Source organism: Phoxinus phoxinus (genome assembly GCF_949152265.1).
Source record: "Phoxinus phoxinus genome assembly, chromosome: 10".
Classification (NCBI taxonomy): Eukaryota; Metazoa; Chordata; class Actinopteri; order Cypriniformes; family Leuciscidae; genus Phoxinus; species Phoxinus phoxinus.
The window spans coordinates 13901166-13962113 of NC_136885.1; the positions used below are offsets into that span (position 1 = coordinate 13901166).

Sequence of the window (60948 nt, forward strand, 5' to 3'; positions counted from 1 at the left end):
TTTCATTTTTTAACAGCATTGTTTTTAGGTCCCACTTTATAAGTGACTTTAATTACTACACTTGTTTGGGGCAAATATGGACAAACCCAACTGTTGGTTTAAATTTTTACATTACGGTAAGTTTTTTAATTGGGTTTGTCCATATTTTACCCAAACATGGGTTGAAAAAATGTTGTAGGCTATGTAACATTTAAATTAATAATTTGATACAATGCAATTATTATGTACATACATGTTTTTACATTTTACTTATATTTAAAAAAAATACTTATAGCTGGAATTTATTTCTGTAATTACATATAATCACACTGTTGACCCTTTCCTTACACTAAAAAATGCTGGGTTGTTTCAACACATGTTTGGGTCAAATATTTTTTTTTTAAACCAAATGGTTGGGTTTTTCCATATTTGACACAAACAGTCAACATTTGAAGTGGATCAAAAAAGTTCACCAAAGCGCTCCTTAGACAAGACCGGGTGGTTCAAAATTCATATAACTTTGATGAAAGGTTTTGATCTGCTTCAAATGTTGACTACCAAACCTGTCCCTAACCTTACCCACATCCCCACTCAAAAGTTTGATACAACATGAAAACAATATTGTACCTAAAAAATGTTTTAGTAATAAATGTCATATAAAGTGTGACCACTTTGTAAAACCTTATTCTTAATATCTTGACATCCATAGATTTGGCTTTTTTGGGGCTGCTGTACACATATCAGTGAAGAGCTTTTAACCAGGTGGAAATAGTAAGCTGGCTGTTGAATAGTAAATATGTAAATCCATGGAAAAAGCAGTGTGTAGGTATGCTTTCATGAGGTAAAGTATGGGAGGATACCCACAGATCTTCAGACGCTTTCAAGCTGAGATTCTCATCATTTCCTTCCCTTCGTGCATCTCGAGAGTTCTCACGCCGTTGTGAGTCCATATCACCAGAAAACATCCAAATATCACGCGGGGTCCAGGCGAACCGCTGCTGTGGTTCTGGAGATATCAGCGTTCACTGTCTTCAGATCAGAGGGGTCGACATGAGAGTGTGATGGGGTCTTTCCTACAGACTGTACGTGGCTGACACAGCTGATTTGAATAACAGGAGAGCTGGGGAAGACCTGTGAGCCCCTGATGTGGAAAAAAGACACTGTCACGAGTGGGAATATTATATGCATGCAGATAGCGGCGAGGATGGAACATATTAACACTGATTATGGCAGGATTGTGACAGATATTATTCCTTCCCCACTGACCCCCTCAGGCAATACTTTCTCACAAGCACAGACACCCCCGTTCTCCACGTTCATCTGTCTAAATCCTTTACTCTCTTGAAAATGAATGTCCGGAGTCATTTTTTTTATTCATTTTTCGGTAGCACTTTAGTTTACACTCCTGTTCTCCATGTACATAATATGTACTTATTATAGTAATTGCAATAACTGGATAACTAAACCTCAACCATGTAGTTACCTTATATTCACCATTACTTTCTATACACTGTAAGTACCATAGACTGTAAAAAAAATAGGTAAGTACACATATTTTAAAATAAAGTGCAACCCATTTTTTCTATCTTAATTTAATTTGGGTAAATTAAATTATTTTTTTAACCCAATAATGCCCATATTTAAACATCTATATATTTAATTTGAACATACTTCAGGAATTGTTAAAAATCTTTACGTGAAGCTTTTAAATATACCAACTTGAGTTCCTGTAAGAGGCAGGTTGCCATTATTATTAAGTTGTGTACTTGTTTTTAATAGCTTTTAAAAAACATAAAATAAATACTTTAAACTTTCTTTTTTCTAAAGATGGAAAAAAAGAAATGTTTGGGATGCTTACATGTTTTCTAAATGTTTGTGAATATATATTATGTTCATTTCGATTAAACCGTTGTTATGTGATTGTTTATGATAAACAAAAATAGTGCTTTGATCATTTGCAGTTATGCTGTATGTTAAAAATGTTTCAGATATTATATTGAGTTGGATAGTTATTAATTTTGTCCTTAAAATGAGAAAAACAGTTTAACAAATGTATTGGTAGTACTAGGTAAAAATGTGCCTTCAAAACATTACATTGTCATTAAATTGATTTGTGTTGCTTCTACATTAATTCGGGAATTCAATGTGTAAATATGATTACAAAAATGTTTTGTATTTGAAGTATAATAAAGATGTAAAAAGACGAACACGATTTATTCAGAATGATATGTAAATATGATTAGTAAGAAATTAAGTTGTTCAGTTTCATGCATTACAATGGTCAATGTTCCCTGAGAGCTCAGTTTCAGTCAAAGCTTTTAATTCCACAGATGATTTCTCTATAGAAATTAGTCAAAACAGGGTTTTATAGAAAGATATGCATCACATAAAACATATTTGTGTCTCTGAGCAGATGCAGTCAGCAGATTTGTCAGACAATTACCGTTTCTTACATCATGGCACAATCGGTTTCATCTAGAAAGTTTTGTCCTTTTATAGAAAAACCCAAGATGTGTGTTAAATTCAATAGACTTAAATGTGATTTATTGGCGGGCTTTAGAGTGCGTGAGAACCTGCTATTCATAAAGACTTCAGATTTTATCATCAAAAACCTTAATTTCGAGATGAAGTTTAAAATGATCAGGGTGGAAATTTAGAAATTAATATTCATGATTTGCTATCATAACACCATCACATGCGGCTGAAACTGCTCCCAATAGTCTGTTGAACGGTTTCATTTGCCCTGTGTACTGGAAATTACAACCACAGATTTACAGATCAAAGAGTCAGCTTCTGAAAAGTGTTTACTCGCCAATAGCAAAGCTTCTTTGAATAGCGTCCAAACACTACATGAATTTTGTTTCCACACACTTCTGCTGCCACATTACTAGAAGTTGTGCCATTTTACTTCTACATTTGCATGGTCATCCAAAATAATGTAGATATTTTTGCATTTTAAATGAGGGCATTACACTCAAAAGGTGTACACCCTGCCTACATTGCATTTGTTCTCTACTCAAAATTAATTTAAACTACAGACACATAAAATTGCCATTGCTGCATTTATTCATTTTCAACAGTAGTGCCATATAATACTACTGTCAAATGAATATTTCTATTATTGGGCAAGTTTATTGCATGACAGGCTGAAAAAAATTAAGCAATTAAACTGGTGCAAAATGTGACTAAGACTTATGAATTTATAAACTTCAAGCACACAAAAAAAAATAGATTTGAACAAATTTATATCAAAGCCTCAAAATCAAAAACATTCCATTAAACTATTTTAACACAAACAGCTCAGAGCTGGTTTGTTTTGTGCAAATTAAAATGGAAAATTCAAAGTTCAATCAAGGTCTGTGTGCCTTTCCTCTGACGTTAACTTCTTTCAACTCGACAATTTTATTCTTCGCAATCTTTGAGTTAGATTAATACTGAAACTATTGGCAGCATGTGTATACGCACATATACCTGCAGTTGTAAACACAGCATTTCATCATTAGGTTTGCTTTTCCACTTGATGTGGTGAAGTCACAGTCATTTCAGTGCTTCAGGTGCGATTTCACACACACACTTTTTTTTTTTTTAGCATTTTTGGAGCATAACATGAGATCAAGAAAAGCAACTCCAAAAGATTGTATTTGGAATAATTCCCAATCTTTATTTGCATTACCATACAGAATACAAAAAGACAGATGTTTAGTTCTTGTAGCCTCGGCTGGCTCTGCGACCACGGGCACGCTCGAACTTCCTGCCTTTGGAGCGCACATAGGGCCTAGAGGAGAGACAAACATGCTCAGTTAAACGGTTCATCACAACGATCAACATTTATCAGACCGCCTCAAGCTCAGGAAGGCTTGAAAAGAAAGTTCACATTGATCCCTTACTTGGTGTGGCTGTGGGGGGTTCCAGGAGCTTTTCCAAAATGCCTGTACACCTCTCTGCCCTTACGGGGTCCTGTTTGCAAAAAAGACAGATGCTTTAACAATCTGGAGCTGAAACCCTCAAAATACAAACAATTAACCAACTCGTTCAGGAAAATGAGAAAGTTATTATAAACAAGAATTAGATTTATAATGAATTTGTTTTCTACACCAAGTATTCTTGGTTGGCACACACGTACCGGACAACAGAACGGTGCCCTGTCCTCTAGGTGCTGTGAGGGCCAGCTGGTCAAAGGTCATGATCTGTCCACCAGCCTTCAAGATCCTGTGGCGAGCACCGTCGGTCACTTTTAGGGCACACACCTGTGAGGCACAGGAAAGAGAAATAATGTTCATTTATATATCCAGACAACTTCACTGCATGTACTCACTGCTGGGTGAAAAACACCCTAAGTATTAAACATCATTTAAACATCCAAGTCATCTCTCCAAAACATACAATGGCGTAAAAATCGTGATGTTCCTGAAATTACTTTAAATAAATTTTAGGGATGCACAGATACTGGGCTTGCGTACTCGTACTAAGAAAAAAGAAATGCTCCCAATCCCATACCAACAACTGATACCAGGCAGATTGTGTACAGTGTTTGTGTCCAGAAACATCAACAACAGAGTATGATGTGGATAAAAGACAAGGCTGTCTATGAATGAAGTGAATGGATCTACTTAGTATTAAACAATATAGTAACGCCTACATAGCTGTGGTGCATGAGCTGATAAGAGAAATACACGCAGTGGATTGAGCGCACAGAGGCGTGAGCTTGTCGAGCACATCTCCAAACATCAGTGGAAAGTTTGTAGTACAGTTGGATGTCAAATGAAAGTAAAGTAACAAAGAATGTATTAACTTTCTGACGGTAAAGAGAGCGCACTTTTGTTGAATGCTCGATTGCTGACCATTCACTCAGCACACCTCATTTGAATTAAAACTAAATCGTATAAGCAAGTAAAACATGAATGGTTACCTGATTTTTTGTATAGGGAGTGGTTCCCTACATTATTACAGGACGTTTGAAAATAAAGAAGTTTCTTTATATGAAAATATTGGCATTGGACTCGTTCTGGAAAAAGTGGTATAGGTGCAACCCTAATGAATTGTATTACAACAACATAAGTACAATAGTACTATAGAGGGCAAAAGCCCAGTTCAGGAAGTAAAAACTCATTTTCTCCACTGGGAAAGCTACAAGGTTGTTAAATAATAGTATCTGCTACTGTTAAAGCTGTTAGCCTTATTTTTAACTTGATCCCTATTCTGACAGTAACTTTGCCATGTGGATGTTTCACATTTAATTCAATAATAGGAAAATAACATCTTATTTATCATTTAAATGTACATCTTCAAAATGCATGCAAATTACAATAAAGCACAACAGTTATCTCAGGGCTCTGCGGTGGTCAAAAGGGATTTAAACCGTGAATTCTGACACAATCTCTTTTTGTAAACTCAGATGTGGAGTCAGAAGGCAATTCAATTACCACACAAGATTGGTGTTTCTCAAAAAACAGTAGGTAATTCGGGCAGGAATTTTTACATAGATGGTGGGAGAAAAACAATGACATTCTGGATTAGGACGGCAATAAAATCAGACTAGCCGCAGTAAAAATGTAAAATGACACCATGAGAAACAATTACAGTGTAAATAAGGCTTTAGTTTTAAAAGTGTTTTGCAAGCAAAACAAGCAACTTCACAGTTACACCGCAGTCTTTTTTAGCTTCAGTATTCACAGGCCAAAGTCCATTTTGCGATTTCAATGTACATCTCTAATTCTCATTTATTGCTTTAAATGTTGCCAAATCCTGTGACATTCCATGTTATACAGTAAATTGCATTTTTCTGACTGGATTCTGCAATTCTTTGAATGCATGTGGGCTTTAACACAAAGCTTATAAGACATTAACCACACTTTCAATGTCGGTCTTACCTTCAGTTTAGGGATTTTGTGAATCCTGACATCATCTGTAATCGTTCCCACAACAACAGCAGTCAGGTTTTCACGGCCTGGAAGCTTCATCTTACGAATCTAAAGGCAAAGAAGAAACCTTTGCATGAGACAAATATACCAAGGTTTAAGTAGGGCTGTGTTCAAAATATTAATTTCCAACCAATTCTCATTTTGATGAACCAATATCAATTCTTAAAGGGATATTTCACCCAAAACTAAACATTCTGATCACCCTCAAGTTATTCTAAACATGTATGAGCTTTTGTTCTACGGAACTTAGATGATATTTAAAAGAATGTGGGTAACCAAACAGTTTCTGGTCCCCATTGACTACCATAGTATTTGTTTCATACTATAGAAGTCTATGGGGACCAGCAATTGTTTGGAACCCGATTTTTCAGTCTATACTGTTTCAAGGTGATGAACAAAACATTGTAGCACCTCCCATCCATTAAATCGCACTTTGTTACGTTTGATATGAAATAAAGCCTCAGCTTTCAAATTCTGCCAATTTGAAAACTAAATTAAACAAATGAATACCACTTTCAAGCCATATTGTCTCATGTAATTGCTCAGTCTTTCAACTGTTGAAATGCGTCAATAAAACAGCTAGAATTTTTTTTCCAGAGGAGCATTATGCTAAATGTATACAAATATATTCTATTTGTACTTAACCTGTTATTCACTATTTTAGGTATTTTTAATAAATTGACAACTACAGTTTAAAAGTCAAAATATTTTTTAAATTATTGTGATTAAAAAGTTATTGTAACAACTTCCATATGTAATGTAATTGTGTGCATATACATCAGTTAATTTTAACCTTTAATATTATAGTAATGGTTCCCTAAACAGTTTACAGCATTAGTTGAGATTTATTTTCCTTGAGAAAATTTGCCATGTACTGTACCTGATATATATATATATATAAATTAATCAATATCGAATCAAAGGCGCAAGCTTGTGAGTAGAAATCAAATTGTAAAATCTGTGTTAATACCCAGCCCAATTAATAACACGCAAAAGGTCATGTGTAAACGAGATCTACAAGAGTATTGCCTGCTACAGATTGTGATTTCAACACTGTATGACATAAATCTAATAAACTTGGGTATGACATGCATGTAGACAGTACAATGACACCTATTGAATAGTAGGCTACAACGCAAGTTAGTATAGAAGAATAACACATCATCAGCATGCACTATTGGTAAACAAATAGAGTAAGATGAATCAAACTTTGGCATTTGTGGTTTTTATGTGCACTGAAAAGAAGAAGAAAAAACCCAGAAGAGTAAACGAAAGAATATGGATGAGCTCATGGCTAGGGAAAGAGAGGCCAAATTGGCATAACAATTTTGTAAATGGAGCTTGAGGCAAGTAGTTATTAGTTTTAGCACCAAGTCGCATTGATTAACTTCAAGCACAGCATTTCAAGTTGCATTTGTATTGGCTAGTCAGTAGATGTAGGTCGTAGCAGCAAACACACTGTGAAATGATCAAGCAAAACTTCTGACACTGTCAGAAAATTATTGCAGGCAATCTTTGGTCGCAAGACCGTGACAAGACAACGGCCGTCTTTGAACCTCTAACTGTACGACGTAGGACCACCGCTTAGGAGCCATGACCACAGAAACTGCCACAATTGGTCATCTTTCGTCTGTGACAGGCCACAATCGTACAATGTGTACCGGGCCGACATAACCCTGGGGTTCAAACTCACCAGTCGGGAAATGGACAGAGGTGGGCGGTTGGTCTTGCTCATGAAGAGTCTCCTCAGAATGACCTTGTTGAAGGGAGCATCAGAACGACGAGACAGAAATCTGTACAACTACAACACACAACAAAAAGCAAACTGATCAAATGAAAAGGGAAAATTGACAACTGATCTAACTAGCCAGAGAAATGTAGAAATACGTTTTAAAACAGGAGTTTCTTGTTTGCTTATACGTGTTGAGTATCATGTTGTTTCTTACCTTGACCAAGAGCCTCAGGTAAATATCCTGACTTTTGGGCTCCTTCCTGTGAACCTTACGGTCCTTGTTGTGTCTGATGTCAACTCCCTGTGAGATTCCACAAAATACGTCAATTACACAACAATAAAAGCATCGTTTCACAGAACTGGAGAATTAGCACTTTCTCAATAAATTACACTAGCTTAAGAATTTACAAATATTTGAGCAAGAATGGTTAGCACAACGAAAAAAATAACTTGAAGTGAAAAACATCTTTACCATAATTCATATTAGTCTAAGATGAGCTGTAAGTTAACTCATGTGGCTGTGAGAGCCGAATACTGCTAGCACTAGTAAAGCTAGCTTAGCCAACACGAGTTTACTGTAGTGTTTTTCTTTCTGCCCAGTCAACTAAATTAAACATTAAACACCAGTATGTATTTGATCTATACATTTATAAACAGAAGATTAATGAGACAGTAACACGCTGTCGTCAGAGTATGCACGGCAAGTATTTTAAAACACGACAAATGAACGGGAGTCTCAGCTCTGCGGCCCGATGTGCGTTTGCCGGCATTTACTTATTAATTTCACACACTATCCACAATAATACCTATATCTATTCATTTATAGCGCTATGAAATGCTTCTAAACATCATCTGCGGCAGAATTAGAACAGATATCGCTGAGGATGGAGCAAGATTTTGGATACTGGTAAAATCCATAAGATATCAAGCTACCTACCATCTTGGACTCAGAGTGAAAAGGGAAAAAAGAAAGCTCGCGAGAGTACGTATAGCGAGATTACGGAACGCTATGAGTCATGTGACTGAAAAAGGCACGTCCGGATAGGCTCACGCTTTGTGTCACTGAAGAAAAAAGAAGAAAAGAAAAAAAAGGAAAGAAAAAAAAACATTTCAGTGTTGGATATGGTTGGTTGCAGAAAGAGAGATGAAACAGTCAAATTCATGCTAAACGCTGTTTAAGCAAACAAAATTAGCTAAATTAATAGTACAGCAGTGTGGTCAATCTTAGCTACATAAAGTTTAAAAGAGTTTGATTACAAAGTTATTATAATGAAGACATTATTATTGTGATAATTATAATTATAGCCCTATACATATAGGCCTATTATTCCTATAGTTTACTTTGAAAGATTCTATAAGATTCTATAAAATCTCTCTTAAAATCAGCATAAAACTAAAATTCACCTACATTTTCTGAATGCATGGATTTTAAGTGAACCATGTCATTTTTTTGGTTCCACTTTAAATTAAGTGTCTTTATGTAGGCTTCTAAAGACACCTGATTTAAAGTGTGACAATTTTTTTGACCTCATAATGTTTAACCGAACTAATTTCCCGCACCTGATTGTTTTCTTAATAATCCATTTCACTGTGAAAGAAAAGATCAGTCACTACTTCCGTTTCATTGCAACTACTAAAAGAATGAGTGGAAAAACTGAGGTAACAAAACATTTGTTTATTATGCAGCATAATTGATCATTTAAAATAAATATTATTTTATTTGTTCTATAGGAAACTGATTGGTTAAAATCTCATTGTTTAAAAAATCAGCCAGCTTTAATGCATCCCTTATAGTTGCATATGCATGTTGCATATTTAGATATTCAATGGCAAGCAGCTGTGGAATAAAGCCTAGCTCAGGAAGTCACTCTTCTGTTGCTTGAAATTACACAAGAAGACAGTCCAGCCAAGGGCGACTCCTCCAACAAAAACCGTACGAGCCACTGGCGGGATCAGGGAGAAGTTCACAGCCTGAGACATGAAGAATATAATTAGGAAACAAATGAAGAAGCATCTTAGAAAAAGACCTGACAGACATGAACAAATAGTATAGATACAGTACCTGCATTGCTGACCAGTACACCACCCCAGTCTACCAGGAAGAGAAACAAAGAGTAAATCAATGTGTCAAAATTGATCCAGAATTTACACTTGTGCAATTGCTTTTGTGCTCTTCAATGTTTACCTGATAAGAGGTCCAGAATTTATTTCTCCAGTCTTCAAGGGGATCCTCTGCACCCTCCAATGCGCTCAGCCCTTTAGAAGTATAATAAACACTTTAGTTTATCATTATTCATTCATTTGTGCACCAATATATATTTTTATATATATATTTCACCAATATGAAATTCCTGTTATTCCTTTTGCTGAGTGTATTTATTCCTGATTCTCACCAATGTAGAAAGCACTTATTGTCATAGGGGCTGCAAACAGCTGGTCTAGAAACACTTTGAGTGACACTCTTTTGGCCCCTCCCCCCGGAAACATCCTCTCCAGTCCTCGTAGCCAATGGTAATTGAAGTTAGCATGGAAGCAGAACCCAACCAGTGCCACCCGAGCGGTCTGGGCCCAGTCGATGCCGTGAAGCTGTGGAACATGTTGAACTGGAGTTGATGTTTTATTTTCTTCCAAGGCTTTTCCATTGCCTTCTGGGTCACTTATTTTGGTATTATAAGTCAGATCATCTGTCTTTGCTTCTCCAGCCACAGTAACTCCTTCAGTGGACATCTTAGATAGATCTTGTCCCATTCTATCTGGTTTGTGTTCTGTCACTTTGTCCTTAGCGTTTCCCATCATGCTTTGCTGAATGAGGTCCGCTGTGGCAAACAAAGTTGTGTATCCCAGCACATTAGGGATGTATGGATGGGATTTAAACAAAGTCCATGCTCTGTTCATGATGACCGCTGGACAAGGATAATAAAAGCAAATATTTCATTAAACTGAATAGGCTCAATCTACAATAAATGTCATTTGATCCTTTTAACTTAAGTCACCATTAAATCAAAATGCATATTTTTTTTTGCACCCCCACTTCCCCTCCCATTTGCAGCAACATCTCTTCTTTTCTCTGATTATGTGTTTACTGGCTTGAGAACCTGTCACTCACATCATGACATCACAGCAATAGCAATCCACAAGAGATGCTACTCACTGCAGAGCCAATGGGTGGAGCTTGACGTCCAGCTCCGCCTCACTGAACTTAATGGGTGGAGCTAGATGCCCCCCACCCACACACTAACCCTATTGCTAAACATAACTCTGCCCATTATGTCCAGAGAAGGAGAGCTGGACGTCAATTGGCTCTGCAGTGAGCACCACTTGAACCATTCCTGATGGAAAAATTAAAGTCCCAGCATACATTTTTTTCTTGTTCAATGCTGTTCCACTCAGATCAAAATAGGGAAGAAAAGACTATAGCAACTTCTGTTTTTAATGCTGACTTTAAAGTTTTTTAATTAGTTACAAATGACAATTTAAGTTTATAATATGTTTTTTTTGTAACTCACCATGTAGCTGTCCTGTTTTAAGAATGAATGACAAATCTCAAGGTTCACTCTGTTGTATCCCTCTGATTGATTCTTGTACACAAAGCGGATTGGTCAAACATAGACCAATCAGAGTTTGTTTTGAGGTACAAAGTTCAAAGTAGCAAGAATGAGTGTTTATGATAAGGTTTATCAGTGCCAGAATGTGAGAAAAGAACACATGGTGAGAACCAGGGAACATTTGAGGGAATGTATAAAGGGACATTTTTTTTAAATAATCAGTTTATAAAACATCCTTCTGCTTAATAGTAAAACACATTATAATCATACACAATGAAATGCAGAAATCAGATACAACGTGAAGTATATGAATCTCACCGATGTTAAACTTGAGAGAAGAACATTCTTACACCAGGCTGAAAGCAGAGCTTCTTCAAAACCAACAGAGAACATGTGCAGCAGTGACATGTGAGAAGCTGCACTAAATATAGAGAAGAGTCTCCTGTACACATGCACCCCACTGCTCATGTTACCATAGTGCTGAATGATAAAGGACCAATAATTCATATAACCAATGAATCTCACAAAAATGCAAGCAAGATGCCATTAGCAATTTAACATCTGGTTCAGTGTTGTTAACGGACACTGAAAATATCACAAAATGCATTTGTTATATGAAATAAGATAGAATATAATGAAAAACTTGAACTTTTAAACTTAAATAAAAATGTGAAATAAAATAAGAAGTTTAGTACAAGAACTAAAAATTAAATAAAAATTGATTAAAGCTAAATAGAGATATTTAAATTAAATGTGTCTTACGAAATACTATTTTCACACTGTCGCTAGTTAAATTTGTCTATTAACAACATCCAATATAGAGCACATGAGAATTCTTTTTTTCTTTTCTTCATTTTTGATCGAGCTATCCCTTTAAGAATTAATTTCAAATACGATGCTCTAATGTGGATATAGATGGTAGACTATCTTAGTTTCTTTAAACTCATTTATTAAGCATTCATAGTTCAATTTAATATGTTCCTGCTTTGAATCACGTCATATTCCCTGTCCTCCGGACCACGTTCCATTATGTTGAACGTCCCCATAGATATGTAAAAATAACATTTTGTCTGAGGGCTGAAATGTGAAGGCAATTTGTGTGTGGCAACCAGTAGAGCTCTTAGACAGGAGAATGTGTTAATGAGGATCTGAGATTAAAGAGATCAATTAAAGGCCCGTTAAGCGCTTAACTGGTGCGCTGTGTTTGCTAACACTTAACAAGCGCTGTTTTTGACAATGCTCAAGGAGACCGCACGGCACGAACCAGTTGACTTCTAGGTAATTGCTTTTCTTTTCATTCTGCTGCACTTCTCTGTCCTCTTTAATGGCGTGGTCGTGCCACCCTTTATCTAAGCAGACAAAGCATCGTTCACTGTGGCATCATCACTGATGAATCAATGCCACCCTCCCCTCGGTCATTCATTCACTCTCTCTCTGTCTCTCGGTCAGTCAGGGTGCAGGACTGGATCACCTGTGCAAAGTCTTCTGGTTCGCATTTCAAAAGTGGCTTCTTACTGAGTAACAGAAGGTAGGTGGTGCTTTCATATAGAAAGATTGATTATCAGGCTTTTGGAGATCTAAATCTTAATTTGATGCTATGCTGAATGTTATATTTCTGCTCCTTTAGTTTTACAAAATGTTAATATACTGATAAGCTATCAACATTCATTGGCAATTTAGCAAACAACTACTGAATCTGATGTGATATTATCTTATTTTTTCTCTCTTTCTTCAATGCCCCTCATATTTTATCCTAATTTTATCCTCAAAGATATGCGTCCATCTAGTATTTTGACCTTTGAGCCAGGGCCGGAGCATGGAGTGCCATGGGGTCGGGATCTTTTTACTTTCGTGACCTCAGCAGCTGGTCACATGATGAGGACTTTGCAAAAACCACGTAAAAACAAGCCATCAAAACGACAAGTCAATCATCGTAGGTTTCTACACAACATGATACAGAGGTATGTTGTATACAGTATATAGCCTATGTATATGCTTGAAAGAACATTCCACTTTTTTTGGAAATAGGCTCATTTTCCAACTCCCCTAGAGTTAAACAGTTGAGTTTTACCGTTTTCGAATCCATTCAGCCGATCTCCGTGTCTGGCGGTAGCACTTTTAGCATAGCTTAGCATAGATCATTGAATCTGATTAGACCGTTAGCATCTCTCTCAAAAAAATGACCAAAGAGTTTCAATATTTTTCCTATTTAAAACTTGACTCTTCTGCAGTTACATAATGTACTAAGACCGACAGAAAATAAAAAGTTGCCATTTTCTAGGCCAGTATGACTAGGAACTATACTCTCAATCTTGCGTAATAATCAATAAACTGTGCTGCCGTACCAGCAGGCAATGATATTACAAACAGTGCTGGTCACGTTGGAAGTTACCGGGCTGGGGACTATTTTCAGGCGCTGCGTAATTCCCAAAAAAGTGGAGTGTTCCTTTAAGAATCAACGATTGATTCATTATTGCAGTGATTATTATGTTTCTAGCATGTTATATGTTTGGCAACAGTTCTTCTAACCAGAATTGATGGAGGGTGAAGCTTTTCATTTCTTAAACAACCATGTAGGAAGACACATCATATACGACAATGTCAAGATTCATCAGCCTCAAACTGTGAAAGAATGGTTGGGAGCGAGCATAGAGAATCATTTTCACACATGAATCAGCACCTCTGTGTCCAGACCATTCATTGAAAGTCTTTGGGATGTGCTGGAGGATAAACATTGTGATGTAATTTCCATCAAGAAATTTCCATCCGTTTTTGGTCAAGATCATTATACATATTACCAAGGCTGCATTTATTTGATCAAAATAACAGTAAAACAGTCATATTTTGACTTATCTATTTTAAAATAATGAAAATATTTAATTTTATTCTTTAGATGGAATATTTTTTAGATGCCATTTTTCTTAAATATATACATGCATGTGTGTGTATTTATATATACAAAATAATTATACACAGTACACACACATATATTATGTAAACACAAACTTTTATTTTGGATGCGATTAATCGTTTCACAGCTCTTATATACCGGTGTGTGTATATATATATATATATATATATATATATATATATATATATATATATATATATATATATATATATATATATATATATATATATATATATATATATTAAATGATTATAACTAATATATATTCCATCCGCCTCTACACAGGAAATTTGCAGAAATAGAAGCAGCGAACCATAAGCTGGCTTCTGCTTTATTTTCGACTGAAAAACTCCCAGATCATCTAACACCCACTCTGTCTCGCATTGCAAAAGAAGTCACAGACCAGTCACCTAAACCCTCAAAAAAAGGTAAAAGAGCTTACTTTTTATTTTCAGAACTGGTTTGTTCTGGTCTGGAATCAGTTTGATGACTCCTTGTTCTGTTTTCTACAGCTATTGAAACTTTTATAAATGCTGACAAAACTGAAGGTCTTCCTGAACAACAAGAAGATGTCTGTGACCTCTGGACATCGGACAGTCTTATGGAGACCAATGTGGCTGATAAAAGTTTCTCACAGTGCAAGTCCTTCAACAGTACAGGCACAAATCTGAGAACTGAAAAAAACTGTAATGCTGCAATAAAACACAACCCTGGACACATAATTGAAGGCAACAGCGTCGAAAGGCAACCGCCATCTAGTGATTTAGAAAGCTTCGAGGAGAGCGTGTCCTCCTGGTTGGGAAGCATTGAAAGAACGTATCCGAAACCATGTCTCTCCAAACACTCGGACATGAAGTTGTTCCCCACAGGTGTTGAAGTGTCAGACCTCTCACCCACTTCCCCGGTGATTTCACTTTTGTCTTTGGATTCATGCGATTTGGAGGTTCAGATGCTCATTGATGCTGAGCACGGCGTCCAAACGCAAGATCGCACAATCGTTGAGAGTCTTCAAATGGATATAATTGATGACTTTGAATTACTGGATTGTTATGATAACCATGAAGATCTGCTGATCCAAAACAGTGATCCTAAATGTAAAATGGCTGAGTGGATGGTTCACAGTGAAGAGGATTTACAGGAAGCCAGCGCATTTCCAAGCTCTCTGGATTCAGACGCAGAGAACCTGACAGGTTTTGGCGTTGGAACCAGCAATTTAAGCCAAAACGGTCAAGAATTTGAATTTGATGTTCTCTGCAATCAGGAGCCACATAGACGTAGTTTTCATCACAATCAAACAAACTATTCGATGAACCACAATAACATCCTAGAGGGCCATTTTGGTAGGGTTGAGCCTTGCACGAGGACGAATGGAAAGGAGGATGGTTACTCAGATACAGATGTGTCTGCCTTGGATGGTATTGTTTCAAGCCACCACATGTTCCCGGCGCATGAGAATCAGCTGGACTCTCAATCCAAACGGATTGACCATGACATCTGGGAACAACAGCCTCTAAAAAGCTCACACAAGAACTCTTCAAGTCAAGAAACGGATCAGTATCTTATGATGCAAGACACTGATATCAGAAATTTTGTACAGGTTGAGAATCTCAACCAGACTGGATCAGGTCTGCAGTGCCCCATAATGTGTTGCCTTGAAGGCTTTTGCTATCATAAAGGAGAGTCGTGTTTTTACTCCAAATTCAGAGGCAATCAGAGTAGTCACAACTTTGAGGGCGTGGCTAGATCTTTCCCGGCTACATTACATAAGATCCACCCCACTCCAATTCCAACTCCGCCTCTAGATGATGATTGGTTGTTCAGTAATATTGTTGCAGAGGACGAGCTGAATAATACATTTGGAAAGTACAGGTCCGTCACTGGACAGTAATGTAGTTATGAAATGTGTGCATGAATTTGATTGTATTGTTTGATTATTAAGTTTGGTTATTTATCGTTGCTAGGTAAATTTTCAATTCAATAGGAATCTGTGCGATCAGGAGTTTCGTTTGAGGGTGAAAAAGTTCCCCAAGCAAAATTTGCTTATGTTTAAGTTGGTCACATGACTGGTTGGTCAATGAACAACAGAAAGCTGCTTGGTTTGAATGTGCTGATACAAACCAAACGCTATTGATATTTTGACCACACCTTTATTGCGTTCATGATTTTATGATCATTTCTGTGAAATGTTCTTGTCCGTGTTGTGAAATGAATTTCTCAATTAGTGAAATATTTTTCTGTAATAAAGACTGTATAAGTATTGTAATATTTTAGGGACTAGGACTCTTTAAATCATAAATGTAATAAAAAAAAGTTATAAATACATTGATTGTTATACATTTACATTATGAACATGAATTAAACTGTTTTAGAGGGGTCCTATAATGCTTTTCCATGTTGCTGTTTGAGCATAAAAAATAAAAAAAATAAAAAAAATACCTTGCTGTTACTCATATAATCCACGCCCGCACGGAATCCGCAAAAAATGTGTGAGGCCTGGTTTAGAGAAGATTGTCGCTATGTCAAAGTTTTACATTTCTAAAACTCATTTGTTTGACCTCCCTAAGGCTGACAAACTTAAGAGTGGTTAAAACTTAAACGCTGCGCAAGAACCGCTTGTTTTCTGTTGCTTTTGTAAACTCTCGCTTTTGTAAGACGGTGCACCGCTCCTTAGGAAAATTAACCATGGTTTTGTGACCGATTACCGTTTGTATTACCTCAGTTTTCCAACAAATATCACGATTAAATGGTGTATAACATTGTATTTATAATGTATAAGATTACAAAAAAAAACACACCACTCTGAAACGTCCTGTGAAATCCGTGCTTGCAAAGTCTGTGCATGAAATCCGTTCTGCACGATCCTCTTGTTCGTTAACAATGTCAGGGTCTGAATCGGGCTTGAATTGGATTGAAATTGACGCCATCCTCAATATTTACACTAGAGAACTCACAGTTATTTCCTGAACACACGCTAAGCGCTGCCAATCACAACACACTGGGCCAGCTAACCAATCACAGCACATTTCGGAAGGAGGCGCTTCATCAAAATCGGTGTGTTCGAGCCAGATTGGGGAAAGGGGTGCTGTAATAATGTAAAATGTGTGAAAAATAATGCGTTTTTTGAACAATCAAGCATGAAAACATATTCTAGTTCACCCCAAAAAATTAAATCAAGACTTCGTAAAAGGGCATAATAGGGCACCTATAACTTTGTCTAAATGTTTATTATCAATTTGAAAGATGATTTATTGGTTTATAATTTTATTGTTAAAAAATAATGTTAAACTTAGCATACTGCGAAACAAAAAAAAGACTGTTTCATTTAGTCAAATTCAACTATGATTTAACCATTTATAATCTAGTTTTGGTTAATAAACTGATAATTGATTTTTTCATTGTATTCTTAGGTGGTCCTCCACATTTACTGTACTGATGGTGAATCGTTGATAGCGTGTTCGTGTGAAAATAAACCAAACTGATTTCAAAACCAATGGTATATTGAAAATTCACCCCGGTCTCATTTTATCATTATAGCAAAATAAAGCAAAAGATCAAATAAATTACATGGTTAAAAATTCAAGTTCCACAGATGCAAAAAAGCACACAGTCCTTTTCAGAAACACCTCAGATACACACACACATCTCCCCTGGAGTGTCAATACCTTTTCATACATATTCTCTGCTATTTTCCACTCATCTCAAACTGGTTCAAAGCTGACTCATTTATTAAACTAGAATATAGGACTTGAGAAATACGACTGTTTTTATTTTATTTTATTCAAATGCTCTCCTAATTGAATTTTTGAGTTTGCAGCTCTGCAAATCTATCTGATAAATGCACAAATCGATCAAAATGACTTTGTACATTTGTCAGTGACAAAACACATTTTAGCAGCAATGTTGAGTTGCTTGAAAGGCAAACAGTCAGAGACATTATAGGCAGATATAATTTACGAATGTGTTTTAACATGGACAAATAAGTATTGAATAAAAACAATGTTGTACAAGGCTTGAGTCTTTTGGCTTGCGTGTGTGATTTTATCATTTTGCCTTTAACAGCATGGTTTCCTCCCTTTTAGTCAACATTTTACAACTGCACACAATTCCAGCTTGATTCTAGAGATCGGCAATTAAAAATACACTAAAATTTGAACATTATTGGGGCAAATAAAACAAATAAAGTATCAAAATGTGATCTATTACAGACATTTTACATACAGTGTAATCTGATATGAAAACCCTGCTTTCCGATTCATAGGACAGATACAGTGGCAAGTAGTAATAACTGTGGTAATAACAGCGCAATAAACCCATCAGGGAATCAAAGAACCTTGTAATTTCACAGGCTGAACAGATCTTAAATATCTTCTAATACTTATTGGTGACAAACGATTATTATTCACAGTTTAATACTGCTAAATTGAATCACTTGAAAAACTATCAAGTGTAAGCCTGCGTATCAATACTGTAAAATAAATATTGTTTCAACTCAAAAAGTATGTTTATGTACTGCCTTAAAATGTTAAGTTTAGTCAACTTGTGACAACTTGGATATTTGAGTTGACTAAACTTAAATTAAGGCAGAACAAACACTTTAAGTTAAAACAACAATTCTTTTTTGAATTTGCTCATCACCATACAACAATATCTAAGAATGAAGATATTAGAGACATAAATACAGTGAAGGTTAAGAAAACTTTCATTTGACATGCCAAAGGATTCATCAATTAAATGAAAACAACCAATAAGCAATTGTATTCTAAAATGTATCACATCGCTTGCCTGTATGAAAAAAGCACCTGTGAGAAGGATGTCTGAGTCAGATTATTGTTCAGCGAGACCTAATATTGCAATTTATTTATCCAATTCCAGACCTCGTTCTTATTATTTCACTGATTTTCAATGGAATCCATTTAGTATATTCTGCAGATATACTACAGGCACTGTTGACATGCATACAGCTAGAATAATGTCCCTTTTGTCATCCATATGCCTCCGATTGTGTTCAACATAAACACTTTGATCCATAAATATTTACCACATTCAAAAATGATCAAACAATCAAACAAAATACAATATGTCCTTTTGATAAAAAAAAAAAAAGTTACATTGATATAATGATATAATTAAGGAGCAACTAGCAGCCTTTGACCCCTGGGAAAAACAGGCAAGATGTCATATGTTCACGTCTTCCAGGTTCATAACTCTCAGAAATCCTGATAACAGACTTCTCACTCTTGTCAAAATGGTCTCAAACGCATGTGTTTGTGTTTGGTGTGTTATATTCTTTGAGGCCCACTGCAGCTTATATGGTGAAAGTATGACTAATACTTTCTTTTTTTTTTATTCCGTCCAGTGTTACTAACTGATAAAATAGTGTAAACCCACCTTACCCTCAAAAGATCTTTCATTTTGCCTTGTTTTCACTTAAATTGCAAACTATACAACAAACATGTCATGTCTATGTGCAGCGGAAAAAAAATACAAAACAAAATAAATAGACTGCATACTGGAATTCTCTTAATTGATAAAAAATTACAACGAGTCAGTAGTCTGAAACTTGAGCCGATGGTTTAAGACATAAATTAAGAAATCCTAACTACCTATCTATGTCACTACCCACAAAAGCATCCCTTTAGAGCGACCTAACTATCTACACACAGTTTCTAAGAGGGAACGATCTGCAGCACAGATACCCTGAACTTAACAGGGAGTTGAACTGATAACTAAAGTTTGAATGAGATCAGAGCAGGTATATTTCAAATATCTAATAACTTTTACTGCTAAATCTATATGGAAGTGAAATCTGTCAACTTTGGCTGCTTTTTTTGTTCGTTAGAAGTTTTTTTTCTTTTTTCTTTTTCTTTTCTTATGGTCAGGTTATGGCTAAGATAAAAAAGCTATCATGGATGGCTCGATTTTGTAGCGTATTCATTTAATAGAACAGCATTATTATCTTTCTCACTTTTCTGTCTGTTTAATACAATCAAAGCTTTGTGCACATAAATTGTCATCTATGGAAGCTCCTTGTTACCTCAGAGTAAAAAATAAAAAAGTAACTGTGCGATAAAGTTGAACTCTTTCCCCGCCATTGACAGAATTTCCCGGCTTTCCGTGTTTACACTGTTATATGTTACGCATCCTCTGGAAGAATAAAATAGCAGAGGCTCTGTCCTTTCTTTTGATATATTGCATTATGTTCAGATATTCATTCAACATAATACTCTGGGGGACATTAAATTATTGTGAAAATAATCCAAAATGCTGGCGTTGAATGCTAACTTACATAAAACACACCGGCGGGGAAAGAGTTAAAATAAGAAATATTCACACTGTGAGATACAAAGTCGCAATTACGAGATATTGCGCTGCATCGTGAGTTATAAAGTCACAATTAGTAGAAACAAACTCACAACTGCGAGACACGATATTGAGAAAGAAAATTGCAAGATGTAGTCACACTGCGATATAAAGTCACAATTACAAGATATAAAGTCACATTTCGACATGTAAGGTGTGAGTTGTAAAGTCACAACTGTGAAAAACAAACTTGCAACTGTGAGATGTAAAGTCGCAATTAGCAAAAAAACTCGCAATTGCGAGATGTAAAGTCACAATATTGAGAAAGCGATTACAATATATAAAGTCACTTTTTGAGATATTAGGTCACATTGTGATTTATAAAGTCGCAAATGCAAGGAACAAACTTACAACTGTGAAATGTCAAGCCACAATATTGAGAAATAAAGTCGCAATTATGAGAATCAGAGTCGCAACTGTGACATTTAAAGTGGCAAAGTACCCTTTTTTTTTCTTTTACTCTGGGGTGGAAATGGGCTTCCATAATTATCATCTTTGCCTTTGCCGAATCATGTTTAACAAAAAGCAAAGTTGTCTATTTATCTGAAGTAGAGCTATCACTTCTAAAATTTAAAACACAGATAATCTAAAATACCAAAGAGATATCCTTGTACCTGTTCAGTTCTCAATTTCTTCAAACATGACATTATTTTAGAAGTGAGCGAGAGAAAGTTTCTCAGGCCTTTGAGGGTTTGATGGCTTGTGCGACTACAGACGATGCATATTAGCCTGATGGTGGATCATCTGTGCAATACCAAATGGCCTTTGATTGCCATTACATGCTAATTTCTCCTAAACACATGGCTTTTGATTGATTAAAAGAGTTTGAGGTGGCCATCATAATTTTGCCACATGAAGCCTGATATACAGTACTTGTATTTCCCAATAAATGTTGGGAAATTAAGTTCCCCCCCCCCACACACTTTAAAAATGCAGTCCTTACTCACTGCTTGTTTGGTTTAAACAGCGCTATAAGAATACTGCATCCGGCTTTCTCCATCTTGCATGCTAATTCATCTGTTCATTTAAAATCAATAAATCACATGAACTACTTTCAAGTTTATGTGTGACTGCATGGATGTTCTGTTATGTGTACGATTGCGAAAGCTATGCGAGTTAAACCAGTAAAACTGTTTATCTTTCACTCCTCCCCCTTCTTATTCAGCGTCTGTAAGGCTGTAGGCGGGAGGGGGTCCCAGGGCGTTGTCTGAGGGTGTGGGGGTACCCGGCGGGCCGCTGGATGGGGTGGGGGAAGCACCTGGATCCTCAGAATCAGAGTTCTCCTGAGAAAGGTCATCCACCAGAGCCCTCCGGCCACCACGCATGGAGAGAGGGAGCGGAGCTCGCCTGAGACAGAAACAGAGAATAGAATCACATGCAATTCATACACAGAACGCGAAATACATAGACAGTGTCCCCGAAATATATTTGGCTATTTTTAGACAATTACTGTGTCACACGAACTGCATATTGCAATAAAAATATTGCAAACAATGATAACATTCTCTAGCCGTTTTTGCAGTATAGCAATTGATTGTGCTATAAAGAGTACAGAATCTCCGGATCAAAACACAGAAAAAAAAGGAGCAGAAACAAGCCATAAAAGCTTATGCGCATTGTAGTCTTTGAAAAAAAACAACTTGATTTTCTCAGCTTTTGTTTAAAATGTTGCTTTTTTATGAAACTTGAACCCACATTCAAGAGTTGATAAAAAAGAATGCATGACGTTGTGTTCTTTCTTTTGATATACTGTATGTTCAGATATTCTGGGGGTTATGAAATTGTTGTGAAAATTATCAAAAATGCTGGTGGTGGCTGGCAACTTCTTTTTTTTTTTAAACGCTGGCGTGGAAAGGGTTAATTTAGTTTTTTTTAAAGTTTTTTCAGTGTACATTTTTTTTGTAAAATGTTTTGCTTTAAATGTTTCGTTCTATAAAAAAAACACAAAACAAAACAATAACTCAAAACAAAAAGCGTTGTTTTGATGTTTTGTCGCCTAATACAAAGACATTCATACATTTTGAATTGTGACTTAAGTGTTCAAATACTTTTTGGGGTCACTGTTTATGAACTGGAAGAAAGAAAGAGTGGGAAAAAGAGGAAAATGAAATGATTAGTGTTACAGAGAATCTGTGATTCATCACCATTTATAAACAGGAAGTGACCCACAATCCAATGCATACTACACCATCTTGATACGCTTCAGAATAAATCAGTTATAAAGGACTGTCTCTAATCTCAACAGGGCACACACCACCAGAATCAAGAGGAGACAGGAAATGCTCAGAGAGGAACACAAAACACACAGTCTGACACTTTAGTATGAAAACCTACTGTTCGGACTTCTGCCGTTCTGTGATGCTGAGTTGGTGTAGGAGACAAACACACAAATATGGATGGACACAAGACACATTAGATGAGTCAATGAAACATGCACACACAGCACAACAAAAAATGGATATGTATTAACAACTAAAAGACTGAAACCGTCACTGTCCTGACCAGAGGCATTGTGACAAGTTTCCAGCAACAAGCTATTTTTCCATACACATGTTTATACTGTATGTGAATGAAAGCATACATTAAGTATTAAGTCTGTTCATCATACAAATCTATTGTGTTTCTTCTGATGATTTGAATTAAAACGCTCAATTCATATGGATTAGTTTTACAATCTCTTTATGAACGTTTTGAAGCATCAGAGTTTTGGGTGAATAGACTTTCAATGGAGGGAGAGATCATTCAAAATATCTTCATTTGTGTTCTGAAAAAGTCTTATAGATTTGGAACGACATGAGGGTGAGTAAATGATGACAGAGTTTACATTTTTTGCTGAACTACCCCCTTTAAGGAGTTATTTCTACCAAATCTGAGCCATTAGAAAGTCATTAGAAAAAAAAACATGGTCACACAATAGTTTAGGGTACAATTTTCAATATTAACTAACTATTAACTATGACTTTTGCCTCGACAAACTCAGAATTACTGCTTATCAATAGTTAGTAAGGTAGTTGTTAAGTTTAGGGTTAAGGGATGTAGAATATGGTCATGCAGAAAGGCATTAATATGTCCTTTAAAAGTACTAATAAACAGCCAATATCCAAGTAATGTGCATGCTAATGAGCAACCAGGTAATAGTGACAATTGGACCCTAAACTGCTTGTTGCTTTTTCATCTTACTCTCTTTGAATTTTACACAAAAAAAGGCAAACTTCACAACATGCCATGATAATCTTTACCTGAGTTGGGATCGGAGAGTGTTGAGCTCGCGGTTCATGCTCTGCATGCCGTCGCTCATTTCCTCCATCTCTCGCTGTAGTTTCCTGCGCTGAGCGTTGGAGCGAGAGTTCTCCTCCTCCACCTCTTCTAACTGCCTCTTCAGCTGACGGAGACGCCCCATAGACTTATCCAACTACAAAGAGAAAGAGAGAGAGATTTATCAATGTAGAATTGCAGTTGTACTGAACAACCCACAACCCTGAAGCGAATCCTGCAAATCCTGATATGAGTTTGTGTGGGTTAACAAAGGCTGGTTAGGTAACAGACGCTACATATGCTATGTAATATAGGCATTTCAAAGAAAAGAAAAAAAAAGAAAAGGATTCATTCCCTTAAGCTACGAGTACACACTATTTTACCTTTGCCTCGTTTAACCCCAATTTTAAAGTTTAGTTAATGTCCTAATCATTTGGCAATTTGAATTGACTGTTTTAATGTGATGTATCTCAAGTTGATTGATTTGGTTAAAAGTAGAACTCCTTAGTAAAATGTTTTATGGAGAATTACTTTTTTGAAAGCTTAAGAAAATTAATGGAAAAAAGAAAACAATTAGTTCAGTGTAACAAATCATACGCTAGCCCTTAGTTTCTATCCTTTGCCAATGTTATTTAGATTAAATAAACAAAATTATATATATATATATCTTATTAATTATATTTTATGCAATTTATTAAACCAGGCTGAGATGCTTTGCCCTGAAGGGAGGAGTTTTGGAGCTTTTGGAGAAGTACCTGCTCTCTATACTGATCTGCATGTCTCCTTTCATCCTCCACCTGCATCAAAACTTCCTTCAGTTTCTTCTCTGTTTTCCTCACCAGCTTATTGGCTATGGCTCGCTCTCTAGGAAGAGAGAAAAGGAAGAGAGGACACACAAAACAGTCACATTGCTGGTTTGCTCTTCACAGAGAATGAAGAACCTTAAAAGAATAATTCATGCAAAAATTATTACAAAATTATTTTTCTCGCTTTTTCAACAAAAAAACGTATCCTCTTGATCATGAAATGCAATTTAAATGGTAGCCATAGCTGCCAATCTTTATTTTTAAGCTTTATTTTAAGTCACACCAATGGCTTTCGACCCATTTTTATGCTAGTTTTTGTTCTTTTTAGAGCTGAGCAGTCCCTGGTCCCCATAAACTTGAATTGTATGTAAAAGAGCAGTTCTGACATTCTGCTAAACTGAATCAACATTGCACTGATTGAGCTGAATGAGGACACTATTGCCTTCTGTAGAGATGCTTATAGCGGAATTGGACTTGTTTCATTATTGATGAACTTTGCAACATTGACAGTTGAATAATGACACTATTATCTTCTGTAGTGCTGTTTTACAGCTGAAATTGAATTTGTTTCATAATGAATGCATTATACAGCATTACACTTATTTTCCTGTTTATTAATGTGACGCTGCTTTGAAACAATTTGTATTGTAAGAAGTGCTATATAAATAAATGTGACTCAACTTGAATAAGAAAATCATTCAGATTTCTTTTTACATTCAGAAGACATCCGTTCATTTGACCTCCAAGTTTTCCTTTAGCACCCCCCACTGTTTTCTTACTGTCTCTCCTGCTCCATTTGTTCCTCCATCGATTCTATCTTGGCCTCAAGGGCGGCGACGCTGAGGCGATGTTTCCCCTTCACAGTTCCCTCCATCTCGGTGAGACGAGTCTTCAGCTCTTTATTATGCCTCTCGAGAGACTCTCGTGCGCTCTCGCTCTTCTGTGCAAGTGTCCTTTCTCCAGATAGCTGGACTGTAAGAGTCTCAACCTAAAAAGTAGAGAGAGAGATGTAAAGTGCTCTGTCTCTATGTGTTTGTGTGATAGTGTGGTGTGCTTCTTTGTGTACCTGTAAGGTGCTCTTCCTGTGTCTCTCGGCTATTAGTTCAGCATTACTTTGTTCTTCCTCTAACTCTTCCTCCAGCTGAGTGATTCTTCCCTCAAGACGCCGCTTCTCATCAAACAGTGCAGATCTGCAGGACAAACAAAGTTAAAGACAATAAATGAGTCCTATTTATTTTTTTATAAACCGGCCTTGTGTTGCACACTATTCATCAGTGCATTAGGGAATAATATTTGCCAATAATATTGGTATTAAAAATACTTCCAAAAAAATATTTTTAATCTGTAGGAAAGGACTTGAAAGTGGGTGTAACATCCACTAACTTTCACATATTTGGGTTTGTAAGATTTTTTTCTGTTTTTGAGTCTCTTCTGTTCACCAAGGCTGTATTTATTTGATACAAAATATTATTACAATTTAAAATAACTTTCCATTTTAATCTGTTTTAAAATGTAATTTATTCCTGTGATGGCAAAGCTGAATTTTCTGCATAATTTACTCCAGTCTTCAGTGTCACATGATCCTTCAGAAATCATTATAATATGCGGATTTGCTGCTCAAGAAACATTTCTCATTATTATCATTGTTGAAAACTTTCTGATGAATAGAAAGTTAAAAAGAACAACATTTATTTGAAACAGAAATCTTTTGTAACATTATAAATGAGTTTACTGTCAGTTTTGATCAATTTACTGTCTCCTTGCTGAATAAAAACATTAATTTCTTAAAAAAATAAAATAAAATAAATTATATATATATATACATATATATATCATACAGACCCAAAACCTTTAAACGGTAGTGTAGCCAAAAAATAAAGACGTTTTAGATTTACAATTATGACATAAGACATGTATTAAGGAACATGTATTAAGAAAGTTAAAGGGTTAGTTCACCCAAAAATGAAAATTAGCCCATGGTTTACTTACCCTCAAGTCATCTTAATAAGTGTATATGACATTCTTCTTTCAGACGAATACAATCGGAGTTATATTAAAAAATATCCTGGCTCTTCCAAGCTTTATAATGGCAGTGAATGGCAGTTTATGGCATCCATGATAAAAGTGCTCCAGACGGCTCCGGGGGGTTAATAAAGGCCTTCTGAAGTGAATCGATGTATTCGTGTAAGAAAAATATCCATATTTTTATAAATAAAATCGATTCACTTCAGAAGGCCTTTATTACCCCAGAGCCGTGTGGAGCACTTTTATCATAGATGGATGCTTTTTTATGGACTTCAAAACATAAACGGCCATTCACTGCCATTATAAAGCTTGGAAGAGCCGGGACATTTTTTAATATAACTCGATTGTGTTCGTCTGAAAGAAGAATGTCATATACACCTAGGATGACTTGAGGTTGAGTAAATCATGGGGTAAATTTCATCTTTGGGTGAACTATCCCTTTAATAGAGGAACATTTTTAAATGTATTGTGAGTGCTATTTAGTGTTGTTTCTAAAGCATACACAACAGGATGCATCTCATCCTCCCTAAACAGAAAGATATCTCGGGGTCAATGAACCTCAACACAAGCACAAACAGATACTGACTTTCCAGTTGCGGTGTTGACAATTTCATCCGCCATTTCGTCTCTCTCCAGCTGGGCCTGTCTCCGCTGCCTCTCAGAAACGGCCAGCTCCTGAGAGAGTACCAAAATAACAGCGAATGAGAGAGGAAAAAAAGAATGAAGGAGATGCATTTCAAATATCTTCTGGGTTACACACCTCTGTCAACTGTAACAGTTCTGCCTCCAAAGTCTGCAGTCGTTTCTCGCTGTCCTTTGACTGGACGACGATCTCGTCTCGAGCCAACTTGGTCTCGTCAAGCTCACGAATGAGCTCCTTCATCTGAGTCTAAAACACACACAGGAACACACTGAATATCCAAATCAAGGATCAATCAATCAAATTTGATAGGGCCCCTGGTTTATTTGAATGAAGTCTGGCCTTCGTAATGAAATAATTGAGCCCTGATCTACAATAAGCAACTAGTTATATCACAGCTCTCAGCAACACCTTTTAAAAAATGTCTTGTGGTTTATTTCGAAATGAACTGAACTGACAAACCTGGAGACGTTTCATCTGTCTAAGTGCTTCCTCTCTGCCCCGATTGGCTGTTTCCACCTGAGCCTCAGCCTCCTGCAGCTCGGTCTCCAGTTGTTTCTTGACCGTCAAAGCCTGAGCTCTCTGAGTCTTCTCCTCTTCAAGCATTGTTTCAAGCTCTCGCACCTGAACAAGTAATAGAAGAGGAAATGTGAGAAAACAGGAGCTTTTTTTCAGCTCTGAACATCTTCAGAGACTCATCCCTTCACTCCTTCGTTCTGCTGAGGGCAGTTACCTGTTTGTTAAGTGCTCTCCTCTTTTCTTCTCCTTTCTCCTCCTTAGTGCTGATCTCTCTCTCAAACTGAGCTCTAAGGGCCTGAAGAGTGACATCCAGTCTGAGGCGAGCGTTTTCCGCCTCTGTCAGCTCATCCTCCAGCTCTTGGGTCTGTTCTTTCAGAGATTGTGCCTCTGTTTCCAAAGCCCTCCGAGAACGCTCTAGCTCATGAACCTGAGGCGAAAAAAGTCAAAGAACAGAATATGTTTTTGCTATTACTATGCTATGACATGTTAATAAACTGTGTAAGCACACAGGTAAAACGCAAGCTGTACATTTTTGCCGACGTCATCTTGGGCGTTGACGAGCTGCTCCATCTCCACGCGGAGCACCTTATTGGTTCTCTCCAGCTCATCTCTCTGCTCTGTTGCTTCCAGCAATGCTCTAGAAAGAGACAGGAAGCGTGTTTCTTTCTCTCGACTCTCTGCTTCTGCGCGGTCCCGTTCCTCCAGCAGCCGAGCACTCACTGCCTTCTCCTCTGCCAAACACTGAAGGTCAAAGGTCAAAGGGGGATGAATATTTGGAGCTGCACTGCTAAAATTTTAACCAATTTTTTTTACTTTTTAAATGTCCAAATATGAATTTATTCATACATCTTCCTATCAATACATCTAAATGTCCATCCATTAGGGATGGGCAACGATTAATCGCGATTAATTGCATCCAAAATAAAAGTTTGTGTTTACATAATGTATGTGTGTGTACTGTGTATAATTATTTTGAATATATAAATACACACACAAGCATGTATATATTTAAGAAATATTTGCATGTACTGTTTATATATTTATATATATAATTTATATTATATATAAATATTTTATATATACATAAACAAAAAATCTTAAATATATATACATGCATGTGTGTGTATTTATATATACAAAATAATTATACACAGTACACACACATACATTATGTAAACACAAACTTTTAATTTGGATGCGATTAATCGTTGCCCATACCTACCATCCATCCATCAGTTCATTTATCCCTCCATTGATCCAGCAGTCAATCCATTTATTCCTCCCTCACTCCATCCATGCACCAGTCAATCTATCCATCCATTCCTCCATCCACCAGTCCATCAATCTATCAATTAATCCACCAGTAAATTCGTAAATTCATTCATTCATCTCTACTTTGATCCCCTTGTCAAACCATCCATCCATCCACCAGCCAGTCCATCAACCATCCATCCACCAGTCCATCATCTATCAATCCACCAGTTAATTCATCCCTCTATCTATCTCTCCATTGATCCACAGGTCAATCCATCCGTCCACCAGTCAATCTATCACTCCATCCATCAGTCCATCCATCAACCAGTCAATTAATCCATCCCTCAACCACCAGCCCATCCATCCATCCATCCATCCATCCATCCATCCATCCATCCATCCATCCATCCATCCATCCATCCATCCATCCATCAATCCACCAGTCAATCTATCACTCCATCCATCAGTCCATCCATCAACCAGTCAATTAATCCATCCCTCAACCACCAGCCCATCCATCCTTCAATCCACCAGTCAATCTATCACTCCATCCATCAGTCCATCCATCAACCAGTCAATTAATCCATCCCTCAACCACCAGCCCATCCATCCATCCATCCATCCATCAATCCACCAGTCAATCTATCACTACATCCATCAGTCCATCCATCAACCAGTCAATTAATCCATCCCTCAACCACCAGCCCATCCATCCATCCATCCATCCATCCATCAATCCACCAGTCAATCTATCACTCCATCCATCAGTACATCCATCAACCAGTCAATTCATCCATCCCTCAACCACCAGCCCATCCATCCATCCACCAGTCAATCTATCACTCCATCCATCAGTCCATCCATCAACCAGTCAATTAATCCATCCCTCAACCACCAGCCCATCCATCCATCAATCGACCAGTCAATCTATCACTCCATCCATCAGTCCATCCATCAACCAGTCAATTCATCCATCCATCAGTCCATCCATCAACCAGTCAATTCATCCATCCCTCAACCACCAGCCCATCCATCCATCCATCCATCCATCCATCCATCCATCCATCCATCCATCCATCCATCCATCCAATCCATCCATCCCTCATCCACCAGCCCACCAATCCATCCATCCATCTGTCAATCCATCCATCCCTCATCCACCTGTCAATCCATCCATCCCTCATCCACCTGTCAATCCATCCATCCCCTACAGTACCTGATCAAATTTCTTCTGTCTCTTCTCCAGAGCAGTGCAGTTTTGTCTCTCTCTCTGAAGAGCGATAGTCATGTCCTCTATCTCTTCTCTCAGCCGTTCTTTCTGCCTCTCTATGCGTTCTTTCTCTTCTTCTTTGGCTCTCTCTCTCTGAGTAGCATTCTCCAGCTCTCTCTGCAACTTCCTCTTGGCCTCCTCCCCGACCTCCACTGCTGAATTCACTTCCTCTGTTTGTCTCTTCAGATCAGATAGCTGCATGGGCACATAAAAAGAATATGATAAAATGGAGTAAAGATGGTTTGAACAATAAAAATGTTTTCCTGGATTTGCAAATGGGTGTAAACCTGTTGTGTATGGTTTTGAATCTGGCGTGTAAGTTCTCTGGTCTTCTCTTCCTCCTCCTCTAGTCTCTCCATCAGTCCAGTTTTCTCTTCCTCTAGAGCACGCACACGTGAGCCCAGCGTCAACTTCTGCCGTGTCTCTTCCTGCAGTAACTCCTAAAAAATAACACACACACAAATAGTAAGCATGATTAAGAGGCCCTCACATTCACAGTCTCAGAGAGAAATCACAGTCTCTAAGATCTGCTTTGAAATAGAACAACAATGAGAGTGAGCAGAGAAAAGCAGTTTGGTTAAGTCCCACGAGCCTATTAATATGTAGCAAAAGAGAGCAAATTAAAACACACACTTTCACACACACACACACACAAAAGTTACCTGCACATCATGTAGTTGGCTCTCCAGACTGCTGACCTCCTTATGTAGACGGTGAGATTTGGAGTCAGATGAGGAGAGGGAACTGGACAGAGACTCAAGCTCTGACTGAGAGGGAGAGATTTCAAAGAGAGATTAGAATCGTTTCATAATTGGTTTGATCCATAGGTTTGGAGTTTCATTTAAAATTTAAAAGTGGTCCAGCAACAAACATTTACTGGCTGGTCATCCCAACCTAAGTAGGTAATGCTAATGTTTGTAACAAGGTGGTTTGTAAACCAGCAAATTACCAGCTAATGTCCAGTTTGGGCCATATAGAAACCAGCTACCATGCACCAAAATAGCTACCATCTTAAGCTAGATTTTCCAGAATGGGAAGGAATTGCTGTCAGCTTAAAGGTGTGGTCACAAATTTTGCAAACGAAAAAGGTTAATGAAGCACAGCTAAAAAAAAGAAATAATAAAGAAAAACAATGTGGCCGCACCTTAACAGTGAACGGTACCAGAGTTCACATCAGCCGTACCTAAGACATCCTTAACAGGAATATTTGGGAGCAGTTCCCAGGTGCCCACCAGAGTTCAGATAAACATTTTTACATAAACCAAATCAATTGAACTCTGATGTCAAACGGGCTCGGGTTCACACTGAGAAAGTAGTGGCCTTAGTAGAAAATATATATATATTTTTTTACAATTAAGCCCATTTCCTCTCTCTTTTTTCCCATTTTACCTGGAGTTTAACGAGTCGTTCCTCTCGCTCCTCTCGTTCTCTATCGGCCTGCAAGAGGCGTGCGTTGACTTCCTGTAACTGTCCCTCTGCTCTCTTTCTGCCCCTCTCGCTCTCCATCTTCCCTCCCTGTAATGTCTTCAGCTCAGCACTCAGGTTCATACGCTCCTCCTCCAGAACGGCCTTCGCCTTCTCCAGAGACTGACGGGACTGTGGAGATACGCACAAAACTTGGACATGTACCAATACAAAAGCTAGTTTCCCAGTGAAACAACCAATCTTCCAAACAAGCTGCATTTGACGACGTAAATGCTAGGACTCACTCTCTTGGCATTGTCCAGCTGCTCCTGTAGGGAATCTATGGCAGCGGTGTGTTTGATGCGGAGCTCTGACAGCTGAGCTTCATGACGACGGGTCTCGTCCTCTAAACATCTCTGAAGCTCTCCTAATTCAGCCTCACGACGAGACCTAAACAAACACACACACCAAAATGCCTGTGGTTAACTCTAGTCTACCCTTCTGTAAAAGAAGTATGCTTAATTGTTTTAAATAATATGCTTAATACTTAAAATCTTCTTTTTTTTTAAATTGAGCTTGCAGATAATATAGTATTAATGAAATAAAAGACCACTTAAGTGTTTTTCTTCTTAACCCTTTAGAACCTGAAGCTAAAATAGGTGTTTTTCACATATTTAGATTTTTTGACTTTAAAATTCTAAAACAATGTGCTATCTTCATGTGCCAAGCTGTGCTTTCAGAAAAAGATTAGCTTTCAACAAATTACAGCTATTATTGACCATTATTGTGTGTGGTGAGTTTGTAAATAGAATTTAAATAGACAAAATAAACAAGAATAAATCTACTGATTTTTATTTTGATCAAGAACGAAATAAACTAACACTTTAAAGTAAAAAAATTAATAAATCTACTGATTTTTATTTTGATCAAGAACGAAATAAACTAACACTTTAAAGTAAAAAAATGAACTATAATACATGTCCTTTTGTGACATTGGGTTACACCGTTATCTTAACACACTTAAGTATGTTTTTTGTTTTAATAATAATTTGTAATGCTTTAAAGAAGTACACTTATTTTGATGTGTTGACTAACATACTAAAGCACATGTAAGGTATTTGACCACACACACACACACACGCACGCACGCACACAGGCACACACGCACACACGCACACACACACACACACACCTGAGCTCTTGCTGGGCAGCTGTAGTGTCCAGTGTATCTTCTAGTTCAGTTCTCAAAGCCTCTAACTCCTCCCCCAGATCTCTCCTCTGTTTTTCGGCTCTCTCCCTCATCCCTCGTTCATTATCCACCTCCTCTTTAAACTCCGAGACTTGAGACATGGCCTCTCTCAGGGCTCTCTGAGCTTCGGTACGACGTGCCCCCTCTTCTTCCAGCCTAAGAGAAAGAAAAAGAGAGCAAAATTATTAGCAACTGAGCCAGATTCACCATAAGGTATACTTGTGTTTGTGCGTGTACCGTGTCTGTAGTGTGGTGATCTCTTTCTCTCTTTGGCTCAGGCTTCCTCTCAGCTCTGTGACGAGTAAGCTCAGGTCAGACAGCTGCTCTTGAGCCTCCACTGATTCACCTTCCATCCGTCTCTTCCATTTCTCCTGCTCCAGACGGCCCTGCTCTTCCCTCTTCAGGCGCTCTAAAGGAGAGAAAGAGACTTGGTGTGCTTTTGAACTATCATTGCATGGAAAAGCGTTCCTTTGAAATGAGCTGCACTACTGTTCAAAAGTTTGGGGTCAGTAAAACTCTTTTGCTCACCGAGACTGCATTTAGTTGATTAAAAAAATTCAGTAAGAAACATTAATGTTGTTAAATATTATTACAATTTAATATATTATAAACTATATTAATAATATATTATATTTTAAAATGTAATTTATTCCTGTGATGGCAAAGCTGAATTTTCAGCATCATTACTCCAGTCTTCAATGTCACATAATCCTTCATAAATCATTCTAATATTTTCAATGTTGAAAACAGGTGTGGAAAAACAATTTTTTGTGGATACTTTTTTTTTTCCATGATACTTTTTTTCAGGATTCTTTGATGAATACAACATTTTATTTGCATTTTTTTTAAATGTATTTTTTTTTTTGTAACAATGTAAAATACTGTACTGTCACATTTGATCAATTTAATGTATCCTTGCTAAATAAAAGGATTTAATTATATATATATACAAAAATTGTACCTAAAATGACAATGTAAAAAAAGAACGTTCATTGTGGTTCTGCAATATTTAATGACTGCATTCTTGAAATTTAAGACACAAAGCCTAAATTCAACTTTTTAAAATGTATTAAGTCAAGTACTGTTACCTTCTAAATCAGCGATGACAGCTTCCTGTTTGTTTTTCAGCTTGTTAAGACTCTTCACCTTCTCCTCTTCCTCTGTTAGTTGATCTGCCACTTCATTCAGTCTCTCGTCCAACTGTTTTTTCTCCTGAGAAAGAGAAAGACGGAAAGATTCATAAGCCGCTGTAACATTGACAAATAAACAACCCTCTTCTCTTTAAAATCATCATGAAATCAAAACTGACAATTCTTACTTCTTTATGAAATACTGCAGTATTTATTATCCAACAATCCAATAAATTCCCAATGGGAAAAATCAAGTCCCGCCCTACATTTTTTTCTTGTTCAAGAAGCCGTTTTACTTGGATATATCTCACAATAGGGAAGACAAGACTATTGCAACTTCTGTTTCATGCGACTTCAACTACCTTGCTAAATCTGTCTCTCTGCTCTCCCAAAGTCAAGGTCTCGGCCTCCAGACTCTTCACTTTGCTTTCCAGGGTGACTTTCTCCAGCTGGAGGCGCTGACGTGTCCCCTCTTCCTCCTCTAGCTGTTCTTCCAGATCCTGAGAGAAAGCAACAATAATCTTGACAGAAGATATTCAATAGTAGACATCAGGCACTGACAAAAGCTTCAGTCCTCCTCACCTGCACATGTTGCTGTGCTCTCTTCTTCTCAGTGGTCATCTGAACGGTCCTCTCCTCTTCCTCCTCCAATCGGCTCTCCAGCTCTCCCAACACATCTTCAAGCTCCTGTTTGCGACTGGCCAGCCGTGCTCTTATTTCTTCTGCCTCTGCGAATAACTCGGCCTCCGCCTGAAGCTGGTCGGTCAGCACTGACTTCTCCTCCAACAGCTGTCAAGTGTGGAATGTGTAAACATCTTTCTTCTTTTGGTTTACCAACATGCACAACTAAAATGAGTGAAACAATTAAATAAAGTCACCTGTTGGTTCTTTTTGTCCAGTTCAGTAAAGTCAAGCTCTAGTTTACTCAGCTTGTCTTTGGCTTTCTGAAGCTGAGCTTCCCGAGCCTGAATCTCTTCATCTTGACGGGTCACCTGCAGCAAGGGCTTCACCTGGAGGAGAGGTCAAAGGTCAAAAAGCAAATTAAAAGACATGCCGCATCCCAACTCACACTGTAAAAAGTGGCAACCTGTAATTGTTACCGCAATGTGCTATTTTAAAGCATTATTTTACTAACAATATTTTAAAGAAAAAATAATAGTAAAAGTAAATAATAAAAGTAATATGTATCATTAATATTTAAGCAATAATTTTTTTAATTTAAGATTTTTGACTTAATTCAAATTATCCTGATAAACTAACTTGATAAAACTGATTCATTTGTTACCACATGAGGCATATTATTTAAGTTAATGCTAGAACATACTACCATTCAAAAGTTGGTCAGTTTTATTAATATTTTTATTCAACAAGAGTGCATTAAATTGACCAACAGTGTAAGTAAAATTGTTACAAAAAAATACATGTTTTTTTTTATAAAAGAATCCTGAATGAAAATGTATCATGGTTTGCACAAAAGTATTAAGCAGCACAATTGTTTTCAACATAGAAAATATCAGCATATAAGAAGAATGATTTCTGAAGGATCATGTGACACCGAAGACTGGAATAATCAGATTAAAATTCTGCTTTGCCATCACAGGAATACATTATATTTTAAAATATATTAAAATAGAAAACACATTTTAAATTGTAATCATATTTTACATTATTACTGTTTTGATTTGATTTGAGTTACTGGCTGCAGTTTACGTAATGGCTCAATTCTACATATAACCCCTTAAAAACTCATTATTAGGCTTACTTCATTTTCTACTTTATATCACATGTTGTGTAATGCTTTGCGTTACCTTGGTGAAGAGTCTCCACCACTGCCAGTTTCTGAGCTTCAGGTATGCTGCACAGTTCCTCTGCATCACACGCAGAGCGCTGAGCTGCTGCTGCTTCTTATGGAATGCCCTGAAAGAACACATGTCAGTTAAAACTTACATGCACACATATTACACAACCTATGACACACACGTATACGCACGCAGACACTTACCTCCTGGCGAGGTATCCACGGGCCGCGCTCTGGAAGCGGATGATGGTGTCAGTGATCTTCAAGTCTCGTTCTTCCTCCAGATGAGCCAGGACTCCAGCCCTGAAGAACACCTTACTCTGTCCTACCCGGAAAAGGTTCTTGTCCAGCTCCAAAGCACTGATCTATAGACACAGTAACAATACATAATCAACAACATGTAGAATACTAACCAGAGATCTGAATGGTGGACACTACAGCACCATTGACCTTCCCCACTCAGTTCTTGACCCTAAAGCATCTGTGTCACATTTATGGACCGAAACTCTTTTAATATCCTCTATCAAATCAATATTATAAAATATTTGATTTAGGTTTGAGTGACATCGCTTACCATGAGCTCACACGCCTGTTTCCCATCCATAAAGGTTCGAGGAATAGCATTTGGAGTCAGGATCTCATACCTGAGAGATACACAAACAGAAAAATAGGCAGACAGATATAAATAAGACGCAAGAAGCAATAATCTCATACTGTAAGCAATTATTTTTTAACACACACACACACACACACACACACACACACACACACACACACACACACACACACACACACACACACACACACACACACACACACACACACACACACACACACACACACACACACACACACAGTTTACTTATCTACTGTAAATGGGGAAATTCCATAGACTTCTATTGTTTAAAGTATTATTATAAAGTAAAGTATTATTTTCAGCTAGTAATAAATACTAATCTAGCACTAAACCTAACAAAAAAACTTTCTGTTTTTACAATTCATTTACATTATTTACTTAATTTTTATACTGTTTTACAAATGAAGATCAAAAGGAGGATTTATCAGACTTGGCTCACTACAGGGTACAAATTTATGCCACAAATTATGGTTGAATACACACACACCTCTGTCTGAACTCCTGGAATGGGATGCGGTTCGGGAAGCCCTGTCTGCAGATCCTGATCCCCTCCAGCACACCATTACACCTCAGCTGATCCAGAACCAGATGAGGACTCAACTTCCCTGCCTGTGATTATTTAAAAAACAAAAAGTAAGGGATGTCCCAATACCGTATAAAAAAAAAAAAAAAAAAAAAATAAAAAAAACATCAATGATATTAAAATTCTATATTTTGTCTAAATATATTAAAAAATTAAACACAAACAATTTAAAACATTACAATTTACAGTAAGAAAATGGCTTCTATATTTTGAGATTTGCTAAAGATTACATTGAACACTTATACAATTATTAGTGTTATATTACAGATTAAATGAGTGTTAGATGATTGTAAAGGTAATCTAAATGAGCATACATAATTAAGTATCCAATATCCACTGATAACAATACATTTTAACCAACATTTTGTGCAATCTCACAATAAATACCTTATTATTAGTAGTTTTATACCATATATCATAGAGTCTTGAAGTGCCCCCATTATTCTTTTTCAATAGTGTGTTATGAATGTAAAATACTGTTTGTGAATGTAAAATGTCAGCAAAGTTTAAAGCCCAAAGTGCACGACAAATGGAGATATAATCTTCCAAAACAACCGATTCTGAACTGCCTGAAACGAGTCTTCAGTAAATCCAGTTTCGCTTCCTGCACAAACCTACGTAAGTTTGTGACGAATTTGCATAATGCCCGTCTGTGGTCTTCATTGGCTGCCTGTGAACAACATCTACTTTGCCCCGCCCTCAAACACTGTAGTTGTAGCTTAGGCCTGGAAGAGTTTGGTTTGTGTTGTCGACATGTCTAAACAAAATTGATTTATGGGCTGGAAAAGCAAATCCACTTTGCATGCACTTCCAAAGTATGAGGACTGTCCAGTATTTATACAGTAAAACCAACGGCATCTTTATTGTTAGTATCACTGTGTATAGAAGCGCTGAGGAAGCCCCTGGAGCTAAAATTCAGAATAAGGTAATATACGTAGTTTGTTTAGTTTCTGACACACGTTGTTAGCGGTAGACCAATCACAAAAGACTGGGCCATCTGGCCAATCAGAGCAGAGTAGGCCAGCGGAAAGGTGCAGTTTAGAGAGACTGAATCCTTTTTCGAATTGTTTCAGACACCGAGAGAAAAGAACGGATGCTGCAAAAGTATATTATGAGAAAATAAAGTGTTTTTTGAGCTTGGATGCATGTAAACCTTTTGTAAGAGACCTTCAAAAGTTACAGTTTTTGCCCGTTGCTTAAACACTATAGACCCATGCTTAGACTAAAGTAACACAACTTGAAGCTTTTGTTACCATACCTCAAACACATGTACCCATACCTTAAACAAAAGCGCTGCTTTGCACATTAGTTGCAATTATGCAACACACTTACTCCTTTATGCAACACACTTGGTCCTGCATACTACACTCTATTTTCTACATAAGACACTTCGTTAAAAAATGAAAGCTCAGGGTGCCATTTGGAAAACACATGTATCCAAAATACAAAACACATCGGGTTATTGCAACCACTCAAATACACACCAGAAGGCACTTACTTGCAAAACTGAACACCAATCAGCCAGCTACAAAAATAACTTTTCAAGAACTTTGCAAGCATGGATGGAGGAAGAGCAATAGGGAAAGGTAGAGGAGGAGGAGGAGGAGGATGAGGAGGAGGAGGACAAGGTCGAAGAGGCCATGCACGGACCCCTATTTCTCTTCGATTATATAAGAGCAACTTTGGTGGACCATGTTATCAACCATTGCCTGACTATGAGGGAAGCTGGGCAGAGAGTCCACCCACATCTAAGCCGCTTCACAGTGGCATCTGTAATCAGAACATTCCGACTAGAAAACAGGTGTCTTCACCTCTCTACCTTCTACTCTACTTAGATGGTATTTACAGCACTGTACTACAGTATATCCCATTACCACATGATGTGTACAGGGTATTGCAGGGTGCTAATGCTCCTTTTGCAGCCAAAGTGGTAGTTTTTGTGAAACATACCATGATTCGGGGCGTCGGACTGGGGGTAAAACCAGTACTGATTACCAGGGCCCCAAGGAGAGAGAGGGCCCTTGAAAAGTCTGGAATATATTTGGAACATGGGGGCCCATCAGGACTGCCTATACATATAGGGCCCGGGATCTTGTGCTACGCCCCTGCCATGATTACTTACAGTACATGCCCGCATGCCTCTTCTGCAGGCAATGGAACAGGCCTGACAGCAATCCATGGATGGTTTCGACATGCAAGGCGGATATTTTGATCCATGAGCCCACATATGCACAATTGCCATGATTTTATGTGTTTACATAGTGTGTTTTCTATCTTTTTTTTTTTTTTTTTTGCTTTATCTGAATTCATGTTACTACAATGTACAGTGCTGCAATGTACAATATTGAGTAGGCCTATTTGCTTTTGACTGCAGTGACTGCAGTGTTTTATATAAAGTAGACTAGTGTGTTCCCCCTGATCTGAAAGTGTATGCATATGATGAAAGTATGTGTCATTTTGTCATCAGAGTTACATTTTGACAAAGGAATGTTAGGTTTTGATAGCAGAGTTTAGGTGTTGATAGTAGAGTTTCAATTTGACACAGATGTGAATGGTATATTTCCCAGTGTTGTTTCATGTTTACCTGTGTGTAGAGTTTTGGCACAATGAGCAAAGTTTTGCAAAATGTGTTCAAGCAACGGGCAAAAACTGTAATAAGGAAACTTTAAGATAGCATAATAGGGGCACTTTACAGATATGTTACTGTAAGAAGAGAGAGATATCTCATCTTAGAAGTTTTCACTAGTTTTTCAATTTCTCTTTCTATTCTTACCTTTTTCTCATGGTTGGGGATGATGCAGCGCAGGAAGTTGGGATTGGTGTTGCGGAGGGTGGCCATCAGTTTAGTAAGGGACTCTTTGTAGAGTTGCCCCACCGTGCGAAACATGCCCTTCTTCGTCTTAAACCCAGCGGCCCCAAAAGTCACCGGCCCACTGTTCTCTCCGGACGACCCCTGCTCCAGACCCACAATCCTCTCCACTGACAGGCACAAAACAGACATGTTATTATCTTATTAAAAAGATTATGGCATGTTCAGAGAGCACTGTGGCTCTATATTACAGCTATTTCTGTAAAACCATACAAAAAACAAAACATTTTTGAGAAGAAAAGTTTTCTGTTCAAATTGAAGTCATAATATGAATGTGTTCTTCTTCTGAGACATTTAAAACTTCCCAAAAAGAAAGAAATTCTGTGTGCATTTCTACATTACAAGCACTTTAAGAAAGATGCTTTACAAAGAATAAACTACAGGCAAGCAGATCACAACCATCTACTGTTAAACCAAACTAAACTAGAATGAGTTCTATAGCAACCCATAGACAACGAACTACACATTCTACTAATCTACAGTTAAAAAGAAAGAAACAGCAACCCACACATCACATCACAATCTGATGCAATGAAAGAGAGATGAGAGACAGAGTGAAGGGCAAATCATAATTAGATGAACTGATGGAGAGGTTAAAAGAAGAAGGGCAGAAAAACCTACTGCTGTCAGAGCCATTGGTTTGCAGTGTGGCATAAGAGTCAAAAAAGTACACACGAGGAAGAGTTTGAATATCTGAGAGAAGAGAAGAGAAGAGAAGAGAAGAGAAGAGAAGAGTATAGAAGAGAAGAGAAGAGTATAGAAGAGAAGAGAAGAGAAGGGTATAGAAGAGAAGAGAAGAGTAGAGAAGAGTATAGAAGAGAAGAGAAGAGTATAGAAGAGAAGAGAAGAGAAGAGAAGAGAAGAGAAGAGAAGAGAAGAGAAGAGAAGAGAAGAGAAGAGAAGAGAGCGTTAGTCCATAGTAGGTTACAGTGTTAAATATTAGAAATCGAATAAAAAATGTTTTATTAACATTGCATTATTAAACATTTATTAATAAATAGCCCAATTATTATATATAATATTTGATTAACCTGGAAACATTAAGGCTGCAATAAAGCCATTTTACCATTTTCATTGTTTGTAGCCGTTTCTAATTGTTTTAAGCAATTTATTTATTTATTATTGCCGTTAATGATATTTGTTATTTATTTATTTATTTAAACAAACAACAATTATTATTATTATTACTATTACTGATTATTTTTTATTTGTTTGTTTTCCTGCTTCTTAACCGGAAACTTAACTGGGAAATTATTATTATTTTTAGTTTTAATATTACATCTTTAAACATTTATTGATATATAACATGATATAATATAATTATATATCATCCCTTCAATTATACTGAAAACTTTAAGGCTATAATTACGCTGTTTTACCATTTGTATTGCTGGTGCCAGCTTATAATTGTATCAAGCAATTCATTCATTTATTATTTATGTTAATAATAATATTCATTCATTCATTCATTTATTTATTTTCAGCTTCTGAACCTAAAATGAATTATAAATACTTATAATAATATGAATAACATCAACAACATCATTTGGTTTTGTTGTTTATTTGTTGTTTATTTTGGGGGGAAATATGTAAAAATTATTATTATTATTGCTATTATTATTATTTTTCTACTTCTGAACCTGAAATTTTGAGAAATTATTCTAATTACACCACAACGTCTTTTAAGCACATACCAGTGCAAAAAACCTTCCCCAGTGTAACACACACACACGCACACACACACACACAAAAACACGATTCCCCTCACCCTCCCTCCAGAGCTCAGAGACGAAGGGGTCAGATGACTGATGCAGGAGAGATGCCACATTATCGTTCAAAGGATCCATGTTCTTCACCAGCCACTCAGCTGCCTTATAGTCCACCTGACAGAGTAAATAAGTAGACAGAGTCCATTTTGACTTCATCTTGCATAGAAAAAGGGGAATTGGAGAGCCTAAGGTGGTAAAAAAAATCGGACCTTGCCAGCATAGTGTACAATGGAGAAGTCGGCCTCTTCTTTAAGCTGCCGCGGCCGCATGAACTTTGAGTGTGAACCCTGCTCAGCTGACAGTTTGTCCACAAATGAGCGATCAGTTGCCCTCGGAAACCAACACTCCTCATCCAACAACGCCAGCACGCCAGGAGGATGAGCCTATGAAGCAAACCAATCAGAAACACTATCACGGCACTGCATGTCAAACAGTGGTGGATTTAGGGGCAGAAGGGGACCCTTACAAGCTAGACTCTACCAATGATGTCAGATCAGGTTGTATGACAGCAAACTGATTCTCTAGTATGTGAATTAAGATCTACACACACACACACACACACTGACCGGTCTCTCAATGAGGTCGATACAGGGCTGAAGATCCAGACCGAAGTCGATGAAGTTCCACTCGATGCCCTCTCGCTGATACTCCTCTTGCTCCAGTACAAACATGGTGTGATTAAACAGCTGCTGCAGTTTCTCATTAGTGTAGTTGATACATAACTGCTCGAATGAGTTCAGCTTTTGAGAAAGAGACATAAAAAGATTATATTTCGTCAGTTGAATAATTACAGACAATAATGAACAGACATTTAAGGTTAAATTTGTAGGATTTTTATGTTAAAATGAATTATTTTAACCCAGTTTATTGTTCATTAGTATGCCATTTATGGGTTTATCTCCCCAAAAGTGTAAACATTGAAAACAATGAGAGCGATTCACTCAGATCTGTCAATCTATTTCCAGCTCGACCAATAGCGTGAGTTTGGGGCGTGGCTACTGTAGCAGGCGGAGCCAGAGGATGTTTAGCTGGTGTGAGGCCATCGCTGACAATGACCGTTACAATGACATTCAGCTTCCGTTACAGAAGTGCAAGCCAAAATTCAATGCATTTATACCTTCAAAGATTAAACAGAACTCATGAACTCATTAGTTCTACTCAATTGTTTACTCATCATGACACATAGCAACACAGCTGAATGGATTCCTAATATGTTGGAACTTGTAGCCTACTTTAACCTGTAGAGATGTGGCTTCACAAGCACTCGTGAGAGCTGTTTTTGTGATATGTTTGAGTTGGGGGGGGGCTCGACGCACCCAAGGAATATGCTTTATTTTTGTAATTCTGCAAGGTGCCTCTAGTGTTGCTCGGATCTGGCTCACCTGGAAGATCTCAAATCCAGCGATGTCCAGGATCCCGATGAACGAGGCTCCCTGACGCTGCCTGCGGTCCAGGGCTCTGTTGATCCGGTGCACCAGCCAGCGGAACAGACGCTCATATGTGGCCTTCGCCAAAGCCTCTATCGCAAAATCAGCCTGAACACACACAAAAATTTAAATGAAAATTCTGTTTTTTTCCCAACAGCATCATTGACGCAAAAAAGTATTTTTATTTGTCCTGATATGATGAAATGCTGCATTAATTGACAAAATGACAGCCAATCAGGACACGCTAACTGAGCATGAAACGTTGGGTCTCATTCACCAATAAATGTGCGGATTATTAAAGGAAATTATTCAATTATTATTAAAGACAATTTTTTTCTTTGGAATATCTAATAAATCATAGTAAAATCTATAAAGCACTTTATGCGGAGCTGCGACTTTGAAAATGGTCTGATATGAGACACTGTTCACTAATGATTCAGACAAAAGTTATGATTTATTGCTTAGAAACCATTGTTTAATCATGCATTAAAAAACGCTGAAATAACACTGCAGTGTGAATATTTAAATTAGGTCACTGTCAATCTTTTTAGGGTAAAATGAACTCAACTATTAGTAGACAAGCGAGTTTCCTTCTCAGAGTCAGTCTGTTATGTACATTTGTAGTGTTTGTAAAGCACTACATGAACACACCTGCTGCTTGGTCTGGGCCTTCTGGACGTACTCGCGGCCCACTTTGATGCGGGGAGTGAGAATGGCTCGGCTGAACTCCAGTACACTGATGCCCAGCAGGTGGCAGAGCTTCTGCGCTGCGGTGTCATCCGGCATTGAGGCCTGATCTGTGTTCTTCTCTTTGTGAAACGAGATGTTCCCAAACTGCAGCACTGAAGAGATCACCTTTAACATAGCTGAAAAGAGAGAGAGTGAGAGATCAGGATGGACAGCAGGATAGAACCTATTTTTTTTACATGTTTAATTCAAGTACATGTTTTATGAAACCGTGTGGATGTTTCCTTCTAGATCTATTTGAGACCCTTTTCTCCCTTACATGTGGATTCTTCCTGGGTGAATCCCATGATGGTCACTGAATCCATTGTCTGAGTGAAGTTTTCTGAATCACTCTGACCCGGAACAGGAAGTGCCCCGCTGCAGATGAAGCGGTACTCGTCCGCGCTGCCCAGCAGAAGCTCCTCTACAGAAAGGGTGTGAATAAATAAACACAATGATTACGTTTCCATTAGAGAGTATAAAAAACCTGTATATCGTGAAGCAGTGTGTTTTCAGTGTCTGTGTGGCCTACTGACTTCTCATGGCCTCAGAAGCTCCAGAGAGGAGCTGGTAGAAGATGTGGAAGGTTCGCTCCTCTTTAGCCTGCCTGATGGCTCGAGACTTCTCCAGCAGATCTGATACGCATGCAGGTTAATGAAAAATGCACAGATACACACTTTGTTTGCTGTACATTATGGGCCAGATTTACTAAACAGGGCAAATTAGCGTGAGCGCAATTCCCAAAAAGCGCAGATAGGAGTGGAAAGTTCAGCAAATTAAAGAACACAGACACAGCCGGATCATCTCCATAATGACCAATGCAATTTACCAAGAGCAGCGCAAATTCGCGTGTGGTTTAAGACCTGTTTTTTTGGGGCTGTAAATAATGGTGCAAATACCAGTAAATTGACAAGAGCTAACCTTAGTAAATCACCTTGCATGATTCATTTAAACACTCTCCTCCCATCAATTTTGCATCTGGAAGGGAAACTCCAACAACAAGTTTAGCCGCAAAAATAACCCTGTCCACGCCTTTTCAGTGATAGTTTTTCATTGCGTTATTAATAATCTACTGGTGTAAATGTGATTTGTAGTGGATGTTTGAAGGATACATGTCTCAATATTAGCACCAACAATATATCCAGCAACATCAAAATTGATCCTGATGAATTTGCCCTAAAAAAATAATAATAAAAAAATACATGTCAGACCAGAACAAAGCATATAACTCTATGTGATTATGGTTAGATGTGGCGTTTCAGGGCTTACAAATCTGGAAGAGTTGTCGTTTTTGACCGTTTTGGCATTGCCGAAGGCCTCGAGGATGGGGTTCGCTTGCAGTAATTGTCTCTCCAGCTCCCCCTAGTCACGGGACAGAAAGAACAGCATGTCAGTGAGGGAATATTAATACCTATATTACAGCTGCTAAAAGCCCAGCATCAGCCCAGCATCAGCATATGACTGCAGCCAAACAATCACACTCTTTTGCAAAAACACATACGCATTCATTTTACTAAACTGAACTTACCACAGAAAAGAAACACACCTTCTGGAGTGCAGATGTATTGTAAGGACAAACTAGTTCTCAAATCTAGTCAAATGTCAGTTTCTAAAATCACTGTTTATTGTACACACACACATACCAAACAAATAAATGTGTGCTTACTTTTTTGTGTGTGAACAATTGATATCATTTTACATATTTTAAAGGCTATTTACTACCATTAAAAGGTTCTATTTTAATTCTAGAAATAAAATAAAAAATAAGTATAGAGAAATATTTTTTCAATTCTTTTTTTTTTTAATATAAATTAATTATTTTATTTTTAAGTTTAGCATATGATTAATGAATAAATAAGAAAATAAGTAAACTATGTACAAATAAATGTCTGGAAACAATTTCCAGACTTTGAAATTTGTCTGGAACTTTGAAATTTGTCCTCAATTAAAGCTAGCTCAGAAGAGTCACACACACAAAGACAGCTGAAATGGCAAACTCATAAATGTGCAGCTCAGCAAAAGCCTTAAGCTGGAATTTTTTCTCATGTACAGGCTAGAGAACCTCTGTCTAAGCTCTGAGGTTTCGCTCTTACCTATATAGACTAGTATGGTCTATATAGGTCAAAAAATATATACCGGTACCATAGCAAAGCTTTAACATGTATACAGCGCCCCCTACAGGCCCATAGGGGAAGCATTAGAACACAACAATACTCACATACTGCATTGTCTGTTAGTCCACAAAAAAAGAGAGATGGGGTGGTTGAACAAGTGCACAGGACACACAGGGGACAAAAAATAGAACATGTTGATGAGCAAAAACATAAAAACATGGTAAAAAAATAAACATAAATAAATCCAAAGACATTAATAAGACACATGATATCACACATTATGAGGTTAAAGTGGCAGGACGTGAATTAAAACTGTTGTAGTTTGAACTCCTTGTCAGCCGGATGTGCCAGTCATGAAGAGAAAAGCCCCCACTCACCCTGTTCACAGCACTACTGCCACGACCCAGAGAGCGTGTGCCATCCATCTTCAGCAGGACAAAGAGGAAAGAAACCAACAGCAGAAAGAAACAGCAGGACCCAGGAAAGAGAGGAGACAGGGAGAGGAGAGCAACCAGAAAGAGCGGAAATTGAAATATTAGAGAAAAGGAAATGCAAATGAAAGGATTTTTTTGGAGGTTTGTATGTAAATAGCACACAGATACACCAACATTTACAGCTTTATAATTCAAGACGTAACTATAAGGATGGCCCGTGGGTAGTGTGAAAGTGTGAAAAAAATATTGGGGATATTTTTATATATATATATTATAATTATTACAATTCACTTTTAATATTTAAAACAATCGATTTTATTTTTGATTTTATTTTAATATTGTTTTTGACAAACTAGTATAGAATTTTAAAATCTACCATTTACTGGTTACCGGCATCGTAATTTGCCAGAATTGTAATCATATTTGTGCATCCAAAAAAAAAAAAAAAACTTAATATTTAATGAAATATAATTTTGCCAGATTTAATAAAGAAATAAATTAAAACATCACTTAAAATAATTGAATAACTGAAAATATTGGCAAGGCAACTACAAACATGAAGTACTATCCCAACCAGATCCGCAGAATTTTTTTAATTATTATTATTATTGTATTATTACTGCATTTTGTATTATTTATCCTTATTGTTGAGCCATGTAACAGAACAGTTATTAGAGAACTAGACTAGAGCAAAATAAATAAATAAATTAAATAGAAAGGTAAGCATGTGCTGACTTGTTTTAGAAAAGCAGAATGCAGAAATGGCTTTTTCTCTCCCTAAAGTCTTCCGCCAGTCCCCCGTCCTCACCTGTAGGGCGATGTCTTTGGGCCGTCCCAGAGTGCCAGACTTGTGTGAGGACGCCACATGTGCCAAATACTGAATCACTTTTTTTGTGTTCTCCGTCTTTCCTGCACCAGATTCCCCACTGAACACACACACACACACATACATAAACAGAACAAATAAACCACCTTCTTCTGTAAAATAGGGACTATTTTCAGAGCTATTCAAACAAATACTGGCAGATGACTTAAATGACTTAGCTGGAAACAAATTTGGAACAAAATTAGAAACACGTGCCAGTAAATGGTAAGAAAATACGGATCTGTAGAAAAACATGTTATTCTACATTATAACAGGCCTTAGGGACAAAACAGGGTAAGATCGTGTCTTTTTGTGCCCTTTAGGCTTCTGCTGTGCCTACTAAGACATTCAACTCAAATACCTGCAGCCCGGTCTTACATCTCTCCTCATGCTGCAAACCATAACTTCTCCATATTAAAAGCTCAATTGAATGTTCACTGATTTTTCTAAACTTTCTGCTGTAATTCCACATATATGTAGTGAAGCTCAAATATGCAGTGGCCACAGCCAGTGGAAACTCACGTGCACAGAATGGCCTGATCTTCTCTGTCTGTAGGAGAAAAAACAAAACACATGAATAGGGACATTAGAATGACCAGTGAACATTTACAGTAATTGCTCTTGATTTAAAAATGAATTAGAATTGTGTCAAATTTCTGAAAATTTAACTTTTGGTATAAAGAAAACTTATGTAATAAAAATGCTTAGAGAATAATGATTTAATTATTATGACTCAAAAGTAGGGGGTGACGCCCAAAGACACTGAAAGTAACTCTAAATGACACAATTATAAAATTATATCAATATTGAGAGCATCTAGATAGGTGGATCTGAACCAGTTTTGCTCCAGGACCCAGATTTTATATTTGACAGTGGCAATACAACGCAGTTGTTATTGTCAAATAAAACTAAAATGATTAATAAAATAAAATAAAAATGTAAGAAAAAAACGTAACAAAAATAAATAAATCCCTCATCCTTTGGCTAGCGTTACATTATAAGATCCCTGTGTTATTCATGCAAATGCTTTTAAACCTTTTAAGCATGATAAGACACAAAAGAGAATGCAGTCCAGTACTGACGCGAGTCTGTGAATCTCCTGTCTGTGACACACACACACACACACACTCATGCGCACAGAAAGCCGCTTCAGACAGCGCCTGAACGGACAAAAACCTAATAAACCTGCTGTCTGTCATTAAGGATAATCAAAGAACAAAAGAAAAACAGAAAATCACTGACTGAATAAATTTGGTAGCTTTAATAAGGATTAACCAATATTTCATTTATAATTTATGCAGTGAAGACTGTGAAGTGTTTGATTACTTTATTACATTTTTGTTTATATTCCTCTACCTGTCAAAAAAACTGTTTACAAGGTTACATGGGTCAAAAACAACACAAATAATAATGTTTTGAGCATTTTTACAGGGCAAGTAAGTTCCTCGTTTCTCTGCCTTGATTGTTGGTTATTGTTTGTATAACACACTATTACGTTACCTGTGGATTATCTGAGTTTGTTTGATTAAATTGTTTATTTTTGAATTCATCTTCATCTGAACTTCTTCTGTGGACCTTATTCACTGCGATCGTGACAATAGGCTTCAGTTGTTTCTGTTTCCAGAAATAGAATAGAATGGGGCATCAGTTTACTGTTGGAATTTGTCGTTTGGCGCCGCATCCAGTGTAGACAGCATCACTGATTATAATAGTTCTATTTGCTTTAGTCGTGTCGCACCGCTCGCGTCAGGTGTAGACACGTGGTTTCGGTTGTGGCATTTAAAGTGGATTCATCGCCTGTTTTACGTTAACCTGGCACTGGCAGTCATTTGCTTACTGCAGAACCTTGCGTCAATCACTTTATATTTGTACACGTTTCGCTGAAATACTCAATTCTGATTCTTCAATTGCGCCATTTAACGCTCTGTTATTCCACGACAACAACCACTACAACTGGTAACAGACTGAGGAAAGACCCGTGACATAATCGGCATTGCTCTTTTTCCCAGAAAACACACGCACATGCACCGGTTGAGCCAGTTTATTAACCACGGACACACCCTGAAGAGCAGGATCCAGGGTGAAAATGCCAAATCTCAGTCATGCCTGGGGTTTCACACTGTTACTAAGTGTGTGAAAGATCTGAAACTTCATGTAGCAACACGAAACTGGTTTTCTTCGTTCTAAATATTTTGACGCAGAGGTGTATGAATAAATTCACATAAACTGAAGCAGGCCTACAGCAGGATAGTTGGTTGCCATGGTACCTTGCAGCATGCTCCTGTAGGCCGCCTCCGATATGGCGTAGATATGTGGAGGCATCTCATGCCGTTTCTTCCCACGATACATCTCTATGATGGATTCTGTATAGATGGGCAGGTTCTTATAGGGGTTGATAGCCACACAAAACAGGCCGGAGTATGTCTGTGGCAAACAAACACAATAATTAAGACAGTTAGAAATAATGATTTTGTACGTAGAAACTATTCTTGGCAGGGACTGAACAACCTCAGCCCGCCCACATTCTCTTCACTGACTGCCTGTTGTATACTGCACACAAAACTAGCAGACACTTAAAATCAGAAGATTAGATCTGAATGGATTCCTGAAGTCAGAGTGCTCAGGTTTATATCAGTTCAAAGCACATTTTGAAACATTGCAATACCAAGCACAATAAGCAATTTTAAGGAAGAACTAATCACTGGATTTTCCAAAGTTTGCAAGATTAGTGCAACGATTTTTTTAAAGAGCTCTGGGTTTGCTGTGCTTGTTTGTAGGGCTGCACACAATTTGGGCAAAAGTTCTGTGATTATAAATCAATGTGACATTACTATTATTATTGTAAAAATATTAAACAAAATAAAAAATGTTTCACTATAAAATAAATAACTAATATTTTATAACTAATTATTAAATTGGTATAACTAAAACTAATATTTGTGTCTTAATTCTCCTTTTCAAACGTTAAACCACTGAGCTTTTATTTTGGTGGTAAACTGTATATTCCCTTTTGTTTTCCGTGTTATGTTTATATAAAATATTAATAATAAAAAAAATAATAAAAAAAATGTACCATATTAATTTGAGTGAATTTTACTCTACATTTATTTTAGTCAAAATTTTGGTTGACGTTAAAGTGAAAAAACTTTAACCAAATATTCATATATATTACATTTTACTTGTGCTGAAAAATCGAGTAATCACATCTAACATAAAAGTTTGTGTACAGTATGTGTGTGCGTTTGTATATATACACACAACACAAACACACACACAAAGTATTTACTAACTTTAGTTAGTTAGTAAAAGTGATACTCCTTATATATAAATACTCCTTGATCTTGTGTTTGTATAAGTGTGTCTGTTCATGTGTGTTTGTACTTTCTTGGCTGCGTTCTACATGAAACCTGAGCAGAAATTCAAACCGTGAGCCTTTGATGAACAAACACACGCGTGTATATCTGTGTGTGTAACACTATCCTTCTCACTTACTCAGAGAAAACCCACACACTCATGTGATGGCCCTGCACAGTCGTGGGCATGTGTCAGGACTGAATGATCGCTAAAAACATGTGGGAAACTACTCCGGCTAAAGAGAAACACTCACATATATGAGTCCTGAATAGTATCTCTCTCGTAGATTGTGTAAGACAGAGGCCTCATTGAGGCATGTGAGATCTGCCATATCTTCGACTTTACTGAACCGGGGAGGGTTCATCCGCTGCAGCTCCTCCCTCGAAAGTGTCATTTTCTTCCCAGTTTCAGTAAGCTCCACCTCCACCTCGTCGCCCCGCTCCTCGCGCACACTTGCAGACTGACCAAAAGGAAACACAGGCAGAAAAAGAAAGGATGATGAGAGATTAAATGATTGCGCTCTATGTAAAATGTCTTTCATCGAACATGCGCTACCAACTCCACATTTGTAGCCAGTGTGTCAATGTCCTACTATTAATATTAAAGTCATAATCACTGTAAATCACTGTTGGCTCAGATATTATGTAGACGAAAATCTAAAATTTCACTCCAAAATAATTGTGACACTGTTTTCATGACAATTATGCACATTAATGTCTCAGTACTGTAAACTAAAACCATAAATAAAAAAATATAGCTGCAAGCAGCGATGACGGGCCCAAACCCCTGGAGGCTTTAGGACAACTGTGCAAGGCGGGCAATCATTTGAATGTGCCACATTTACTGCAGTCAGCTGGTGCCACTACAGCCACATCCACGAGATCAATTAAATTGAGTTTTCATGTCATAGGAAAATTTCAAATGAGTGTGAAGTTATCATTTCCAGCTCAAAATATTGTAAGTCCGTAAGTATTTATCTTAAGGTCTTTTTACATTAATGATGATGGTTTCAGGTGATGCACCCAACCAGTAATGTTACCAAAGCACAGTGGGACTTTAGTGGGTTTATTCAAACAACATTGTGAGATAAACACACACAGTTTCTGTGTTTCAGAGATTGATAATGATACTTAATATTCTCCTACAGACCACTGAGTCGCTCACACAAGCATACTCACTTTGTTGGAAACAGAGAATACATTCATGTTTGATGGAGACAGACAGTCTGAAAGGGAGTGTGTCAGGGGTCCAGAAACAGAAATAGATATACTGAGACATAGAGAGTGAGAGTATAGAGTGCCGCCTTCACGGCCTCCAACAGGAAGTGCCGAGATCTCCCTCTCTGTTCTCTCTGGCAGTCAGTCACATTCTCAACATGGGACACTTCATGACGAGGACTCATTTTGCATTGCTGTGACGTTTATCATTGAGCAACCCCTGGTTCAACAAGTGTCTCGAGCTATTTATAGAGTGTCACATCAAAGCACTAAAGCCACGTGTTCGGTAGGTGGGCTGCATAGGACTTTCTGAAGTAGCTTTTTAGGTCTGGAACTTTAACTAGAAGGAGACCAACATAAACAAGGTCAAAAGTTCAGCAGCAGATTAGAGCCTCCTGTCATGGCTTGTAATACAACAGCTCCTCCAAGAACCTTGGGTAACCAGCTAAAAGCTATAGTTCATTTTGTGATCATTTAGTCACCTGATATGTTTTAAATCCTAATTATTTACCTGGGAATTTTAGGGAATATTAAAACTGGTTCTATGTTCACAAGAGACACAAGTGGCAAGCCTATATCCATAAGTGGGAATGATATTTGAAAGCTACAGTGGAGGGGTAGATTTTTTTAGTCAATAACAACATAAATTTGGGTTTGTTTCAAACAGAAATCAATCATATAACTTATGAATATAGCTTATGAGCCATATGGACCACTTGTATGCTGTCACTGTATTGAAAAGAACAGTCTTAGGGCCGGTTCATACAGAACATGTTTTTGCTGTTTACACACAGGTGTCACGATTATGGACTCTTATTTTGATATTCTGTTTTGTTTCCCTTCGTTCCTGTATCCCTGCTCTGTTTAGTTTTGGGTTCCTTCGTTTCTGATTATGTCCTCCTTGTTTGTTCCTTTGTTTATACATTATCTGCACCTGTCTGTCATTATGTTCACCTTGTACTGTATACTCCGTTCTTTAGAGTTCCCGCAGTGGTTTGTCGATTTCTCCTACGGTTTCCCTGTGTGTTCCTGAGTGTCAAGAAGTTTTCAAATTGAGCTGCTTGTGTGGTTAAAACACCCCGTTTTAGAAATGACAAATTATGCCAAAATTATGATTACTCACAGATCCCAGCTCATTTGCATTTAAAGGGCCAGGCACAAACCGGTGCGTTTTTGCAAACCCTCAAAAAGTGACAACTTTAACATGCTATATAAAAATATCTGGGTATTTTGTGCTAAAACCTCACACACACACACACACACACTCTGGGGACATCAGAGATTTATTTTACATCTTGTGAAAATCTGCATTTATTTTGGATGCCGTAAGTAACTTTTACTATTTAAAACCGATTAATCCTGATTCATATTAAATGTTATTTGTGTGATCAAGTGTTTTAACCGATAAATAAATATGCATATCGCTTCTGAGCATTACATTTTTTAATCCATGATCAATATGATATCTTTGGAATGCAACAACCTATCAAATGTTTAAAAAGAACCCACCTATATATTCTCTACAAACAAATGGAATTGTAGCACATTTATTTAATGTTTAAAATACTATTCATAATGATCTGTACAGCGTAATACACGGAGCTGCTCATATCCGTCATTAAAACTGCTTGACTGGAGAACTGGGAAACGCTATTGGCGATTTTGACACCTAATTACACCTATTACTGGTGCTCAAACTCACATGTCTATCACAAGGTTGAATCCAGTTATTCATTAGTCAGCTATTTATTGATGCTTGTTCTATCTTGAATAACGTGACACATCCATAACGTGTTGTTCCCATAACAGAGATGTAAAGGCTCATAAAATATAATACTACTGTGGCTTGGCTTGATACACAGTCTAATGGTCTAACGAAATCTAAAATTTAAACATCTTTTACTGTACCATTTCATGGGCCTTATACTTCTTATTAGAGCCAATGCAGATGAATGAGCAAAGTTAATTCAGGGCAAGACTGATTGTAAAGCTAATCCTGATTGGTTGTTATCTAATTGGCTTGAGTAGACGGTTGGTGGAGTCCATTTATTAGTGGATTTCTCTGCACGTCTTCACGCTAGAAGTGTTTCAAAATCCATAATTGCGTGCGAGGATGTATAAATGCGCAGGAAGCGATTCACAAAATGCAGAGTTGTGTTTGTGACCAAAAACACATTTGTAAATAGTTTTTGTATGCAAATCTCATTTAATTTATTTGTGAATTTTATAAATTTTTGTGTAACTATTTACATTTATATGTGCATCTCAAATCAATCTATTTATTTGGAATAATGCAACAATTCTAACCCTTTAGACTAGTTGAAGGACGCAATCTACTCAATCTTTTTGAAAACGATCCGGACATAGTCATGGACAAAAACACAATTTTCTCAGCTTGTGTTTAGAATGTTGCTTTTTTATGAAACTAACCCACATTCAATTTTTGATGTAAAGCATTTGCCTTTCTAGTATTAGTAGGCCTAATCGAAAGGCAAAAACTATAATACTATTTGTATACCATTTACTTTATTGAAAATTTCTGTCTTTAATGTATTATTATTATTGTCATATTCACTGTGTATGTCAAATTTGCATTAACTGATTTTCACCCAGTACAAATCATTTAAATATATTTTTCCATATTGGTTCATTTAAAAAAAAAAATTCCAATTTAGTTTTTATATAATATATTGTCAAATAAATATACATTTTATAGCAGTATGTATTATTTACTATAAATAATATTAATATTATAGTAATATATTATTTTAAATAAATAGTTGACCAAAACTCTTTGTATCAGCCTTACCTCAAACCCATGTTTCTCTGAAGGCACCCATGTGAGTCTCTTAGCCGCCCAATCAGCTTGGCTGGAGGCGGAGAACTTTGAGGTTGGTGACCCAGGCCCCGCCCCCGTGGACAGGAAGCGGGTGACATCATTAACACTGCCCCCCGCTGGCCTGGACATGGTTGTAGCACTGCGTAGGAGAAACAAAGAGAGAGAGTTGTAACTCTTCATGGAGGAAACAGCACAGAGACCGATCATTACCCTTAATAGAATTATAACCATCATCATTATGATGCCACTGAGACAATCAGCAAGTCCATCAATCACAGGATAGGGCAAGAGAGAGGGACGAGGGGAGATAAACCAACATACAATGAGTGTTGAGAGAGAAATATGGAGATGATTACAGTACTGTGACATTTAATACTACGGTTATACTGAAGGACACCCTGATCAAGAGCTTCAACAACAGTATGCAGATGAGAAAATGTGTGTGTGACTATGCATAACCTGTGCAAATATGATTAAGAAAATATACAACCACATGTACATATGGGGATTTTTTATCTTGTTACTGCATTTCTGCACCACAGCTCCACCAAACAATTGTCAACTATAATAAATCAACTATAATAAACGTGAACGAACAAAACGTCTATTTTTCAGGATACTGTATTTTAAAGATCATTTTGTAAAATTCAAATAAGCTTAACAGATCTTTACAGATGCTTGTCCCATGAACCATAAACAATTATTGCACATGCACCTGTGGAACAGTCCTTAAGACACCAGTTTATAAGCAGTAGACATTTAACGTCACCGTTTCAATAAAGAGACCTTTAATATCTTAAACTGCAGTGTCTGTAATGAAAGACACCTAAGCAGTGCTACAGCTGATCGTCCTTGCAGAGCCAAACCTTGTGACCATAACGTGTGACCCAAGACCTGTTTGAGAACTTGCAAGTGCCTTGGAGGAAGAGTGGCGAGACTTCTCACAGCAACAACTGACAAATCTGGTGCCGTCCATGAGGATGAGATAGTACTAAAAACAGCTACTGGCCACACCAGATATTTTGATAGTGATTTGAAAATTCTGTTATAGAGATTTGAAAGATTTTTTTTGTGTTTTTGGTGTTTAATCTTACCGGTAATCTTATGCTCACCAAGGCCACATGTATATGACCAAAAATACAGTAAGAAACAGTAATATTGTGAAATTATCATTACAATTTAAAATAACAAAAACTATTTTTTAATTTAATTATACTTTCAAATATTTTAAAAAGCAATTTATTCTTGTGTTAGCAAATCTGAATTTTCAGCATCATTACTCGTCTTCAGTCGCATGATCCTTAAAAAATCATCATAATATGGTGATTCGATGATCAAGAAATGTATTTATTGTTATGTTAAAAACAGTTTTGCTGCTTAATTAATATTTTTTTAGGATTATTTGATGAATAGAAAGTTCAAAAGATCAACATTGTTTCTCATTAGCCATTTCACTCACTCATACGTTCACCACAGGGAAGAAAAGACGATCACAATTTCGTTTCAAGATGACTAGGCTAATTTCTTTCCTTTTTTAAAATCTTACTTTGCATCTTACAACATGGGCTAACAGAATCGTCCAACCAGCTAAACCTTGACTCTTTGGCATGCAGAAGTGGATCGGTCTGAGCGCAACACACTTGTAGCCAATCAGCAGCAGGGGGCGTGTCTAATCATGATGGGGGAGGAGAGAGAGTAAGTGAGTGAGAGTGAGATTTGAAAAAAAGACTGTAGAAAGAGAGATGGCTGAGAGACATTGCAAAAGAGAAAAGGTCAGATGATTATCACTGGAAAAAGAAGGGCTACGATCAGGCAAGAGCTTTAGGACCCGCGTTAATATTAGAAGCGTTGCTTCTGCTCCATATGCGAGTAACATTGGTTTTGCTGTTTCACAGGACCAAGATATGCTGTTGTTAATGTTAGCTATAGTTACAGGACAGCTTTGAGTGTCATTGTCTATCTGGAGCTGCTGGCGACTAACAACAAACTCTTGCTTGTATATACTCATGTATTGTATTTAAATGTTTTGTTCTTCCTTGTCGTTCGTTCGTCATCTTTATTTTCCAAGCATTATTTTTCTTTGCTTTAGCTCTTCCATTGCGTGTTCGTGCATTTTGGGGGCGGAGCAATGAAGGGAAGGGTGTGTTTGTTTGGGTTAATTTCAAATATCAACAGTGTTCAACGATGTTTCTCAGAAATCGCCAAAAGCAGAGCAGCGTTTTCATACCACCACAGTGTATGAGGGAAATCATATCACCCTATGAATGGCTTACTTATAATTATCTTTGCATGTTAAACTAGGATAGGATAAAGTATTTTAGCATAGAAATAAGAATGACACACTACATCTACATACAAGTGTGTGTGTGTGTGTGTGTGTGTCTGTGTGTGTGTGTGTGTGTGTGTGTGTGTGTGTGTGTGTGTGTGTGTGTGTGTGTGTGTGTGTGTGTGTGTGTGTGTGTGTGTGTGTGTGTGTGTGTGTGTGTGTGTGTGTGTGTGTGTGTGTGTGTGTGTGTGTGTGTGTGTGTGTGTGTGTGTGTATAGGGGGACAATGTGCGTGTTCTGAATTTGATGGATCGGTGAAGTGACAACCAGGCCAGAAAGCAAAGAGTGGAAATGAGGTCTACACATATAAACGTCCAGAAAAAAAACAGGCCATTCAGGACGTACAGTATATTCCAATCCATGATACATACTGCCAAATAAGCCTGACTACTTCATTGCATTATAGTGCATTATAGTGGGGGACTACATCTTAAAGCTGAACACGAAACCTGCCCAGCTAAAGATATAGTTCATCCATTTACTCAACGTCATGTTTCAAACCTGCATGACATTTTTCCATGGAACACAACAGGAGAGGTTACAAAGAATTACATTGCTGCTCTTTATTGAATGGGGATCAAGCTCCAAAAAAAAAAAAAAAAATCCCTATTAAAGTGGTCTATATGATTTGTGCACTATATTACAATCATAATCCATAATGATACTTTTAAATAAGAAACAGACCAAAATAAATAGCCCTCAAATGTCATTCACATTTGCTAACATTCAAATGTGGTGTGGGGCTGTCAGTCACTGTCAATTATTTAGGTAATAAATCAAGCAATCAGATATTTTTGTAGTAAGTAGCCTAATAAAAATAGACCCATTGAACAATAGACAGTTACACTTTATTGTTAGGTGTAATTATACAATTACTAAGTGTAATATTAGTTCAAGATTGTAGTTTGGTTTAGGGTTAGTGTTTCTGTTGACACTTTAGTCTCTGTTACATAATGCTACATACTTACTGTGGTAATAACAGTCAATTATGCATAATTACATGCAACTAACCCTAAACCAAACCAACCCCTATTCCTAACACAAGTACATGTAGTTAATTCAGTACTGAAATGTATAATTACACTGTAACAGGACGCCTTAAAATAAAGTGTAACCATGTTTCGCTTAATGCAATTACTACATGTAACAAGTAATAACGTGTTACCCAATAGCCTTTAAAATTACTTAAACTACATAAATAATAACAATGAGGCAATATTATTCGAATCAATAAAGTATTAGAAAAGTAATCTTAAAATATATAATGTAATACACGGTATGTGTGCCCATCAGCCTATTTTATACAATGGCAGAGACAGATATGCATTCAAGTATGCATTTACACGTCTTGTAAATTAGTCAGGTTTGGAACGAGTGAATTAGAGAATTTTTATTTTTGGGTAAAAAAAATTCCTCATTCTGATATTCAGTATCGCTCAGATAAACAGGTTTGCTAATTAAAAGAGCAAATTTGCTATACACAGTGTAAATCCATATTGAATTAATTATAGCACTTTGTTCTGACATCCCGCCACTGAAGAAGGCTGTGAGCCTGTGCGGGCAATACAGGTCCTGCTTGACCAGTGGCCTCACCCGTCTGGGTTTCAAGACTTTTCATTACGAAACTTGTTAAACCAATTAAAGTCATCCAAGTTTTGACTGAGGTTGTGCAACACATAGGGAATGTGTATGAACTAGCCAAACTATTGTTTTTAGTCATCTACTCTTTATCCCAGTCCTCAAAATTCCCCAGAGGGCTTCAGAGTTTTTTTCCTAAGAACACACACACACAGAATGATCGTAAATGCTGGTTGGTTTAGTCCATGCATGTCAATCACTTGGGTGTGTTTTCCTTAAACTGTGTTGGCAGCATCTGCCACATGACAGTTGCACTTTGAAGATATTTCCAAATGATCACACTGCATAATGTGTAAGATGCCGGGCCATAACCAACACATGCCTCTCAATATTCAGATTAATGGTCGATGGTCAGATTAATGGATTTTTCAATGGTTGAAGCATGATGTGAGTGTGTGTTCACTACACTGGAAAGTCAAGGGAACTGGGTTACACACACCTTACCCATCAACACCATCCCTCTCACAGCGACTATGAGATCATGTCTTACTCACACGAGGTGAACCTGTCCGAGTGTGTGAGCTTGTGCATGACAAATATGACAGGAATGAGGGTGTATCTCTTTTACTCTGTATGTCTCATTCTTATCCGCTCTCAATTTTCTTTAAGTATTTTACGTGAAATATTGCCAACACATTAAAAAAAAAACAATCTAAATAATAGAAAAAATAAACATGATGACAGTAATATCAATAAAAATAATAGCAAAATATAAGGAACAACTCATTTAAAATTAATAAATCAAATTCATTGTGCAGACAATGAATGAAGTCAGTATATCAGAGCTGTGACTATTGCCTGCAGTTCATATAAATTTGGCTGTGACAGATGCATGACTGTCCTCTCTCTCTCTCTCTCTCTCTAATACACAAAGTAATTAGGGTAATTTAATGCTGATCTTTCATTTCTGATTAGTGAGATAATAATATACATGATCAGATGATCCCAAAAGGGATCAACATGATCATGTGTGTGTGTGTGTGTGTGGTTCTCCTTGACGTATCCTCAGCATCTGACGCGGCAAAAAAAGCATCAAACACGCGGTCTATTCTTTATTATATTATTACGATACCGCTAGTGACGTCCGGTTCTCATGGAAACATAATTACAATACGGCGTTTTGGGGGTATTATTATAAGCGCGTTCCAGTCTGACTCAGTCATGCTGCCTTATAATGCTGTCTAGGTAGTAAGTGCCCTAGGTTTTGAGACATCGAGCCGGTAACGTTACGTTAGCCGGGCTGGGATCATGTCTGTGCTGTAGCCTATGTCTTGCAAAGCTAATCGATTCTCATAATAGAAGACCTAAAAAGAAATGAAACCACACCTCGGGCATTATTAGGCTATATGTGACAAATAAATAGAGCAGCTCTGATGGGTTAATGCAGCACAGAAAGGCATGGACCGTTCATACTTTCTTAAGATGGCTCAGGGAAACACCCTTTAACGGTGATTACTGACTCTGCATATGAAGATGAGACATTAATGTCTCTGTGTGTCTCTGAATTATTAAATATGTGGATTTACTTGCATCCCACAGAGCGTGCTATTAGAAAACACTTAATCTGCATAATGTATAAAAACGTTTTGATACCGCAAATGCTGTTCATGTGCCCGCGATGTGACTGTTTTCTAGAAAGCATTTTAATGCCGGGGTCTTGCCAGATCTTCTATACGCACTCTTGGGGGGTGACTGTCCCTCTCCGGTGTCATTTTCGGCTTTATTTCGAGGCCCTATACCCCACTGAAACATGATCACGCGCACGGCGCAGAATAAGGAGATTCGGACATAATACAAGACAACGCGTGTCTTACCTTAAATGTGTTAATCCACTCTCGGGATATGGCTAGAGCTGTGAAGAGAAAAGAAACGTGCTCTCGTGTTTTTCTTTTTCAGTGTGAGAGGGCTAATAGTGCAAATGCGGCTTTTCACATTACAGCGCTCGCGTGAAGCCGCAAACTCATTCACACTGAGAATAAAATAGACAGTAAAGAGAAGTGATGGCAAACGGAGGACTTCACCAAAACGCCGACGCTTCCTCACTATTGACCAATGGCGTTTAGGATACACAGGAGCAGTCCCGCCCTCCAGAAAATAGAAGCTAATTAAAGCCCTTACTATCCCTTTAAACCCGCCCTGTGAATAGGACAGAGCGGCCACGCCTTTGTACTGGCGGATTCTCGCTCAACAGCCAATCATACGCGCGATGATAAGAATGACAGCACTGGAGAACCAATGAATGGAGAGGATTGGGTGAGGCTTGTCCTGATTGACGTGGCTGCTGGCCAATGGCGCGAGAGCAGCAGGTGCCGCTGCAGGACTGTCGCGCGGAGGGGTAGAGATTTGCGCGCTC

General features: G+C 37.4%; 3 protein-coding genes across 10 annotated transcripts; all 3 read right to left on the reverse strand.

The window, feature by feature from the left end:
* Window positions 1–3614: 3614 nt before the first annotated feature.
* Window positions 3615–8629, reverse strand: rpl18 (ribosomal protein L18). Of its 2 annotated transcripts, none has more exons than XM_079624885.1 (7): window positions 8570–8629; window positions 7847–7933; window positions 7594–7701; window positions 5850–5948; window positions 4103–4226; window positions 3867–3936; window positions 3615–3754 (listed from the first exon to the last, which is right to left on the reverse strand). In XM_079624885.1, exons 1-7 carry the CDS (start codon window positions 8570–8572, stop codon window positions 3679–3681), a joined length of 567 nt encoding a protein of 188 aa, XP_079481011.1. In that variant the 5' UTR covers window positions 8573–8629; the 3' UTR covers window positions 3615–3678. The 2 variants fall into 2 exon arrangements, with proteins under 2 accessions (XP_079481011.1, XP_079481012.1); XM_079624886.1 differs by having other exon boundaries at window positions 8105–8579.
* A 664-nt stretch (window positions 8630–9293) lies between these two features.
* On the reverse strand, window positions 9294–17592 carry LOC307005145 (mpv17-like protein). 3 transcript variants are annotated; one of them, XM_079624994.1, is made up of 6 exons: window positions 11496–11539; window positions 11139–11210; window positions 10026–10535; window positions 9818–9888; window positions 9695–9724; window positions 9368–9603 (listed from the first exon to the last, which is right to left on the reverse strand). In XM_079624994.1, exons 3-6 carry the CDS (start codon window positions 10525–10527, stop codon window positions 9484–9486), a joined length of 723 nt encoding a protein of 240 aa, XP_079481120.1. In that variant the 5' UTR covers window positions 10528–10535; window positions 11139–11210; window positions 11496–11539; the 3' UTR covers window positions 9368–9483. The 3 variants fall into 3 exon arrangements, with proteins under 3 accessions (XP_079481121.1, XP_079481120.1, XP_079481119.1); XM_079624995.1 differs by lacking the exon at window positions 11139–11210 and having other exon boundaries at window positions 9294–9603; window positions 11496–11558; XM_079624993.1 differs by lacking the exons at window positions 11139–11210; window positions 11496–11539 and adding an exon at window positions 16884–17592.
* Window positions 17568–60677, reverse strand: myh14 (myosin, heavy chain 14, non-muscle). 5 transcript variants are annotated; one of them, XM_079624986.1, is made up of 45 exons: window positions 60410–60677; window positions 54603–54771; window positions 50830–51036; window positions 49490–49646; window positions 47745–47772; window positions 47166–47283; window positions 46301–46348; window positions 45079–45171; window positions 44922–44985; window positions 44346–44444; window positions 44090–44233; window positions 43735–43949; window positions 43039–43191; window positions 42223–42396; window positions 41866–42039; window positions 41656–41770; window positions 40509–40580; window positions 39792–39997; window positions 36923–37044; window positions 36373–36442; window positions 36003–36163; window positions 35809–35917; window positions 34879–35010; window positions 34583–34789; window positions 34363–34500; window positions 33959–34082; window positions 33108–33279; window positions 32814–33026; window positions 31927–32071; window positions 31607–31813; window positions 30880–30984; window positions 30505–30657; window positions 30164–30412; window positions 28222–28434; window positions 27908–28120; window positions 27637–27798; window positions 27295–27423; window positions 27121–27209; window positions 25576–25699; window positions 25289–25497; window positions 24459–24567; window positions 23688–23860; window positions 22783–22809; window positions 20313–21795; window positions 17568–20232 (listed from the first exon to the last, which is right to left on the reverse strand). In XM_079624986.1, exons 2-44 carry the CDS (start codon window positions 54759–54761, stop codon window positions 21606–21608), a joined length of 6171 nt encoding a protein of 2056 aa, XP_079481112.1. In that variant the 5' UTR covers window positions 54762–54771; window positions 60410–60677; the 3' UTR covers window positions 17568–20232; window positions 20313–21605. The 5 variants fall into 5 exon arrangements, with proteins under 5 accessions (XP_079481112.1, XP_079481115.1, XP_079481113.1 ...); XM_079624989.1 differs by lacking the exons at window positions 40509–40580; window positions 46301–46348 and adding an exon at window positions 46028–46039; XM_079624987.1 differs by lacking the exons at window positions 17568–20232; window positions 46301–46348 and adding an exon at window positions 46028–46039 and having other exon boundaries at window positions 21359–21795.
* Window positions 60678–60948: the final 271 nt, after the last annotated feature.

Coding starts and splice junctions, on each gene's coding strand:
- LOC307005145 (XM_079624993.1), bottom strand. CDS start 16,929: ATGCACAGACTTTGCAAGCACGGATTTCACAGGACGTTTCAGAGTG. Junction 9,725..9,817: donor AATTCTGGACCTCTTATCAG/GTAAACATTGAA, acceptor TCTTCCTGGTAG/ACTGGGGTGGTGTACTGGTC. Junction 9,604..9,694: donor TGTACTGGTCAGCAATGCAG/GTACTGTATCTA, acceptor TTCATGTCTCAG/GCTGTGAACTTCTCCCTGAT.
- myh14 (XM_079624986.1), bottom strand. CDS start 54,761: ATGTCCAGGCCAGCGGGGGGCAGTGTTAATGATGTCACCCGCTTCCTG. Junction 30,985..31,606: donor AACGACTCGTTAAACTCCAG/GTAAAATGGGAA, acceptor TCTCCCTCTCAG/TCAGAGCTTGAGTCTCTGTC. Junction 22,810..23,687: donor ACTCTCCGATCCCAACTCAG/GTAAAGATTATC, acceptor ACACCAACTCAG/CATCACAGAACGGCAGAAGT.
- rpl18 (XM_079624885.1), bottom strand. Junction 7,702..7,846: donor ACCTGAGGCTCTTGGTCAAG/GTAAGAAACAAC, acceptor TGTGTGTTGTAG/TTGTACAGATTTCTGTCTCG. Junction 4,227..5,849: donor ACAAAATCCCTAAACTGAAG/GTAAGACCGACA, acceptor TGTGCCTCACAG/GTGTGTGCCCTAAAAGTGAC.